Source organism: Phoenix dactylifera, chromosome 8 (assembly GCF_009389715.1).
Source record: "Phoenix dactylifera cultivar Barhee BC4 chromosome 8, palm_55x_up_171113_PBpolish2nd_filt_p, whole genome shotgun sequence".
NCBI classification, from domain to species: Eukaryota; Viridiplantae; Streptophyta; class Magnoliopsida; order Arecales; family Arecaceae; genus Phoenix; species Phoenix dactylifera.
Genome location: NC_052399.1, coordinates 3,677,533 through 3,749,621, shown reverse-complemented (window position 1 = coordinate 3,749,621; position 72,089 = coordinate 3,677,533). Strand labels below are relative to the sequence as shown.

The 72,089-nt window shown below is 37.2% G+C and overlaps 3 protein-coding genes across 19 annotated transcripts in view; all 3 read left to right on the top strand.

Annotated features, from left to right (window-relative positions):
- LOC103717443 (probable sodium/metabolite cotransporter BASS2, chloroplastic) overlaps positions 1-5,996 on the top strand; it is a 6,760-nt gene extending 764 nt beyond the window's left edge. Inside the window, exons 3-13 of the mRNA XM_008805825.4 lie at positions 227-350; positions 460-501; positions 643-756; positions 845-907; positions 1,713-1,840; positions 3,761-3,842; positions 3,998-4,049; positions 4,184-4,281; positions 4,608-4,769; positions 5,000-5,089; positions 5,489-5,996. Coding sequence (XP_008804047.3) covers positions 227-350; positions 460-501; positions 643-756; positions 845-907; positions 1,713-1,840; positions 3,761-3,842; positions 3,998-4,049; positions 4,184-4,281; positions 4,608-4,769; positions 5,000-5,089; positions 5,489-5,566 — 1,033 coding nt within the window. The 3' untranslated portion in view covers positions 5,567-5,996. The remainder of the gene's footprint in view (positions 1-226; positions 351-459; positions 502-642; positions 757-844; positions 908-1,712; positions 1,841-3,760; positions 3,843-3,997; positions 4,050-4,183; positions 4,282-4,607; positions 4,770-4,999; positions 5,090-5,488) is intronic.
- Positions 5,997-20,083: 14,087 nt separating this feature from the next.
- On the top strand, positions 20,084-36,988 carry LOC103717444 (transcriptional corepressor LEUNIG-like). 2 transcript variants are annotated; one of them, XM_039128694.1, is made up of 18 exons: positions 20,084-20,537; positions 21,374-21,471; positions 21,591-21,700; positions 22,361-22,783; positions 22,909-22,994; positions 23,881-23,968; positions 24,041-24,116; positions 24,533-24,582; positions 27,870-28,184; positions 29,120-29,311; positions 30,801-31,046; positions 31,139-31,256; positions 31,389-31,498; positions 31,631-31,780; positions 32,630-32,785; positions 32,971-33,087; positions 34,657-34,863; positions 36,583-36,988. In XM_039128694.1, exons 1-18 carry the CDS (start codon positions 20,506-20,508, stop codon positions 36,724-36,726), a joined length of 2,718 nt encoding a protein of 905 aa, XP_038984622.1. In that variant the 5' UTR covers positions 20,084-20,505; the 3' UTR covers positions 36,727-36,988. The 2 variants fall into 2 exon arrangements, with proteins under 2 accessions (XP_038984622.1, XP_038984621.1); XM_039128693.1 differs by having other exon boundaries at positions 23,881-24,116.
- Positions 36,989-41,365: 4,377 nt separating this feature from the next.
- Positions 41,366-70,360, top strand: LOC103717445 (coiled-coil domain-containing protein 93). Of its 16 annotated transcripts, none has more exons than XM_039128696.1 (15): positions 41,368-41,599; positions 43,748-43,903; positions 43,997-44,070; positions 44,186-44,271; positions 44,411-44,519; positions 44,637-44,735; positions 46,195-46,311; positions 46,452-46,565; positions 51,189-51,368; positions 51,492-51,571; positions 51,680-51,719; positions 51,819-51,926; positions 59,427-59,507; positions 61,716-61,838; positions 62,062-69,380. In XM_039128696.1, exons 4-15 carry the CDS (start codon positions 44,246-44,248, stop codon positions 62,080-62,082), a joined length of 1,098 nt encoding a protein of 365 aa, XP_038984624.1. In that variant the 5' UTR covers positions 41,368-41,599; positions 43,748-43,903; positions 43,997-44,070; positions 44,186-44,245; the 3' UTR covers positions 62,083-69,380. The 16 variants fall into 16 exon arrangements, 15 of the variants coding, with proteins under 15 accessions (XP_038984625.1, XP_038984624.1, XP_026664378.1 ...); XM_026808577.2 differs by lacking the exon at positions 62,062-69,380 and adding an exon at positions 70,023-70,360 and having other exon boundaries at positions 41,369-41,599; positions 43,997-44,092; XM_026808576.2 differs by lacking the exon at positions 62,062-69,380 and adding an exon at positions 70,023-70,360 and having other exon boundaries at positions 41,370-41,599.
- The last annotated feature ends 1,729 nt before the right edge of the window (positions 70,361-72,089 follow it).

Genomic DNA, 72,089 nt, shown 5'->3' with positions numbered 1-72,089 from the left:
TCTAAATAGTTGTTTGTTTGAAGGAATTCTCTTTAGAAAAGGTTTGTTTTTGTTAAGGATCTTCTTTTTTTTTCGTCTGTAATTTGATCCATCAGTGAATTCAACTTTTTGACCTCCTCATATTGAATCTTCATCCTGTTACTGTCAACAAACAAAATTGCTAGTTATATGACAGGAGTCTGAAGTTGCTGATTTTGTTCCTTTTTCTTGGCTATTAATTTATCAGGACTCGGCAAGTCTTGTGTAAAGCTGAAGCAAATATTTCTGGAGACGCCCCTAATAGTGCTTCTAGTGGAATGAGCCAATATGAGAGAATAGTTGAATTGCTCACTACTCTATTCCCTGTCTGGGTAAGCCACTCTAGATCATTCTCCTTTTCGCTTGCATAGTCCAGCGAATTTTTAAGATAAACGATAAAGTGCAGTGGGCTTATATTTATTAGCTTGTTTGTTATGGCAGGTCATTATAGGCACAATTGTTGGCATATACAAGCCAGCTGCGGTAATTGTTGTCTTTCTCTAATTTGATAAACTATTTTCTTTCACATTTTAAGTTGTGGAGTTTTGGATGGAAGAGGTTTGCTCCATTTTACATTAAAGACATACGATTTCTCACTACTCAACTACTTCGATCCACCTTTAGGTTACTTGGCTGGAGACTGATCTTTTCACAGTTGGCTTGGGCTTCCTCATGCTTTCAATGGGTCTGACTTTGACATTTGAGGATTTCAGGAGATGTATGCGTAACCCATGGACAGTAAGATTCGACTCCTGTTGGGATCTTGGATAGATTACTTTTTAATGCTTTTTTAGTGATTAACATGCTTTCTTTTTGGCTTCAACAGGTTGGCATAGGATTTATTGCACAGTATTTAATCAAACCCATGTTAGGGTTCTTTATTGCAATGGTATGCTATATTAGCTGAGTCAATCAGCCCCTTTTCGGTTGGTTATAGTCTTGCTAAATTTAGGAATTCAGTTGCTTAGTTTCAGAAATGTTATTGATCGAATTTGTATATTTCCTATCCAAATTTCATCCTTTTCTTTTGGTTTTTAAATATTCTCCTTTTGGTCTAGAGTGAATTCCTATGCTAAGCATCAACAATCTCGTCATTTTACGGCCAACAATCAGTGATGTTTGCTACCAAATGTTTTTGCTAAAGTGAGATTAGTGTTGTTCCTAAACTTACTTTTCATTCCCATGCTCCCTCCTACTCTTGTCAACCCATTTACCAAGCTGCAATAATCCAAGTTTCACAACTCTAATTAAATTGCAACAAAGTAGACTGTCATTTAAATCATTCAAAAGCTTTTTATCTTAATGATTGCTATGTAGCTTGAAAATCCTAGACCAGTCAAATAGTGGGTAGAGTTCAGTAGATGCTGCTCAGTTGACCAGTGCTGACATGAGTTTGCAGAACCCTCAAAAACATTGATCGGATGACCAATTGCCGGGAACCGCTCTCTGTATTGTATCATGAAAGGTTGCTTGAACACCGTCAATTGTAAAACTCCATGTTGTTCAATTGAGATATTTCAGTGATCTGGACTTTAGCAATATTACAAACATTAATGCTCAATGGAGACTTTCAACCTGTGTTACTCTGGTTTCCTGCTATCAAACCCTGATGAAAATGTCAGTCAACTCATTTTTTTTTAGATGTCTTTATTTCTCTTATCTTTCTTATAATGATTCTCATGTCTGATTTGCAGACCTTAAAATTGTCTGCTCCTCTGGCAACTGGGCTTATTTTGGTATCATGCTGCCCTGGAGGCCAGGCTTCTAACGTTGCAACTTACATATCCAAAGGAAATGTCGCACTTTCAGTTCTCATGACAACGTAAGCTTTGTTCTTTCATCCTCATATTCATAAATGATAGGTTACTGTATGTGTATGTTGATGTATATATCAAGATGCTAAATTTATTTAAAGCAAGGGATCCGTTATTTTTGTTCTTACAAATGTATCTTTAAGCAGTAACTTTATTCATGTAAATTGTGTGTTAAGATTTATTCTGTACCTTTTGCATATTATTTACATATATGACTTTGTCAAAGCTATCTGATCTGAAAAATAAGAAAATGAATGCGCAATTTTTATGATGTCTGATGTTTTGCCCTCTAATTGTTTGATTGCATTGGTAATGAAGTAACGAATTGGGGCTTTCCTTAATGGTCATATGCCTCAGTATAGCAATCAGATGTTCTAGATCCGATTCTTGGATGGTGCATTCCCAAAAGTTTGGACCTAGGCGATTATAGTGTGGTTAGTTTCCCCTCTACATCATAATATTTCTGATGATATATGAAACATATAGTGATGCTGCTCTTGTTTATTATTGGTGGAGGTAGAGAAAGGGAGGGCATGTAAATGTGTTCTAAATTGAAAGTCAGTAAGAGAAACCTCATTCTTGAGGATCTAGTTTGAATTGCCTCTTGTTAGAGTAAGTGGCTCATATTTGAGTGGTACACTGGTATTCTTATTTGAGTGGTACACTAGTATTCTAACGGAACGGAGCAAAGCAATGGCATCTGCTTATCTTTGGAGCGATTATCTAATGTTTTATTTTACCAGGGATGCTGATAGGGGTTGGGACTCCAGGGCTAGGGTTTAACTATAAATATTTTGTAACCCTTGTTATTTTGGTGATAGTGAAATTACAGCCGTTTCGCTCCCGTGGACGTAGGCACATTGCCGAACAACGTAAAATTCATGTGTTTGATTCCTCTTCCTCTCTCAATTCTTCGCATTGTTCTTCATCATTGGATCCTGCAATTTGTGCAACACCTCTTAATACCTTTGACATATAGAACTTCCTTTTTAACTCTTAGCATCGCATGGGTGCTAATGGAACTGTAGAAGGCCCAAGCCTCCTGCTAAATGATGCTTGGTGGCATGTCTTCATTCTTCTAGAATACTGTTTTGGCATCTTTACTTTACCAAATATCATTTGCTACCGCTGTTGCTGAAGTTTAAGAGGAAAAACTAAAGGAGATGGAGTGAGAGATTCTCTCAAGTAGAATTATTGGAGATTCTTGTTCTTGGCACTTGAAACTTGGATCTTTTAATAGTTTGACCTTGCAGGGGACTAGCGGAATCCACTATTGTGCTGGTTGATCCTCAGCATCATGCCAAGTACGTTTTCAGAAGTTCAGGTGCTCTGACACCTTCGTTGATACACGTAGTTAAGAAAGGAGGATAGTCCAACTGATATATCGATGATATGGTTGCAATGAACTGAAGACCTTCAGAAAAAACCACCTCATATGAGACAGCAGCTTTTGGCCTGGATATGTATGGTTAACAATCTATATAATCCATAAAATACTATGGTTGTGGTCTAAGTTGAATTCAGGCTTGAGCGTAGTCATTAAAGCATTAATCAGAGTGTTATTTGGAGGTTCATGCATGTAGTGCCTGGATACCTTTACATTGGGTTTGGCACGTATAGACCTGGATTGGGCCTGACTGGGTCCGTGGGCAGCCCTTTTAAACTATAAATGTAACCCTGGAAACTTTAGTAGAGCCATAGTTGTTGATTCATTTTTACCTTGTAAACTTGGACTTAAAGTTAGTGAATGTGTTGTTCCACAAACATGTCATTATTCTATCGGCATTATCCAACAAGGCATAGTAATGGTTTAAATATATTCATGCTAATTTTGTATTTTCTCTTTGTTTTCTTGATTTTATCTGAACAAGCATGTTTGTTTTGTTCAAATTCTAAGACACTTCACTACCATCTTGTGAAATATTTAGTTGTTCAACAATCGGTGCTATAGTCATGACGCCACTCCTTACAAAGCTCCTCGCCGGTCAGCTTGTTCCTGTTGATGCAGCAGTAAGAACTTGCTAATTTCTTGCTAAATGCATAAAAATAAATTCAATTCTATATTTATATAACGAAGATCCTTTGCCTGGAGAATGCTGCCAATTTGATTTTGAGCTAGTGCTTCCGCATGTTCTTAAGGCAAATTCATTTTTCCCTTTCTTCAGGGTTTAGCCGTCAGCACTTTTCAGGTAGTCTTGGTGCCAACTGTTGTTGGAGGTAAGTGGATTTTTTTTTTTTTTTTTTTGAATGCTGTGCTTAACATCCGCAGTAACTTTTCATTGAATGAGATAGCTCATCTTGAAGATTTATCAAGGCTTTTGTGTTTCACTTAAGTTGGTTGTTCTTGCCAGTTTTGTCACATGAGTATTTCCCAAAACTCACTGAGCGAATAATCACTGTTACGCCATTGATTGGAGTTATCCTTACCACGCTGCTTTGTGCAAGCCCTGTAAGTGTACAAAACTGTGCCGTAAGTTTGAAGTCCTTTGTTAGCTGAAGCAATGCTGAATAATTCATTAAACTTGATCTTCATATTATTAAGTGACCCTCTTAGTAAATGAAGATTTTGCTATTTCTATATATACAAAATGATAATGAAAAAGACTTGGATGGCGACATGGGTTTGCGAATTTTATTCTGGGCATTGGATAACTGAGTTTACTCAGGCACTCCAGCTAAATCTGGCAACTTTTTAATTTTTTAAAGCAACAACATCTCATACTGGTCTTGTTATAGAAAAGTAACTGATTTTTTTTTTCTTGACTGATTGGAAAGATTGGGCAAGTTTCTGAGGTCCTGAAGGCTCAAGGGGCACAACTTATAATTCCTGTAGCTGTTCTACATGCTGCTGCATTTGCTCTTGGTTATTGGTTTTCGAGATTATCATCATTTGGTGAATCCACTTCTCGTACCATCTCAATAGAATGTGGGATGCAGGTATACGTTTAAATTTTAATTTCAAGATAATGGATCTTATGAATTAGGCAGAAGGAAAAGGTCGACTATTGCCTTGAACCAATTCTAGATTTTTGTGGGAAAACTTAAATAATCATGTGAATTACTACAATTTGCTCATAAAGGCAAAATGGCCGTGAGCTTTCTTGATGCTTTTCTTGTGGTAAGATTTCTAAATCAGTACTTTCCGTATCTTCATCTGTTTTCTACAGAGTTCTGCACTTGGGTTTCTACTTGCCCAGAAGCATTTCACAAATCCACTTGTTGCTGTTCCTTCAGCTGTGAGCGTTGTGTGCATGGCGGTATGGCTTTCTACTTTGGAACTCATTGTCTCGTGGTTTCTTTTTCACGCTTCTAATCTTTTCTGTGAAGATTTTCACTAAAAAAATGTTGCTAATAATAACATTGAGTTTTACTCTCGTCATGCATTTTGGATTTGTCTTACCTGAAAAATAAAAGTAATGATAGAAGTTTCAAAACAGCCCATCTTATGGGTTCTTGTTCTGCATTTTGATAAAAATTTGTTTTAAATGGAAAATTCTTCTATGGAATTTTTTCTGTGATGAGTTGTTTAGAACGTTTGATAGAGCCAGATACTGAAGAGACTACACCAAATGCTTCCCTAAAATCTCAAAAGTCAGACTTACAATTTTATCAAAAAAATAAAAATCTGACTTACAACATCCTTTTCTTTTTGACAGCTCGGTGGGAGCGCTCTTGCCGTTTTTTGGAGGAACAAGTCCATTCCTCTCGATGACAAGGACGATTTCGAAGAGTGAAACCAAGGAATCTGACATTATTCTCTCATTCTTATTTGAAAGTTATCCATTCAGAGGTCTAGTTTGCTATTGTAGCATCGGAAAGTAGTGTTATTTAGTGCTGCACCACTTCGTGCCATGGGAAGTTTTTGCTGTTAGCCTGTGTAAAAGCCTGATCATTTGAACCCCTAGTTAGTGATCATGTACTTATTCTGGAAGTTATTCAAGGGAGTGGAAGTCAAAGTATAAGCTCCTCGATCGGTCCTAAGAGCACAAGAAACTTAAAAGGGCACTCTCTTCAATCTGTTTGTAGAATTGTAAGATAGTTGCATGGTAAATATCTTATATGTTGTGCAATTAGTTCAGAAACATCCAGCTGAAGTTTTAAGTTCCTCTTTTCGTTGACAACTAAAGTCAGTCGCTCCATTAAAGGTCATTCTCTTTGGTCTTATATATTATGATAACCCTTCTGTCCGGTGATTCTCAAGGGACCTAGTGAGTGAACTCAAAAAAGTCCCCATTTAAGTAACATTGCAATTTTTTGTTCATTTGCTTCATCCTGCAAGAGATGTCAGCACTAAATATATACTGATATATTGGAGTTGTTGAAAATATATGTGATGGTAAATGCTTAAAGAGAAGTATGTTGTCCTCGTGGAGTCATATTTGCGGATTTCGGCCCTGTTTGGGGGAGCTGTTGGCAGTAGAGCTGTTGGAAGTAGAGCTGTTGGAAGTAGAGCTGTCTGAAGTAGAGCTGTTACAAAAAAGCTGTTTGCTGTTTGGTAACTACATTCGTAAAGTGCTGTGGTACTTTGTTTTGTGTTTGGTAAACAAACTGAGAAAGTACTTTTATATGACAAAATTACCATAAAGGACATTGCATAGTATTATACAACAGAACATAATAAAACATAACACAAATTAATACATAAATATACTATATAGTATAATATTATTGTAATATAAAATAATATTATGTTAATATAGCATAATAGTAATATAATTATTAGAGTAAATTAATATTTGGTAATATAACATAATATTAAATTATTTAACATAACATATTAATGTATTATGATATAATGTAATATATATTATATTTATAGTATAATACAATAATAAAACTATAAAATATTATAATTATTAGTATAAATTAATTTCTCATAATATAACATAATATTAAATTATTTAAAAAAACATATTAATGTATTATAATGTAATGTAATATAATACAATATTTATAGTATAATACAATAATAAAGGTATAAAATATTATAATTATTATTATAAATTAATTTTTTATAATATAACATAATATTAAATTATTTAAAATAACATATTAATGTATTATAATGTAATGTAATATAATATAATATTTATAGTATAATACAATAATAAAGGTATAAAATATTATAATTATTAGTATAAATTAATTTTCCATAATATAACATAATATTAAATTATTTAACATAACATATTAATGTATTATGATATAATATAATATGATATTATATTTATAGTATAATACAAAAATAAAGGTATAAAATATTATAATTATTAGTATAAATTAATTTTTCATAATATAACATAATATTAAATTATTTAACATAACATATTAATGTATTATGATATAATATAATATGATATTATATTTATAGTATAATACAAAAATAAAGGTATAAAATATTATAATTATTAGTATAAAATAATTTTTCATAAAATAATTTTTCGCGGTCCACAGGCTCTTCTTCGTGGTCCACGCTCGAGGAGGACCTCAGCGTGGGCCGCGAGGTTGATGATAAAAAAAAAACAATAGATTGATTTTGGAAGGTATGGAAAAGGATTAAAATTTTTTTCTTCTAAAATATGGTTCAAAAGATGCATATAAAAATTGAAAAGAAAAATACCTTTTCTTACGGAAGGGAGTCTGACGGCTTGGGTTCTTGGCGCCAGCAGATTTTTAGGTTTATACAGGGATAAACTATGTAATTATGTTATTTTAATATGGGTATTTTTGTCAAAAATACAGCTTTCCAAAAAAGCTGAAACAACTTCCTTCCAAAAGCTCCAAATTGGAGCTTCCTCCCAAAAGCTGTTTTCAGCTTCCCGCAAAAGCTAAAACAGCTTTTTGAAAAATTTACCAAACACAGTTTTTCATCTAAAAGTACTTTTGGAGGGCCAGAAAGTGCTTTCTGGCCCTCCAAAAGCTCCCCCAAATTTACCAAACACAGTTTTTCTCTAGTCATACTTTGATGCAGATGGTTGAGTTTGAACTAGTCCCGGCACGCTGCATCGGAGAATTAGTTCAAAACTATGATGTGCATTCTTGCAGCAAACTCCCTGCGGTACTTATAATATAATATTGGCACTCTACGTCCAGTTACATGTTGAAGAGTCGATGTTAACTTTGTACTAGTCTCGGCCGGAAGTACGCGGGGACTAGTCCAAACTCCAAGAATATATAGCTCAAGTGTGAGCTTATACCACCTCCTTGGTTTTGGGCCAATATCAAAGACACTTCCTCGAGTTTGTTTTGAACGGGTTCCTCAAATTTGCGAGCTATTCTAAACCGGTCCTTCGACTCCTTGACCAATGGTCCGCCATTTCAATAGACGTGAATGCCCTCTTCCTTTTTTAGCCTATTACAGCTTTAAGATCTATATGGATGGATGAATAACCTAGACAAGATCACTTTGAGAACTGCACAGTAGAATAAATATTTGGAACATTTATGTGGTTGCTTTGAGATCTATGTAGGCGGATGAATATTTGGATTACTTTGAGATACGTGCATATGAATGAATAATCTAATCATCCATTGATCACTTTGAGATCGATGCAGGTAGACGAATATTTGGACCATTCATCGCACAGATATTAAAATGTTCCAAACTTCTTTATTCATCCATCTGCACTGATCTCAAAGCAACAAGTGCATCACCGAGATCATCCATCCATCTTCGTAGATCTCAAAGCAACTAATGAATGATCTAGATTATTAATCCACCTGCGCAAATCTCAAAGTAATTGTGTGGATGATCCAAATTATTCATCCTTATGCGCATATCTCAAAGCAATCAATAGATAATTGAGATTATTCATTCATCTGTATAGATCTTAAAGTAACCACAGATGATCCAGATGCTCATTCATCTGTAAAGATGTTAAAATAGCCATAGATGATCCAAATGTTCATCTATCTAAACAGATCTTAAAGTGATTAATGGATGATTAGGATTATTTACTAGACTGCACGGATTCAAAGCAACTACGGATGATCCAGATGTTCATCTGCCTACATAAATCCACTGATCACTTTGAGAGTCGTGCAGTCATATCAATATTTTGGATTATTCTTGGTTGTTTTGAGATTCATGTAGATGGGTAAATATCTGGATCATTTATGGTTATTTTGAGATATGTATAGGTGGATGAATAATCCTGATCATCCATTAATTATTTTGATATCTGTGTAGAAGGATGAATAATATGGATCATCCATTCGATTGCTTTAAAATCTGTGCAGATGAATGAATAATTTGGATTATCTACTAGTCACTTTGAGATCTAAGCAGGTGGATGGACGATCTTGGTCATGCACTAGTCGTTTTGAAATCTACGCAGATGGATAAATAAAGGGGTTCGGAGCACTTTAAGATTTGTGTGATGGATGATCGTCGCATGAAGGAAGGTGAGTCTTGACACTACTGTGTGATGAGATCCTTTTATAATAAAAAGGATAGTTTGGTTATAATACAATTTTATACCACCATATAATGCTCATGTGCCATTGCTTTATCAACAGAGATAAATGGTAAAACTAGTTTGGAATAGCGTGCAAACTTAAGGGCCCTATTTGAAATCTTTTAAAGCCAAGGAGGCGTCTTCGAGATTGGCCCAAAGTTGAGGGGGGAGCCATATAATTTTTTCTAGTAATTGCCTGCAAGCTTCTTATGCGGACAAAAGCTGCTCCCCTACAACCTCTGCATTAATAACACAAGAAAGGGAGTTATTTGAGTTCCAGATTGCCAACCTCTGCTTGCCTCAGACAATCAATCTGTTGCTGTTTTTTTTTAATTCTTCTCTTGATCGATTACATGAAATCCAACTCCCCCATCCAAACAATAAGATTTTGAAATTCGAATCCAAATTCGGTTGGTGACAGTGCAACCAGGACTCAATATGGTTTTAGAGACGCATGCTGCCATAAAATTCTTGGATTAGAGAAACATGAACCCATTAGATCTCTAGCGATCATTTACATATTTCGAGTTGAAATAGCTTCGCAGCACCTCTATATCCACTGCCTCCATTCCCTGTTTGGCATGGCATTGATGCAGCACCTAATGAACAACACAACCCTCTGTAAATTACACCAATCTCCATGGTGGAAAGAAAATAGGAATTTCTGTACCCTGGTTTTCCAAGAATCTGCTGTCTCCTCTCACCATGTTAATAAGAGGATGGAACGGTTAGCATGCGGTGCATAGCCATGATTTATTAAATCAAATGATCAATAAAATTTCCTTCCTTCGTTTGCAACCAACAGTTTGGTATACCTGCTTAAATTCAGACTCCTTTGCTCGCTACTTTAAAAGAAGTTTGGTATACCAGATAGATGGAAGTGGCTTATCAATTGGCAAATTACTTTTGTGCTGCTGGCTTTCAAAAATGTGAAATAATAGCGTAAAGCTGCTAGATTTATTCTTGCTATCAGACCCGAAACATGGCTAAGTTATCAGTCCAGCACTCTACCAGTCTTAGAAAACTATCCACTTATGAGTAATTTGTGAACTCACACCTCTGAAAGTGGTTGATGAAAGCATATAGTTTTCCTTGGAAAAGCATTAGAAAAAAAAAAAGAAGGAAAGGGCAGATACGTACATGGCAGGACGTTCATCATGCATGCCGCCGCCGTGGGGCATCGTGTTTTTATTCTTCCACGTACTCCCTTCGCATTTCTAGCTTACGAAGCTTATAAGCCTCGTCATTCGTCAACTTGGCATCGTAATGATCAATATTAGTGTTGCCGCCAATATCCAAGCTCGAGAGTTCGGATCTGCGGCATCTGCCCCAAGTTGAAGGGATCGAGTAAATGGTTACTGTTGGAGTAATCAATTCAAAAAACTCAAATAATTCATAAATAATTTAATTTTACTGAAACAACCGGTTCTGATGCGTACCTCTTTGATGTCATTTCCCTTTGATCCAAAAGAAAATAAATAATACCTATAGAACGGTCCGAGGCGTGTAGTCACTGTTTTTGAAAGAGATTTGCCTTCTTACATGCATCGGATTCTGGTGATCCTTCCCCAAGATACAACGGATCGTTGAATTTGTAGATGTACACAGTACTACAAAATCTCTTGAACTCGGCAGGCACTTTTCTGTATACTCATACACAATTGATTTAGAGCCAAAGGATGAAGAGAGATTGATGAAGAAGAGACCAATAGCAAGATAACCCCTCTTCTCTTCTCCCCTCACCGTTTGAAAGAAATCATAAAGAAAAGAAGAAACCCCAAGAAGGAAAAAGCACACAATGGATATGAAGAGGAGGAATTAAATGAGAGTGAGAGGACTCTCCTCTCTCTCCCTCCTGGAGTAACATTGGATCCCAACATCTCTATTGCATTTAGGATGGGTTTTAAATGAGTTTAAATGGGGAGGGACGGTTCTCAGCCGTTTCAAATTTCAAAACCTCTCACATTCCCTATCATTTTGAAATTTCAAAAAAAATATTGAGATAATGTTGAAAATGTCAAAAATTTTGAAAAATTTAAAGTACGAGCATTCAGTACACTTGGCTTTCGATGAAAGGTGTCTTCCGAACTTGAACCTTCATCTAGTTGGTATTTCGCCATCCACACCGGTCCGAAGTGAACAAAGTCTTGAACTTGGACTTTATGTATGGATTTTAAAAATACCGAACAACTAAGAGTTGACCCTGCATGTGAGTTCCATCGGGGTAGCGCATTACGGCCGTGCACAAGTATCTTGTTTTGTGAGTGTCTCTTAGAGAACAAGCCTTAATTCTCTATTTGATTGCGGCCTCACAGTTACACTCATATTGGTGATATCTCCAAGGGTATACTGCAACTCTATACCCTGCTATAATAGCCTTGATATCATTAAAGCATTACGCCATCCTCATGTCTAATGCAGACATGCAGTTGAGCACCTGCTCCATAGAGATAGGTAGTGAATTTAGTTCACTTTAAATTTGGTGCTCCTACCAGCTACTCAGTTAGCTTGTTTGTCCCATTGAACCTATGTCTTGGGATCTCCAGTCAGATAGGTTGGGTTGCCGCTGACGGCGACTCAAAAATAGGCTTTAAACCCATCCCCCTTGAAGCATATTGAACTTATCCTCTCGACAAGCCCTAGGTCAGATGATCTACCAAGTTCTCCACTGATTTAATATAACTTAAAGTTATAACTCCATTAGAGTTGAGCTTCCTTAAAATTTTATATCGAAGCTGAATGTGCCTAGACGATTTCAAGTTGTGATTTTTACTTTTCACTTTTGCTATAGTCGCCTGATTATCACAGTTAATTAAAATAGCAGGAATAGGCTTATCCATCATGGGAATATCTGATAACAGACCCCTAAGCCAATCTACTTCTCCACCAGCTAACTCTATCTCTAAGGCTACCATCTCAGTCTCTATAGTGGATCTAGTAATCAAGGTCTGCTTAGAAGATTTTCAAGCAACTGCACCACCACCTAGTATAAAAACAATCCACTAATGGCCTTTGTGTCTTCAGAATCAGAGATCCAGTTAGCATCACTCTATCCTTCTAGTATAGTAGAAAATTTAGAATAGTATATCCCGTAGTTAATAGTACCCTTCAAATATTTAAGAAGCCTTTTTATTGCATTCCAATGTGTTTTATCGGAATTACTGGTGTATCTACTCAGTCTTCCTACAGCATAGGAGATATCTGATCTTTTACAGTTAGATAAATACATAAGACTTTCAATTAATTGAGAATACTTTAATTGAGAAATATTGTCCCCACCATTTTTCTTTAATTTTATGCTAGGATCATATGGGGTGCTAACTGGCTTGCAATTTTCGTACCCAAATTTCTTTAACACCTTTTCAACATTGTGAGATTGACTTAGAATAATCTCATTTTGTGTCCTTATAATTATGATTCCTAAGATTACTTTAGCTAACTCTAGATCTTTCATCTCAAAATTATCACTTAAGTATTTTTTCACTTCTAAAATTGTGACATGTTCACTACCAAAAATTAAAATATCATCTACGTATAAACATAGGATAATAATAGACTTATCAAATATTTTCCACTATACACATTTATCGAAGTCACAAATGTTAAAGCCATATGATAAAATGACTTGGTCAAACTTTTCATGCCACTGTCAAGAAGCTTGTTTTAATCCACATAAGAATTTGACTAGCTTACACATTTTATTCTCTTGATCAGAAACTACAAAACCTTCTGGCTACTCCATATAAATTTTTTCGTCTAACACGCCATTAACAAAGGCGGTTTTCACATCCATCTGATGGATTTCAAGTTTATATAATAATGCTAATGCTATAAGTACTCGAATTGTAGTTATCCTAGTGACTGGAGAATAAGTGTCAAAATAATCCATTCCTTCCCTTTCACTAAAATCTTTAGTAACTAATCTAGCTTTGTATTTTTCAATGGATCCATCAGGATTTTGTTTCCTTTTAAAGACCAATTTGCGTCCTAGTAGTCTAGACCTCGGAGGTAAGTCGATTAACACTCATGTATTGTGTGAAAGGATTGATTCCATCTCACTTTTAATGGCTTCCTCTCATAGAGGTGCATCACTAGATTTCATCGCTTCAGCATATGTCAAAGGTTCATCTTCAACAAGAAATGTGTAAAAGTCATCTCCTAGGTTTTTCTCTATCCTAGGTCTCTTGCTCCGTCTAAGTTCGATTTGGGATTCTATTCTAGTGTTATCATTTTATGATTTAGAGGATTCTTCTATTTCTAACTTTTTCTTTTCTTTCATAGGAAATGCATTTTCAAAAAATACTGCATCATCCGATTCTTTAATAGTGTTTGGTGTAATGTCAAGTATATCTAATCGTACTACTAAGAATCGATATGCGTTACTATTTTTTGCGTACCCTACAAAAACTGCATCAAAAGTCTTAGGAGATAATTTAGTCATCTTGCTAGAGTTAATTTTAACTTTTGCAAGACAACCCCAAACTTTGAAATATTTTAGACTAGATTTTCTACCCCACCATAACTCATATGGTGTTTTCTGGTTATCTTTAAATGGTATGCGGTTAAGTCTTTTACATGCTGAAATTAGAGCTTCACCCCACATTTTGTTAGGAAGACCCTAACTAGTAAGCATTGAGTTAATCATGTCAATAAAAGTTCTATTTTTTTCTTTCAGCAACTCCATTTGAATGAAGAAATAAGGGGCAGTAGTCTCATGTATAATCCCATGTTCTTCACAAAATTTTCCAAACTCTGTTGAACTATATTCTCTCCTCTGTCTGACCTAAGTCTTTTTATTGTTTTCTGGATTTGATTTTCAACCTCTGATTTATAAATTTTAAATTTTTCTAAGGTTTCATCCTTAGTTTTTATTATGACATATCATTTATAAAGGTAATAAAGTATCTTTTTTCTTCTCTCATCAAAATACCGCTCATCTCGCAAATATCACTATGTATTAAATCAAGTAGGTTAGAACTTCTACTTATTGATTTAAATGGTTTTCTAGGTTGTTTAGCTTAAACACAAATTTTACATTTTTTGTTCTTCTCTAAATTATATTTAGGAATTAAATTTAAACTCATCATTCTTTTGAGGGTATTATTATTCACATGTTCAAGTCTACTATGCCATATCTCTAAAGAGTTGATATGCATAACAAGTGAAGAAAAGATATTTTTATTTATATTGTTGCATGGTAATACACTTAATTTAAATAACCCATCACCAACATAACCTCTACCTACAAATATCCTACCTTTGGTAATTACAACCTTGTTTGATTCAGACACTAATTTAAAGCCTAACTGACTTAAAAGAAAACCACTAACAAGATTCTTGCAAACATCTGGCACACGTTGCATGTTATGGAGGGTAAGAATTTTTTCATATATGAACTTCAATTTTACTTCTCTTTCTCCAATCACTTGTGTAACACTAGAGTTGCCTATGGTCACAGTTCTCCCTTTAACCTCCTAGTAGAAAGAAAAAGAGAAAATATCAGGATAAATATGGACAGTAACTCCTGTATCAATCCACCATTCAGTTGGATTGTAGGTCAGATTTAACTCAAATTTTGAGATTACTAACCTGTCCTTGGTTCCAGAAGAGCTAGAATTGGTTATCATGTTTGCCCAAGGACTCACTTTGTCACCTTGCCCCTTGACTTTATCCTTTCTATGTCTACATTGTTTGGCATAGTGTCCTAGTTTTTCACAAACATAACATGTTCTCTTACTCTGTTTCTTTTGAATCTTCTGTTTTGGCTTCTCAAAGTGTTTCTTGGGTTTATTTCTCGAGAAGTTAGTTTTTCATTTCCACTAAGTTTGCCTTTGTACTAACTTCTGAGTCATTATCCAAGTCCTGTTTATGGTTATTCCTATGTTTTTCTTCTATTTGAAGGGACACTAGTACTTGATCCAATGAGAGGGTGTGTCTCTTATGCTTCAAAGAGACCTTAAAATTCATCCAGGAAGATGGAAGCTTTTCTATGAGGGCTGCCACCTGAATTCTCTCATAAATAGAGATACCCATTGCTATAATCTTCGCCGCTATATTCTGAACTTCATGTGCTTGATCAATTATTGATTTGTGATCTACCATTTTGAAAGAAAAATATTCTCCTATGATGAACTTTTCTTCTGATTCGATTTCTTTACCATATTTTGACTCAAGTTTATCCCACAACATCTTAGCTATACTTTCAGCTCTGGAGTAGATATTGTATAAGTTATTATTTAGTGCACTAAGTATCAAACTTTTGCACAAACGATTATCTCTATCAAATTTGTATTTAGCAGCTAATCTGCCGGGTTCATGATCCATTGGGTGCTTAGTTGAAGGATTGTTTGAAACTACATAATATAGATCTAATGTGTCTAGCCAAGACTCCATCTTTATTTGCCATCTAACAAAATTCTTTCTGTCGAATGATTCAGATTTCAAGATATCATTTAATGAGTTTTTAAATTTGTCGATCTTTGTATTTCGGAAACGAATATCTCTTTCAAAAATTATTGGAGTACTCAAAGAACTCAAATAATCCACAAATAATTTAATTTTACTGTAACAATCGGTTTCGATGCATACCTCTTTGATGTCGTTTCCTTTCGATCCAAAATAAAATAAATAATACCTATAGATCGGTCCGAGGCATGTAGTCACTGTCATTGAAAGAGATTTGCCTTTTTACATACATCGGATTCTGGTGATCCCTCTCCAAAATACAACGAACCGTTGAATTTGTAGACATGCACAGTACTACAAAATCTCTTGAACTCAGCAGGAACTTTTCTGTATGCTCGTACATAATTGGTTCAGAGCCAAAGGACGAAGAAAGATTGATGAAAAGGAGACCAACAATAAGATAACCCCTCTTCTCTTCTCCCCTCACCGCTTGAAAGAAAATCAGAAAGGAAAGAAAAAAACCCCAAAAAGGAAAAAGCACACTAATGGATATGAAGAGGAAGAATTAAATGAGAGTGAGAGGACTCTCCTCTCTCTCCAACATTAGAGCCCAACGTCTCTATTACATTTAGGATGGGTTTTAAATGAGTTTAAATGGGGAGGGACGGTTCACAACCATTTCAAATTTCAAAACCTCTTACAATTATGGTGAGCTTGAATAAAGAGATTGATTTGAAGTTTGATGTGCGACTTGGAAATAAGGAAAAGACAACATTAAAATTCTCCAATATATAAGTTGGATAATAATTATAAAAATAATACAAATTTGAGAAAATAAGAATAGCAAAATGCAGAATGAACGCACTTGAGATCTCTAAGCGTGAATTTATATAGAATAAGGGACAACACCTGTTATTAAATAAGGCAGAAGTGCATCTTAACCACTTGATAAGGACCGTGCATCATACATATTATGGAACTTAATTACGTGGATCCCACAATAATTGCTCCACATATATGACAGGCTGTAACCATCCCGCAATATGCCCATAAGTACATAAGGTTCCTTTCAATAAGCTTTAACTGCCTTAAATATGTTTTAATCCGGAGACATGTAACTCGTTGTTGTTGATCGTTTGTGCATTTTAGTAGCTTGTTCGACTGCTCGGGTCAGCATGGTAGGTCGGTCGATGCCGAGATTGGCATAGTGGCACCTCGATCAACTGTCAAGATCAGTAACTCGGCGGTTTGTCGAAAGGTCAATAATTATCATAAGTTGGCGAATTTATGCCACATCAACGGGTACATAAGGCCATCATTATCTTTACTTCATAAATGCAAAAGAATTTCTCGTACATAAATATATATATATATATATATATTTTTTTTTTCTCTAGTTTAAAATCTAAATGGGACTCAAGGACACTCATTACTTGGTTACTTGATTGGTAGACCCGCGTCGAGGACTTCCGCACCATTTTAGAAGATTTGAGGAGGAGGATCAGCAAAAAGGGCATTGTAACTGTCTAAAGTTGTCGAGAGGTGAACAATGCAGTGGACCGGATGCCCTCTCACGTCACTAGATATATTCGGCTCAGATAGCATCTACATAGTTGCATGACTTGCTACTGGCATTATTCCAAGGCTGCATAACCATGCCACCTCACAAAAAAGAAATATCCATGAATATCATGTACATTTATCTTTTAGTTTAATTTATATTCTTTTACTGAATAGAATCTACGATGTAAGGTGTTTTTATACATGGAAGTGACCTGTAAGATATCTACTAGGAACAAATTTTAGATTTTTAATATTAACCCTCACCAACCAAGGCCACTTGAAACAAGTTCCAAAGATATATTCCATTTCAACTTTATACTTTGGAACAAACTGCAATTGAAAACTAGGCATCTATAAAGCACAAGAAGAAATTATTTTAATTGTGTAGATCTATGGCCATATTGTCACATGGCCAACCATTTTGTGATTGATGTTGTTTTTTGAGGTAAAAACGTAGCACCTACTCATGTTTGCTGTCAATCTCACTTTATTCTTGTTATTATGCACCTTACATGAGCAAATATGATGGTCTCAGAAGGACAAGCTTATAAATTCAGCATCTATAAAGAATTAAAATGGCCAATTGTAATGGCATTTGTCTATCACAAATGTTGAGTTGTCACATGCAAGAAAAATGTCCCATTGTCCTATCAGCATCAGTGATTTTCTTGCACTCCTTTTGGTCATTTACAATACTTGTTAGCTCTGATATATCTACTAGAAACAAAATGAAAGTTTGCTTGCACGAGTTTTGACTCAAAACAAATTCCAGAGTATGCATTTCCTTCAAATTTTAATCTCAAAACAAGTGGTGGCTCATGCCCAAGCATTTGCTTTGTATACAACTGATAGAAAAAACATAGAAAAACTTAGATTTTCTCATAATCTTGTTGACTAAATTTTGAAGGTTAAACACATCGCATCTTCTTATGCCTAGTGTCGGTAGCAAAGGGTTATTGAAAAACAGTATCCAACTTGACACTATCTAAAAAAAAAATCAATCAAAGATACAATTCGAAAAGGTCATGGAAAGCCCAATCTTTTGTGGGAGATTCAAGGCTTCCCTGCTGGTTACAATCGTATCCAAGTGTGCTTCTTTTAACCTCTCATCAAAAGTCGTAAGATGCTCACCCGCATCACATCCGTTGAGTCGTTAGATGCTCTGGATCCCAAATAAATGTTCCAATTTGGTCCGTGCAATAGGTGTGCCGCGCCCTTCAGATCGTCGTCCAATCAGTAGTCCTTCTATCATGTACCAGCTCCAACTAGGAATGTAGGAAACGCCGGGCGCTGGCCTCATCCCTCATGACGATATGACCAAGATACCCACCCTCTGATCTTGGGTCTTTTCCCTCGGACGAGGGTATTCAGGTCATTTCATCGGAGCCAGAGAACACGCGATACGTCGATTCTGGAACTGAACCAAGCTGATGTACGACGGAGACCGACCTCACGCACCCGTCGAACTTAAATGACCGAAATGCCCTCACTCTAGATTTCAGTTAACCCTAATTACTGGAGCAAAATTGTCATATCATCTCGGCACTCCCTCCTGAGAAATCGACGCCCTAAAGCTCAACCACTTCTCCCTTTTGCGCCCTGATTAGAATCAACGGTCCTGATGCATCTGCCAAAAATTTGCTGAAGAAAGGAACCGTTGCTCGTCCATCTTATCGTATCAGGCAACGATCTAACGGCAAAGACGCGTGTATAGAGATTGCTCCGTCTGATGAAATGTCTGCGGTCCGATTGTGATCGGACAGTGGAGAGGAAGCTGGCGCCAAGATGTTATCATTTGTCGTCACTAACTGGGGACAGAAAAGCTGTCCGGTCCGGTGTCAGACTAATTAAATGACCATAATATCCTCAGCACGCCGAAAGCGGAAGGCCTGACAAGCGCGGAAGGACTCAGAAGCTAGCCCGGATAGCGTTATTTTGATGAAATCCAGGGGTGATTTTGGCGAGAACACCCATGATGCAATTATGGCATCTGCCGCAGCCCAATCGAGGCCCATAGAAATTCTCAGTGCGTTACATCATCCTTTAATTTTGTCACAGTGCAGGCCATATCTTATGAGTCTCACATACAGACATCTCTTGTATAGACATCCCAGTCCAAATCACCGTATTTCACAACTATCCTGATCTAACGTCATCCGTCCGTCCATCCGTTGCATGTTCGGCAGAAAATCTTAATCAGTCGAATCCTATGGTCAAACCGATGGACCCCCGAGTCCGTGCACGCTATCTCAATCGTCGATTACGGCAGCAAGTCTAATACACCGTCTGTACCCGTACTTCTTTTTCTTCCCGTCTTTCGTGGACCGTCAGACCGCAAAACGGCGCTGATACAACTCATCAGAGGGTTCATACACCAATGAATCGCAAGCACGCGGCACACGCGCTTCGACTCCTTGGCCTTTCTAGTTATCGTGACCCAGCGGCAGACCATTGTAGGAGACCAGTAAGAAACGGGGTCCATCTGTCACTGGGCCCCGCTGCGAATCGAAAACACCGTGTGTACCCATACTTCTTTTCTTTCAGTCTTTCGTGGACCATCAGACCGCAAAACGGCGTTGATACGACTCATCAGATGGTTCATGCACCAATGGATCGCAAGCACACGGAATTTTGCTTTTCTAGTTATCATGACCCAGCGGCAGACCGTTGTAGGAGACCAGTGAGAAACGGGGTCCATCATCCACTGGGCCCCGCTGCATCGATGAGGTGGCACGCGGGGGCGGCGGATCTCGAGTCCCTTCCTTTATAGGTTTTCCAGGTTTTTTTTTAATAACCCTAACGCTTGTTCAATTAATTCTTGTATAATATTTGGTGTCTATATATAGAGGTTAGAGTTGTTATCGGCGGCACGGATCAGCTGTCCTTCTCCCAAATCGAATAGATTTCTTCTCCTGCCTTTCCCTTTCCGAGTCTTTCCTTCTCTTCTCTCTTCGCTTATTTTCCAACTCAAGACCGAGGGTTTGGATTGGATTTGAGGAGTCCTTCTTTGTTTGTGTCTTGCGCTAGATCTTGGGCGTATTAAAGGGGGAGGGCAGGTGATCGAGGTGCTGTGGGAACTTGGAAGGGTTTATTGTCTAAGGCGAAGGGAAGGGGGAGAGGGTGGCGCGGTTACGAGGGTCCGACTCGGCGAGGGAGTGGTGGGTTCCCTGACGTCTCTCGGCGGCGTCGTTTGGAGGTGGAGAAAGCGGCGCGCAAAGGAGTCTGGCTTCGCTGGTTTCGGTGGAATCATGTCGCAGAACAACTGGGAAGCTGATAAGATGTGAGCTTTCTGCCTCTTTTCCAAGTTTTTCTTGCCACTTTGTTTTTTACAGGTTTATGTAGAGCTGGAGCTCGCTCAGGATGTGTGCCTTTTCTAGTTCTTGGTGTTTCTTGGTAATTGTCCCCTGGGATTTGGTTCTTCTTTGTCTGGGCTGCCTTCCTTGTGGTGTTCTTGGCTAGGGTTTCGGAAAGGTGCAAGAGCTTTCTTCGTTAGGGTTTCCGCAGCTGATAACTAATGCATCATCGAATTCTGTGTCTTCTATTTTCACTTTTTCTGTCAAAAGCAAGCCTTTATTTCTTAACTTCGCTTGCCATTTTCCGTGGAAGGCTAGATTTTTCCCAGGTTTGCCGCTGTTTACTGTTTCGTTCTTTTTATGGTTTTTCTTGTTAGTGTTCTACCACTTGCAGTTTTATGGATGGACGATTTTTTTCTTTTCTGGTGCTCTGAGTTTTTCTTTTTTTTTTTTTTGCCTATGTTTTGTTTCCGGCTAGCTTCCTTATGCCCTCTTTTAAGCCTTGTGTCAGTGTTCTGGAAGATTAATCTGCTAGGCTCCTTGGTTATTTATTTTTAGGTGTTTTATGTTTGAGTCTCTTTTCTGGTTTCTTTATGTTGCTCCTTTTATTTATTTATTATTTGTCTGTTTGTTTGTTTGTTTTTGGCTTTGCTGCCTTATGTTCTTGAAGCTGTAGGCTTTGTTTTACCTCTTTTTTAGAAGATAATTCTGTGTACTTTATTTTCCTTCTCTGTTATTGAACTGCGATTAGGTAGTATTCTTAGTGGATTTGAACTTGAAAATTATTATATTATATTCTTTTTTCGCGTGATGCTGGGGACAGGCTGGATGTGTATATTTATGATTATTTCGTGAAGAGGAATTTGCATGCATCCGCAAAGGCATTTCAAGCGGAGGCGAAGGTATCTTCAGATCCTGTTGGTAAGTAGCAAGGGAATCTGAAGATGGGCAGCGATGTGTCTGATGCACATTGGGTTTTAGATTTTTGAGTTTTCCTGGTTTTAGTTTAGTTTTGATACTAAATTCCATTGGTTTTTCAGCAATTGATGCTCCGGGTGGATTTCTCTTTGAATGGTGGTCGGTGTTTTGGGATATCTTTATTGCAAGAACGAACGAAAAGCACTCCGATGTTGCTGCATCATACATCGAGGCAAGCAATTTTCTTTGCTTCATTTATTCTTAAGCTTCCGTCTACTCTTCATCCTTGACATGTTCGTGCGTTTTATTTGCATTTGAAATTATCTACTTTTGTTCTGGGATTCTATCCGGTCTTGAGAATTCGGATTTCTTGCTTTATCCCTTGAATTATCTTTGGCCGAAAGCCAAGCCTAATGAACTGCATTTTTGAGCTTCTTGGGAAATGTTAATGCTACTTTCGTGGAGTATGGTGGGTTTTATATTAGAGACTTTCTGATCTGATATACTGACTAACTGGTTCCTGTTTTTTCTTTTTGATGTTCTGCAATAGATTTGTTCAATGTTTATCAATTTTTGAGACTAATTTCTGTGACACATCCATCTGCCATTTATAGTTTTTTAACTGAGGGTGGGGGGGTGTCCACTATGGATGTGGTCTTTAAAGAAGAATTTGGAAGCATGAGATCATGAAATTGATCTCGACTTTGTATTGTGTCTGGAATGTTTTTGGGATTTTCATTTACTTGAAGGTTGCATTTATGTTTGGTAGGTTTCTTGCAATAGAATTTGGTGAAGATGGCTTTTTTTTGTCTTGTCTGTATAGAGACCCTTTTACCTGGAGAGTTTGTGGTTTATAAAGAGTCTCATTTTTATTTGGGGGGTTTTGTGGCAGACTCAACTAATTAAAGCTCGAGAACAGCAGCAGCAGCAGCAGCCACAGCAGCAGCAGCAGCAGCAGCAGCAGCAGCAGCATCAGCAGCAGCAGCAGCAACAGCATCAGATTCAAATGCAACAACTTCTGTTACAGAGGCAGCAGCAGCATCAGCCTCAGTTGCAGCAGCAGCAGCAGCATCAGTCTCAGGTGCAGCAGCAGCAGCAGCAGCAACAACAACAGCAACAGCATCAACAACAACAACATCAACAGCAGCGTAGAGATGGGACCCATCTTCTAAATGGGACGCCTAATGGTCTAGTTGCGAGTGATCCTTTAATGCGACAGAACCCTGCAACTGCAAATGCCTTAGCAACAAAGATGTATGAGGAGCGATTGAAGTTGCCCCCTCAAAGGGATTCTTTGGATGAGTCATCTATCAAGGTATTCTTCCAGAGTTAGCCCTGTTGCTTCTAAAAGTTTCTTATCCTTGAGATCTATCCCTGATTCATTGTTTTTAAGATGACATCATCGATCATTGATCATTTTGAAATATCTGGCTATACCAGAGATTTGGGGATAATGTTGGCCAGCTGTTGGATCCAAACCATGCTACAATGCTAAAGTCGGCTGCAAGTTCAGGCCAGCCATCAGGGTACCTATGGCTTAAGAACCTAGATGCATGTACTTGAGTTTCGGAAATTGTATGACAGCATGTGCTTGAGTAAACATAACTGAATTTATTGTTCTTGTAGATTGCAAGTTGTTGTTATGTTGCCTTTGTGTTATATGATAATCGTCTGGTAGTGTAATGTGCTTTTGTATTGTCAAACACATTGATGCTTGTGCATGCGCATCTACCCGCATTCCCAATTACGCCATTCTTAAACATCTTGAACCATTTGTCATTATGATGATATTGTGGATTTTGGTCGGGGCTGAAACTTCATGTGTATCTTTTTTATAAATCACTTTGGGACTGCTTGGCGCACATGGGCTAGATGTCGCACATGGGCTAGATGTCAGGAGCCCACCAAAGTACTGCCTCCCCTGCATAATTTTGTTGTGCACATATATAGCATTATATTACTAGTAGATATTGCATATGTGCTTAAATTTTAATTTGCCTTGAACTATCAAGTTTCTTAACATATCAAGTTAATATTTACTTAATAAATGGACTAGATATATATACTTATTATGTGAATTAAGTATAGAAATTGTGGATGTATATGCAATATAAGCAACCTGAAATGTATTACTCGTATATTTTCAGTGGATAATGGTCTTATAATTTGGCTGGTGTTCGTTCGCTGTTAAATTATGTTGTGTCATATGTGTTTGTGTCTTTGTATCCGTGCCAGCACGTTTGACCTGTTGAAAGTTTTCTGTGCGAATTTTTTGATACTGTTTATATGTGCACAAGTGAAAAATCGTTCATTTTTGCATAGGGCATGCTAAGAACTGCTTCAACTGATTGCATTGTATACTGTGTGATGGAGGGTTTTTCTTTTTCTTTCTTTTTTCTCTTCTTGTTTAAGGCAAGTTTTGCATGGTTCGGCTAGTGGTGTTGCGGGCCCTTTTCAACAAGTTCAGGGTAGGAACCCACAACTTCCTGGATCAACACAGGTGCATCTCTGTAAAAATAATGTTGGTGATTTCATTCTTCCTTTTTGTGGCGTGACTAAGACTATGCAACAGGACATCAAGACTGAAATGAATCAAGTGTTGACTCCCAGAGGTGCAGGTTCTGATGGATCATTAATTGGAGTGCCAGGTGGTAACCATGCACTTATTAGACTATTATGCCCCCCATCTGAATTGCTGTTATAACATCTTTAATAGACATTGGGCTGATTAATATTTGCATAACCCTTGTTTAATGGGATGCCAATTAACAGGAAGAGGTTCCAAGAATTTTCCATCCAACGATGAAAGATAATTTTGGTTATTGTACCATTCCTAGTTTGCTGTCATTTGCTGTGGAACTTGTCATATGACAGCTGTTATTGATTTTGCATACATGTGTGTGTGTGTGTATGTATGCATATTTGTGTGTATGTATGTATACATGTATGTATGTGTCAGTTCTTGGAATATAGGAAAAAAATTGAATTTTTGCTATTTTTGGTTCTTTGGCTAAATTTATTATTTGAAACTAGTTGAGGCTGACATATACTGCATCTATGGCAGGACCAAATCAGGGTGGGAGCAATTTGACTTTGAAAGGATGGCCTCTCACAGTAAGTTCTTTATTGATTGTCATGGGACTTGTAAGATCTTGCTTATCGGATGTCTTTTCTTTCAACCAAAGTCGTATATTTTCTCTATCTTTCCGTATCTCATACATTCCGTGCCCTCTCTTGGTAAGCTTTATCTTTTTTCTAAGGGCTCAACCTTCTGAATGATGAATGGCAATCTATCAAAATGTGAGAATTTCAATGAATAAAGATTTTTGTAGAATAGGAGCTTGTTGAATCAGTATGTATGAAACTTTTGCGTTTAGATGTTAGAAAATGCCAGGTCTTCTTTATTTCTATAGTTAATTGCTTTATGAAGTGGATTTGCATGTTAATCAGGTTTTTATATGATGTTTGTTCTCCAAGAGCAATTGTTTGTGGAGAATGATCTTTTGAAGTAGCATGTTGGTGCTTAAAAAAATCCTCGACTTATTCATTCAAGCATTCTGGTACTCGGTCAATCATCTTTGAAACATCTAACCGGATAACTTCACTCTTATTGTTTCAGTAAAATGTAGAAATAAACTTCAACAGAGAAGAACTTGTGCACTTGCTGTGAAAATTGGGAAATTTCTCTCTTAGATAAAGAATTGCTGTAAAATTGCAAATCACAATGTGACACTAATTATCTGTGGGAATAGTTCTTCTAATCAAAAACCCGATCTTGTAAATAATGAGAATAAAATTAAAAAATGATGTTGAAAAGATTATCTACAGTCATGATGGAGGAGTATAAAGGTTCCACTTAATCTTCAGTAAGGGTATGGAGATTGCCTGCTAGATGGTACATTTAAGTTACACTGTTATCACCACCAGAAGAGGGGTTCAACTGGAACACCAACCCTCTCATATTGTGGTGAACAACTACACTTTCCTAGGAGAATTTAATCTTCTTAAAGTTGCCGACCCTTTGTGGTGCAAAGCTTACATGATGAACAGAATTTCTACTGTGGTCTGCTTACCAGCTGACAGTCCATAAAAGAAGCGACAAATTCCATCAATGTTAGGATATGAAGTCTTTGCGATCAAGTTCTATCAATGGATGATACTAGCATGTTAAAACAGGCTCCCCTTTAATTTCAAAAGTCTAATTTCATGTGGTTGTGGCTGTAGATTACCTAGCAGTATCACTGACACATTGTCTTTGGGAGCACTTATGGAAAATCAGCCATAATTTCTTTGTTTTTATTTGTATTGAATGATTCTGAATGTAAATCTCTCCGGCCACCAATGGACCCAAGAACACAAAATTTTTCAGATTTTCTATTTAGGCCAATGGATCTGGAGCTTAGGTTCTCATTTCCCCCCTCCTAACTTCGGAAGAGGGATGCTGCCATCAAAGAAGAGGGTGCTGCAACCTAACACCCATTTTTCCTTTTCCAGCTATTGGATTAGTCCACTTCCTTTTTTTGTTGGCACAACTTCCACTTCATTTTGAAAACTACCGCAGAACTTAAGGATAACTAATTCTGTTTCAGATTTGCGTTATCTTGGAGAAGCTTGAGGAAGTGAGGGGCAATAGCTTCCCTGTTGTTGTCTTAATGAGGGAATGCACCATAAATCTTGAAAGGGGGAAGAAAAGACCTTCATTGTTCAGGAGAAAGGAGCTAGTAGTAGTTGGATATACTATTTGGAAGCCCGTCCTATATTGAGTCATAGGTAATTGAATATTAATTTTCAGGTAGTGTTCAGTGAGAATGAGAGCTGGGCATAGTGGAAATCTGATTTTCTATGGGCAATTTGTATTTCTTTTCATTCTCCTCTTGATCCTTGTATTAATTCTCATAGTGACATGGTTTTGCATGGAAATTATGGTAGTAATCTTTATATATTGATATTTTAATTGAAAAGGGATTAAAGCTTGTGGAGGAAAGATGATTTGTGTACTATCCTTCATTAGGGAATTTGTTATTAGGTCTTATGGCTAATTTGATCTTCTATTTGATTTATGCAATAGTCCTGTGGCTTTTATGCCCATCATTCTTTTTTTAGCATTTTTTGCCCATCATTCTTTTTTTAGCATTTTTTTGCTCATCATTCTTTTTTTAGCGTTTTTTAGGAGTAACTATGCTAACCACCAAATCATTTCATTGTGATAAAGAAATGGTAAATTGAATGCTTTTCTTTTTTTCAGCTCTTGAAATTTGAAACATTGTTGTCAATACTTTGCCCCCCTCAAGGGAAATCTTAGCTTTTCGCTTCTGAATCTCTTGTATCATGCTTTTGGTTGAGGATTTTTTCCAGTATTGCCGGTCACTGCATGATTGTTTTAGTTGAGGAATTTTCCCAGCATCTCTGGTCGATCCTGCATTTCAACCTTCTTGTTGCGCGCGCACACAAAACACACCCAAAAGAAAAAAAATCCTACTCTCCTTTTTCTCGTTTCTTTTATCCGTCCCGTTGCCTTGAATTTTCATGCACACAAAAAATTCTACGCCCCTTTGATTGTCCTTCCCCCCCTCATCCCAAGTTATCATTTCCGCCGTTTACTGATAACTTTTGCAATGTCAAGATATGAAAGGCCGATTCTGGAAGTTGTTCCATGCTTTTATCATTTGGCAGTCATATTTGCTGTGTAGATTTTGATGCTTGACAAATGCTGGTTGTTTGGGCTGTAGAAAATATGAAACAAGTTATGATGTAAAATTAGAATCGCTTCTGAAGAAAATTAATTTAGATCGGTGTTAAATTATTGTGGTTATAGCTTGTGGTGGAGAACTTCAGTTCATTTTATACTTTTCATTGTAAACTGAAGGCTACGGTATAGTCTCGAGCTCAATTAGATCTAACCAGTGTCGTGATATGCTATTTCATTCCTATTTAAACATTTGAACAGCAAGCAAATTTGTTTCAAGTTTGACACAAATCTAAACAACACTTCTAGGCTCGTGAAAAAGGAGGAAAAGAAAATGAAAAAAAATGAAAGCAGAGCAAGTTTTAATTCACTAATTACACATTTTTCTCCACAGTCATGGAGTAATATGGATTACATTATGACATCAGTATCATGCATGGTCCAGCACACATGTTCTCAAAAGTATACCCACCATCAATATCTTCCATGGTGCAGAACACACGATCTTAAAGGCTTCCCCTCCATCTTTCTTCCTAAATAAGCTTTTGATCTTTTTTTTTACAAGACTATGATTTTAACTGAGACTTTAGCTTTTATTAGGGTAATGGTTTCATCCAGATTATGTGGTAGTCGTGTAGGTCATGAAAGTGATTGCTGAGATCGTATTCTTTCAATATGTAGATCTGGTTACTTTCTTCTTCTGTAAACTACTCAGGGCTTTGATCAACTTCGCTCTGGAATTCTACAACAGAAGTCATTAATGCAGTCTCCGCAACCTTTACACCAACTTCAACTTCTGACTCCACAACAACAGGCACTATTGCTTCAGGCGCAGCAGAATTTAACGTCCCCATCTCCATCAGCTGGAGATATTGACAGCAGAAGGCTTAGAATGTTCCTGAACAACAGAAATTTAGTTCTTGGGAAGGATGGCCCGACAAACTCTGCTGGTGATGTCATTCCAAATATTGGATCTCCGATGCAAACTTGTCCGGGCTTGCCACGTGCTGATACAGATATGTTAATCAAGGTTAGTCTGCTCAAATTAGGAAATTCTAACTCTTTTGGAAATATTGAGACGTGGTTTCCTCTCTTCTATCGTGACCATTATTTTCTACTGACTCCTGTATGAAAAGGGATAAAGTATTGACTTTTTTTTTTTAACCATTCCCGATCTCAAAACATGATGACTTACAAGCATTTTTTTTTGTCATTATATCTTAGGATACATGAATACTGAAAATGTTATCTCATTATCTTAGGATATGGCTAAGTATTTTTTTTGAAATGAATTCTGGCATTTTAAATTTTACTATATGACAACATAAACTGCTGAATTGTGATATCCAGTTGTAGTTATGTCTTTTGCTGTAGCAAAAATAATTATATGGCAAAATTAAAATTTCATTTGTTGCCGTTACCCATCCATAATTGTCCTATTTTTTAATACTTGTTGAATTAATGTTTTCTATCCTATATGCTGTTTTCTTAGAAGCAGTGGTGTCCTAGTATTCTTTGCCCTTTTTTCTGCGGTGGTGGGATTGTAAAATAATAATAGTGTATTTGTAAAATATTGGTAATGGATGTGTTTGTTTTGCTAGAAACAAAATTGCAATTGCATGCAAACTGAATTTTGTAATATGTATATGTATACGACAAGTTCAAACTTATTACATCCCATATCCATCCAAACTATATATAAATGGTCAATGATAAAAACTTGGAAATTGACTTAATTATGGAACAAGATGAAGCAAATGGAAAGAGGGTTCAGCTATTGCTGATTCCAAAACAGGTAAATACTGAAATAGCACAAGAGTAACCATTGATATATTCTTTCGACACAATCAGTCCAGCACTAAAACAGATTGAAAATTTGGAATTTGTAATTTGAAAGAAGTTATCTTCAAATTACAGTCAACCTGTTACTTTCTACCTTCTTACTTTATTATCTTTGTGTAGTAGAAGATAGCTCAGTTGCAACAACAGCAGCAACAAAATAGCAGCCAGCAAACACAGCAGCAGCTTCCGCAGCTTGCCATATCTAGTCAACAATCGCAGAGTTCAACTCACCATCTTCACCAACAAGATAAAATGGGTGCTTCAAGTGGGACAATGGATGGAAATATGTCAAACTCCTTTCGAGGAGCTGATCAGGTTTTTATAATTGTCAGCTCAATTTTTTAATCTTGTAAATCGCATTTTTTAAACTTTAAGCAATTTGTCAAAAGCTGAATCCAAATAGTTTGACTGGCTGTTATGTTTCTGTTTATGAAAGCCATGGTTTCTAAGAGTGGCGGAACTCTTGCTTTCAGTATATTGGTTTTGATTTGTGATTTTGGACCACAAGGTTTTTGTAAGTGTTTATGCTCTCCATTTGTTATAACGGTTCTAAAATGGTTTCCAATTTGCCAGGATACGCATCCTAATCCTGTTCCTTGAAGAAATATTGATGGGGACATCGGAGCTGATTATCCGCCCGTCTAGTCCACCATCTTATTTGCATTTTTATTTCTGGGCTTGTTTGCATTTTATTAGTGTATGGCTTATTTGTGTTATTTTTGAGCTTATTTGGAGTTATTTCTGTGTAAGGGGTTTTATATTAATTGTGTTTATTTGGGCCCTATATATAGGGGACTATCTTCATGATTAGGGTTTTAAGGAAGTGATTAAAGTTTCTTCCCACGTCTCTTCCTCCCGTCTTTCCTCCTCCCTTCCCGTCTCTCTTCCTCCTCCCTTCTTCTCCCTCTTCTCCTCCTCTCCTCCTCTCTTCTTCTCCTCCTCTTCTTCCTCCCTCTTCCTCTGTCTCCTTGTTCTGCTGCAGCAGTAGCCTTCCCGAGATTGAATCGTCATCAACTAGGGCCTGTTCAGTCACTGCAGCAGCCTCTCCGTGTTCGGTGCAGCATCAACTATATTTTGATTGGCTTCCAAGGAAAATGCTGCATTGTAATCTGGCAACTTTCAGACCTTATGCTTCCATTGTCAGTAAATGATTGACTTTGCAATGCTTCAAAACTCAGTTTGCAGAGAAGGAAAGTCATGGTTTTAAATATTGACATAAGAGTCATTATCTTGAGAGAAAAAAACATCTAACTATTATAGGTTTATGATGCTATTTTGAATGTTCAGTCATATTATCATATACATGTGTTGCAATGTGATATGTTGCGAATGTGCAACGTGGTGGGCTACTGTGTCAAAGTGCTGGCTTAACCTTTTTGTTTCTTCTGTAGCTAAAATTTTTTTGATCACTGGTCTGTATGCTTTTGAATCCAAAATTTTTCTTTTTAAACAATCTGTTATGGGGGTGCTTGCTTGCTCGGATGGTATCACCTCTTGCCGCTTCGGCAAGGGGGTGGGAGATCGTTTCCAGTTGCATCGGCCCTTGAAGAGTAGGACGTGCATAGTGTAGAAGGTGGGAATTGGCCCTTCCCAATCTTCAAAAGAAAAGGTTTAGAAGAAATCTAATGATATCATTTAAACAACATCTGTTTTGCAAGCTATGGTTCACAGTTAAATGATAAATATTCTATTCTTTTTCAGGAATTGGGAGTTCCTTTCCCATATTTAATCTGCGATTTGATCGACAAAATTCTTCCCCTTTCATGTTAAGCTAATTTTAGCATTTTACCAATTGAATTTTCAGGTATCAAAAAATCAGAATGGACGCAAGCGAAAACAACCTGTATCATCCTCCGGTCCGGCCAACAGTTCAGGAACTGCAAACACCGCAGGCCCCTCTCCAAGCTCGGCACCCTCAACGCCGTCGACGCATACTCCAGGAGATGTGATTTCAATGCCATCGTTGCAACATAGTGCTGGCTCATCTAAACCTTTGATGGTGTTTGGTTCTGATGGCACTGGAACTTTAACATCACCATCAAACCAGCTGGTATATATGCAAATTAACTCCGATTTTGTCTGGTTCTTCCTGGAGTAGTTTTTGTAAATGTCGGTGGGGATAATAGAGTTATTGAATTGCAGGCTGATATAGACCGATTTGTTGAGGATGCTTCACTGGAAGACAATGTCGAGTCATTTTTGTCTCATGATGACCCGGATCCAAGAGATACAGTAGGTCATTGTATGGATGTTGGCGAAGGTGTGTTTGTATCATTCTGTATCAATGCCTGATAACATATATTTGTTGAAATAGGAATTTCAACTTTGTAAATTCAGCCTTTTATCATAAAAAATGATTCTGGTGTTAACCTTGTTTGCATTTTGTTGCTAGGTTTTACATTTACTGAGATTTTATCTACTCGGGCAAGTACAAGTAAGGTTGTTTGCTGCCACTTCTCATCTGATGGGAAGCTGCTTGCTAGTGGGGGCCATGATAAAAAGGTAAGGGCCATACTGAATATCTGTTCAAATTGTGTATTTCTTAGAAGTCTGAGTCTTGTTAATGCTAGTGGCGATCTTACTTGTCTGTAAGGGATGTTATGTGGATCTACTTTATATGATTTTGTGATGCAGGTAGTTTTGTGGCATGCTGAGAACTTAAAACCGAAATCTACATTGGAAGAACACTCCCTGCTCATTACTGATGTTAAATTTAGCCCAAGCATGCCTCGTCTGGCTACCTCTTCTTTTGACAAGACTGTGAGGGTATGGGATGCTGATAATGTGAGTAACAATTTCTCCTTTATGGCTTACGTAGAGATTTTTATTGGAGGAACCATTTAATATTGAATTTAGTCTATTTGAACCTTCACTGCTATGTGATGTCGATCATTTTAGCATTTTACCACTATGCCATGCTTAAGTCAACTTTCTCTTTTCACGTGTTATTTGAGCCATTTGATTTTTAGATGTATTGGTCCAATGGTAAGAGCCAAATGGTTGTCCTTGGATCTACCTGACTAAGCCACAGGATGTAACTAAGGAAGTAGGCAACAAATAGTCATAATGGCCATTGCTACGTACTGTGCATGCGCCCTTGTTTTTTATGGAACTAGTTTGTCTTTCATGTAGAGATTCAAACATGTAAGATATATACTGTATAATATTGTTGTTTTCGTGTTTCACATTTTGTTGCAGCTGTTTCTGGTCAATGTATGAACTTGTGTTGCTCTGTTTTATCACTATTTTATCTCTACTGTATTATGAAGCAAACTGCTGACCAGATGTCCCAATTGTTGACTTCCTTTTCATGTTTTTTTGGTAATGCCTACTTTGTGGGAGAAAAATGTAGTAATCAAAAGTTAGGGCATTTCATTTTTTCTATGCTCAAAAAGATCTTGAATCTCGGGATTGCATCCAGTATTTTTTTTCCTGATGTGCGTTGCATGTTCACCGCTCTATTTATAGGTTGTTGGTCTCTCGGGGTACAGTTTGAGCATGGAAGGCACAATCTTGTTTTCCTTAGGTCTTTATTTATAAAAAAAATATCGTACTTTTCTCTCCTGTTGCTTTTGTGCAATACATGGGTAGCCTTTTGAAATGATTTGCTTGACTGATGATTCCAATGTGCAGCCGGGCTATTCAATTCGTACTTTTACTGGTCATTCTGCATCTGTCATGTCTCTGGATTTCCACCCAAATAAAGATGATCTCATATGCTCTTGTGATGGGGACGGAGAGATACGCTACTGGAGCATCAATAATGGCAGCTGTGTAAGAGTTTTCAAGGTATTCATATTACGATTATCGATAAACTACTTCATTCACGACTTTTCAGCAATAGATGGTTATTCTCTCCATATTATCTTTATTTCAAGGTAGTATGTGTTTGATGAGCTATCATTACAAGATTTTTTTTTCCATTCAGAATTTTCTTTTCATGGTTTTTGTTAATTTCTTCTCTTGTATCACAGGGTGGCACAACTCAAATGAGATTTCAACCCCGTCTTGGCCGGTATCTTGCAGCAGCTGCTGAGAATGTTGTATCCATACTAGATGTTGAGACTCAGGCATGCCTTCATTCATTGGAGGTCAGGCTTTTGGTTGCTGCTCTCTTTAAACGTGCATCGTACAGGCAATGGAATCACTATATTCTATACAGAACAACACATAAAGCAATTTGGTTATCATTTATATTTAGGGTTTGTTTGGATGCTTGGATTAGTCCCAGGGTAAGTTCTAATTGATAGTTATTGCCATCTCGAAAAGGTGAGGGAAAAGATGAAAAAGGTGAGGAAAAAGAAGAATGGGACTGGTTGACTGGTGGGTTGTTTCCGATTACCCGCAGTCCCATTTTTTAGAATAATAAATTTGTCTCGGGAGGCAGCTTTCGATGTCCCTCATATATGGAGTTGGTAGAGTGGGATTTCCCCAAGCAGAAAAACTGAAGGGCTAAGTTCTCATCTCCCTTGTCCAGGAAAGCAAATTTCCAGGCGATAAACCAAGCAGGCCATCCCAACTGCCCGTTACTCTGTGTTGTTTGCACATTTTCATCACTCATATAAATTTGTGCATTTTTTACATTTTTGTTCAAATTTAATAGTATCTTTACTTTGTAAAATTGTGTTCTTTTGAAAACTTATGTTAGTGAGGTCATCATTTTTCATCTGGGAAGTTTGTTATCCCAAGATGCCTTGCTCTTGATGGTACACCTTGTTGGCTTTTTGCAAGTGGGGCACTATATGTTGTCTCCTAGACTTTCTAAATAGTTGTGTCCTTGTTTCACTAGCCGTTTTTTGGTGTAAATTGCTGCTGGTTGCCAATGATAACTAGTATCAGTTGGCTTCCTTATTTATGTCTGCAGTGTGTCCACCTGTTGAACATAATGACTTGCTGGACGCTAGTATTTTCATAATGTAGTAATTCAGTTGTCATTCTTTTATGACATGAAATACAAAGCTATGACACAATGGACCTCCAAGACTTGCTAGAAAAAATGCGGAATTTAAACTTGGGTTGAACAGGATCATCTGATTGTTTCCTTTATATATACACACTTTAACACATACTAAAAAAATATTTTTGTTTTTTAACTTATATTGGTGCAGGACCTGTACCTGCAGTCTTGTCTTATCTTCCCTACGCCATGGAGGAACTTAGCATTCAGCACTTTTGTGCTTGTTGATGCACTGCTTATCACATTCCAATTTACTTGCCACTCTTGTTAGTTGTATTATGTCTTAGTATTGTGTTTGGTGTACTAGATTAGCGACACATTCATATAAAATGACAGACTGGCTGCTTTTTGACATTTGGCTATTATGTTCATGTTGGCTTCGTGTTTCATGCAAATTTAAAAGACCAAGGTATGGATGCTCCATGCTTCCTTTGCTAGTCTGTTTAGATTCCAAGGGATTACGACCGTAACTGCTGGTAAATATTCTGATATCAGCTTGGTGAAAATTTGGGGAGAACTTTCCCTTTGTTGTTTCCTTCTTTATTTTTTTTAGTGAAATTTTGCAATAGTATTCTGTTCTTGCGATAATTCACCCATGTCTTGCAGGGAATTCTGTTTTCATGTTAGTCATGTCTTTGACCTGCATTGAATTTTTGATTTGCTGAACTGGTTTTCGCTCAACTGGGCTTCAATTTAATTACAGGGACACACCAAACATGTTGATTCTGTGTGCTGGGATCCTACTGGTGAGTTGGTGGTTTCTGTTAGTGAAGACTCGGTCAGGGTATGGTCTCTTGGTTCGGCAAATGAAGGTGAATGTGTGCATGAATTGAGCTGTAATGGGAACAAGTTCCATTCATGCGTTTTCCATCCCACGTATCCACCTCTGCTGGTCATTGGATGTTATCAGGCGAGTTGTCTTTTTATTATATCATTATATTTTTTAAAAAAATTACCGTGTTTCTGCTTGTTTGAATTAAATATTTTTCCAAAAAAAATTGGCTGTAGTGTATGGACTAACATATAGTTTTTTCTGTGCAATTTCGATGCTTTGTTGTCTGTGTTAAAGTATTCATACCGATGCTTGCTTGTTTATTACTTTCGGCACTGCTGGAAACATGAAATTCGTATTGGACTCGTCCATCTGGGTGCTTGGGTGAGTCAGCTTGGGTGTATAAGTCTTCTTATTGCAGCTATTTATAAAAGCTGGAACTGTCAATAAATAAGGTCTTTTAAAACACTTTGAATGTTGATTAACTTAAATATGTAAGCAAAATTATGTGCTGCCATTGTTGTTACAATTGCTGCCATGTGTTATAACTGGGATTTATTGCTTAGAGATTATATTGAAGGAAACATGGGACCGTCATTTATAGTAGAAAAATGTGACTACCTTCACTGAACCATATTGATTGTAGACTCCTATTACTGGGATTGTCAAATTTTAGTTAATATTTTTAATTTATCCCACTAATTATACAAATAAAAGTAAGGGAATTTAGAACAGATGAAAGGATCTCCATCTTTGATATGCAGAAGAAAACATTTTTGTTTAGATTTGTATGAAAGAACACTGGATCCTGCTAAATGATCTGTTTGCTCAATTTCTTGGTAACTTTGGTTAACTTAGCATAGGAATTTTGTAGTGGAGGATGGCCTCTCAATTCTGAAGTATTTCAGTTTTGTTATTTTTTAACAATCTTGAACAAACGGCCTATAATATGATTGGGATGGTTGTATTTGTAAAGACAAAGGAAGAGAAGTCATCTGAACTAATGCTGGGGCCTTTATTCATGCCGGTGTTGGATAAACCAAATTGTACCATTTGTTTTCGTAATTTTTTTTTCAGCTTAGAGAAAATATAGTTTGCAGTTCCCTTTGGTGCATATACTGGCAAATAATGTGATAGTTCTAAGGGGCATTTTACAAGTAGTGGTTTTGCCACACGATGTCATGCTTCTGATATAATATTTGCTAGCATTTGCGTTGGAATATTTTATTATTCCTTTGAACCTTAACTTTTCCTTTATCTAACATTGCTTTGGCCCAAAGTCTCGCTTGGCTGTTGGTGGTGCTCTCTCTCCGGGGTTCAATCTTCTGGCATCTAGTCTTAAAATTCTCCTGGTTTCAGGACAATCCTCTGATTTATGAAATGCTCCGATGCCTTGAAGTTGAAACCTGGTGTCTAGTTTGCTGAGTTCTTTGTCCTTCGTCTTGCTGTAATTTTCTTTTCACGCTGTTAAAAATCACTAATGAGGAGACATGGCCTTCATGGCCTATGCACAGAAGATGATTTCCTTCCTGCCTGCATTGTCTACATCTTCCATTGATCATAGTTCTCGTAAAGAATAAAGGGAAGTATCATTCTTGGCTAGTGTTTCTAAGGGTTGTTTTTGGTAAATATTTTGGGTGGAATCCCATCCATAAGAGTTTTCCATTACGGTGGTAGAGATTGTCATGACTTTGCATTGTGTTGTTTATTATTGTAATCACATAATCTAGGCAATGTAAAGGTCGAGAATTAATGAAATATCTTTCAAGTATTTTCCAACTGGTAAAAAGTTCAGCACGATTATGACAGATTCTTAACTTCTGGTTACTCATGCGAATCCATGGTCTTTGCTTGCAGTCTCTGGAACTGTGGGATATGCACGAGAACAAGACCATGACTCTTCCAGCTCATGAAGGTCTGATTGCGGCCTTAGCAGCGTCATATGAGAACGGATTGGTAGCTTCTGCAAGTCACGACAAGCTTGTTAAACTGTGGAAGTGAATTCTGCTTCCAAGCAACTTCGCATCTGCTGTTTGCCCGGGGAGGCTAGCTCTGATCTAGCTAGGGTAAAGTAGGGCTGCTACGCCTCTTTGTTTCTCCGCCAACGTCTGACGTCATAGGTACTCCTTTTGTTCTGGAATAGATACTAACCAAGTTTTTGTTGTTGCCATTGCCCGCCGTTGCTGCGGCTGTCATTTTAACTTTACCCAGTATACTCTCTTTTTGTTAACTGGTGGATGTGGTGTTGAATTATAGTTTTGTATATATATATATATATATATATATATATGCATGCTTGGGAAATCTATTGATTTAATTGCTTTCCCAAACTTCTTGCCGTGCTGCGGGATGAAATTCTTCTTATTTTTTGAATAATCGGGTCACGCGGAAAGCATGCCCTGCCCGCTGGACTCTCTGGGCGATCCGCCGTTCCTTACTGGAGCCTGCGGCCATGTTGCGACTCGTGTTTTGAGAATGTTCTAATTCTGCTGTTTGTTTCCTACGAATGCGGAAATGTATGCAGGCAGTTCTGCAAGTCCTCCAAGAGTCGTGAACGAGGTGGTAAAAAGGATGGCATCGGAACAGCTGTGCAGTCTTCGGCAAGTATTAGCACGGTGCTGCAAAAACGCTAGGCGGAAGTCCCTGTGGTGTGCTGCAAGGGGTGGACATGTCGAGCCTGTTGGCCAAGAAGTATAGCTCGGCTGTCGGAATTAGCCTTATGTTCCCGGTTGCCGTGTTCAGGATATGAGCCATCGTGCTTCTAGAGATGCTCTGTCCGCCATGTCTGCTGTGCCGACGTTGCATCCTTCGGAAATGAGTCTCGTACGATTTCTAGCTTCCAATTGATGATGGATTAATATCGGAGGCTTGCTCCTATCGGACCTCGTTCATTGCTGCTTATGCCTTCGGGCCGCTCCTGGCGCCTAAAATTTGTGCGCTGCTTTACGAACACCGCTTGTTACCCTACTCGCAAAACCTAGCCAAGTCGTTGGTCGCTTTGATTCACAGCGGTCAAACAGGGCAATGAGCGAGCATCGTGAATAATCATCCCTCCTACGGATGTTAATTGGTGGGATGGTTTTTGCGATGCTTTAAAAATTGTTTGGTTTTGATCTTGCTAAGTTTCTTGATCTGAAATTAAATCTGACATCGAATTCGAATTGTACATATCCGATAGTTAAAACCCTTAATACTCGTGTGATATCAAATTTTGAACTTCATGAGATGATCTGGACCATCTTCTATCCTATCTGATGACTTAATGTGGACCTTGTGTTTTCCCAATCTAGAACGAAGAGGGATAGTTTTTTCCCTCCCCTTTGGTTTTTCTTCTTTTTCGAGATTCATTTATATTGGAAAATTTATCATTATGTTTTCTTTGATGTAGTTGAACTTATTTATCGAAAAAGGGTTACCTTCCTTCTTCTCATAAGGCTCAAAGATGCAATTGAAGTTACCAGCAATCATGAATGAGATGCTCTACCAGATCAAGTTGGAGACCTCATTCTAAAGCTTGGGCCGTTGTTTATAATCAGCACTCGTAAACACCAAACAAAAGCCAAGGTTTTTCATTAGGTTTCGATAACACAATGACTATTTTCTGAGTGCACTTTTGGAAAACATCCACAATAGCAACTTCTACTCCCCATACAACCATAATATCCCTCGTAAGAATTCTGGACTCGATAGCATAGTGGCTCCAAAATGCCGGAAAACGACGCTAACATGGTGCAGACTTCTTCCCGCAAGCCACGTTTCAAGCATGAAATGGAAGTTCAAGTAATGCAATTGCACAAATCTTCTGAAGGAAGAAAGAAAGGAGGCTTCTCCCGCCCCTTTTTATTTCAAGGCATGATTTTCATCACAGAATAGAGGATGGTGGTTATGGCAATGCCTCGCCTCTCCCTGGGCCACTGACAAGGGCAATATATCAATCCGCCTCGCTCCTTGACCTAAAGATGTCTTATGCTAGGGCAAAAGATTCAACCTCATACAGCAGTTTGCCCATCTTCTTCAACTCACGAGCCACCCAGTCCGTCGGCGCATTGACCAAGGTTCCTACCTATTACCATCGTTGTCTCGCAGGTGCGCCTCAAAACTTCAATATTTTTTTCGGCAATTTCAACACCTTGATGAAGTAGCACGAGATTTTTTTCTTGAGTGTTGCTTTGTGACACCCCTTTGCCCCGCCCTTGGGAGACGCCCAACCCCCGCCATTGTAGGAGCCCTTCGCTGTCTCTCCACTCTAGTCTCCTATTCCACTTGAGCCCTAGATGTTCGATGGAAGGTTCACAAGATCGCACAAAACTCATAGCAATGCTCGCTAGACTGACAACAAACTATTTGGCAACAAATTTTTGGAAGATTCACTGCGAAGGGATAACCCAAGATTTTTTATTGCAAAAATCATCCGATTTTGGTTTCAAGGAGGAGTAGTGGATTTCGGGTCCGGTTTCAATTTTTTTATTAACCCCACCGAATCCACCCTGTTGACATCCTTACCGTCACCATGCGTTGGCATTGTGGGTGGGAAATAAGTAACGCAGTGAAGCATATCTTCCTAAAAGCTTTCATTTTCTCTCATTTGAGCTATTCTTGTGTTATTTCCTTGGGCCGGCTTAGTAAATATATCTTTTGTATCTTACACTACCCACAATCCAATAGGGGATGATCTTACATTTTGCCATAGAATAATAATTATATGATGTATGCCTCTTTGGAGACTATTGCTCTTTGGAGTCTACATCTATTATCAAATTCAATATTAGTTCCCGTTGTAGAAGGCTAGGGTGCAACATTTGGTATAATTTGTAGTTTGTGTATGCACCTTCATAATCACTTTGGTAATTTGTGCCGGTCGTATGTGCCTACGGAATCCAACGAGTGGGGCAAATATGAGCAACATTTGTAGTACAAAATCCTTCTCATTTCCTTTCTCTAGCATATATCTCTTGTTGATGACCATTAATCATTGAACGAGGATTTTACAGGCGCCACCATTATTTGAGCCGCCTGATTTGCTTATAACCTTCCTTTGTTACTAGAGCACTAACGAAATCTGAGTTAAAAATAGGAACTCCATTCACCATGAATATTAATAATGCAACATCTTAACAACATATTCATCCTTATAGAAGAGAGTACCGTAAGTCAATTTAGACCTTCCAAAGTATGCTTGGCTCTCACTCAACTCATTAGCTTGGGTGTCATTCCACATAAAAGACATAGCGGAATGAGTGTCTTTTTTCCGTAGTCTCTACCTCCAGAGTCCAGACTCGTTAAAGAACATTGCATGTTTGTAACTAAAATAACTAAGCAGTCGGAGCTTCTAAAAATCTTCTCGTGATAGGAAAAAGGGACGAAACGGAAACACGTGATTTGGCCAAGTTCAGTTCGACCGCTTTTTCTTTTGCGCTACCGAACCGGAGCCTAGGCTGTAACGTTGCACCACGATTTTGAATCAGAAGAGAGATTTCAAGAAATGGTAGATCTATTCACTTTATCACCGAGCCGGATCTGGTGTATCATAGGAGATTTGCCTTTTTATTGATTCCTACGAGTTGGATCAATTTTTTTTTAATGAGGTATTCAACTTCAGAGATAAATCGAAAAAGAAATTTTTATTGGTTCTACCTCCTTTTTTTTTTCGGAAGAGAATGAATCTTTTTATTGAAGAACCGAAAAAAAATACGTTGCGGTCTATAAGGGGCTTTTGGTATGGGATGATGGTCTCAGAATCAAGGGTGATGTGGGTGGAGGTGATAAGATCACCGTGTTTAGTTGTATCACGGTGTTCCTACGTGGCGGTGATCCTAAATCACCTCCGCTCCTCAAATCTTCACCCAACCCGATGATGGGATATCCATCCTTGAGGTTGGAAATTCAAGATCACCCCAAGGCAGTGATCTTGGGTTGAAAGTTAAAGACAAAAATACTCCTCAATTTAGAAAAAATTGATATATCAATATACCATCAATATATTATGTCAATGTTATATATATATATAATATTATGTTGATATTATATATTATATTAATGATATATATTATATTATAATATATTACTAATCATATTATTATTGAAGGATAATTTTAAATTATACTAGAAATATATTATTATATTTTATATTTATATAATAAAAATTTGATATATTACTCCTATTTACCTTATTTTTATAATCAAATAATTATTAGTATTAAAAAATATATTATAAGTATAAATAAAAATATTAATTCTATAATGAAAAATAACATATTTTTATAAGATTAATAATTTATAGGACTAATAAATATATTTTTATAGAATATATTAATAATTAATATATTGATAAATATATTTATATTTTATTATAATATATTTTATATGATTAATAAATATATGATATGGGCTACTAAAAGTAAAATATGTGACAAAATTATGGAGCTATTATAGGAATTAGCATATTGACTTATATTTTTGATTCATGAGAATTAAAAATATATAAAAAATTCATCTAAAATATATGAGGAGTATTTGTGGTATTATGTGGCCGGTGATTTTGGATCTTCGTATTATAGCAAACAAGTTATTTATGGATATTCAGAAATTTTTAATCACTCGGCCATGATTTACTAAATATATTGATCTTAGATCGGGATCATTGCAGCATTCGGATCATCGGGGATCCGGTTGGGGTTACCAAACGCCCCATACATCCATTTGAGGCATGGCACGTTTAGTTTATCTCTCCGAGTCATCTATCGCTCCCTCCCTGCCGCGTTCAAATCGGGTGCGATCGGTCGATTAGGATCGGCTGTAACTGGACTCCTCCGTCCGCCGGAGAGGAGGACATTCGCCATCATCGTACGGATGTGAAGCTCTTGTTTGGGTCCAGGTATCCTGGTGCTCGGCCTTCTTCACCAGTCGTTCTTGATGCTTGTTTGTTGATCTTGAAAAATTAGGGCTTTGATGCTCGGTATGTTGCGAAGTTTCTTGATCTTCTTATTCCTTCTTTTTTTTTTTTACCTATGATGATCGAACTCGTGAGTGGCTTGCAGTTACCGATCTGTTTTTCTTTCTCGATTTCTGAAATTTCGGATGAAAGAAATTTAATAGTGTATCAGGGGTAGTCTAGGGTTTGAATTATCTTGAAGTAGAACACAATCCTTAGAGACATGCTCAGTTCTGAGCCATCTTGTCACTAATCAGTCCTCAAGAATCTGTGGTATCAGAAGAACCTGATCGATTCCAAGATTCCACTAGCTAGAAATTGGGTTCTTGATAGGTTTGCTATCAGAAGAACCTGATCCATTCCAAGTTTCCAGTTTGCCCTTTTTTCTTGTTTAAATTTCTTGGGAAGAATGTAGCTAAAGCTCTGTCAAAGGTAAGAGCTTCAAAGGAAAAGATCTTCACTAATTCTAAAGCTCTGTCATCTCTAGTTGCTCAAAACTTGGCTGCGCTTGTGCTTTTGAAGTGGTAAAAGAATGTCTACTCTTTCGTTCTTTTTCTTTTTATGAAGACTGCTTTGCTTGTTTGAGTACTCATTGAATTCAACTCTTCTAGCCTGCTTGTTTCTTGTTAATCTCTACAAAAGACACAAGCCATAGAGGTTTGCAGCTGACTGTATGGTTATAATTGAACATATTTTATGCCTAAAGAATTTACACCTTTGCAAGGGATCCTGGTATGATATCTTCTGGAAGCTAGAAACTAGATTTCTTGATGGTCCCTCACCGAAAAGAACCTGATTCCATGATTCCAACTTATATGCAAGATATATGGTTTTTTTCAATGAACGAAGCTAATAATTAGTGTTGAAGTTAGGAATCGACATTCTTGACGTTTCTACGGTGAGATGAGCTTGGTTTCAAGAATCCGACTTATGGACAAGATTTTATATTTTTGCGGTTTTAACAAATGAAGCTAATAAATGAGGCAGAAGCCAAAGCACCAAAGGTGATCAAGAAAGCATCTCTGTAGTTACTAAAGTAATGCCTAGTCCTGCTTCTTTTATCTTTGCTGCATTTGTCCCTTCAAAGCAGCGACAAGTGCCAACTTTATAATATGCATGTGTATTCTTTTCTTTGTTTTTCTTTGTTGATCTATGAAGATAACTATGCACTGTTGTTGCTGGGTCTGATGCTTCTGTATAAGATTTTCTTATTAATCTATGAAGGCAACCTTAAAACTATGGAGAAGTTGTCCCTTAACGGCTGGAAGAATGCCTTCTTTTGAACTTTTTTTTCTTTCTTTCTGTTTTTTCCCCTTCATGAGGACTGCTTTGCATGTTTCTTGCTGGGTATGATTCTTTCTTTGCTATAACATTATACATGGGCGTGTCAATTTCCTCCTGCTAACATTGTTTTAATAAAGATCTTTCTTCTAAGATGATGTAGTACCTCCATTGGTAGAATGGTATTTTTATGTTGCTTGAATCTTGATCGGGAAACATCAAAGAGAAGCCTCTTTCTGGCCTAGATTATTATTTGGAACTTGTTGGTCATCTGCTGTGCCACTTTGATCTTATCAAATTATAATATTTATTAGAGTTGTCATCCAGGAATCCCAAAAGTATTCTTTTCTTTTGCAAGTTTTTCCATAGTGAAGTTGATCAAATTGAAATTCTTATAGCTGTAGCCGTTTCTTTATATGTTGCTTCTGACTTAATTGATGGTTCTATATGTAGTCTTACCTGCATTTGAACATATAAAACTGTCACCTGCACAAATTCTGTCCCTTTATCTGAAAAGCATGTTGCACTTCTTGTTTTCCGCCGTAACCCTCCACTCTGTAAAAGTACTAATCGAATATCAACTTAACATGTTCAGGTATCCATGTCATATGTATAATCTAAAATTGGTAACTGTAAAGTTAACTTTTGCTAGAGAACTGTTTGTTTTATGATACAATCATGTTTGACCCATGCTTGGTGTATGAGGATCCATAAGGCCATCTGCAAACAGCTGGCATAAGGCTGATGGTTGTGATTCTACAATACAATCATGTCTTGCTTGCTTACTTTATTCTTTTGTTGTGAGTTTAGATAAGTGGGGAAAGCCATTGAAGCTGCTTTAAAATCTATGGAACGTCCGTATCCCCTACAAGCTCACCAATTTCTTGGCATTGCCCATAGCACTCTATACCCTGTTGTGCAGTGGGTTGTTGATAGTGTCCTAGAATTATAGCCACAAAAATACATGTAAGGTACTTGCCTTGTTGCGGAAAGTGTTAGTCCAGCATTTTGACATTCAGTAAATCTGAGCAATTGGCTACTTTTTGCATGTATTTATAGCTTTTTCCAGAAAGCTGTTCAGGTCCTAAAGGAGCAGATACTAATCAGCATACATCTGAAATCGATTGGCAAAGGTGAATAATGACACATCATCAGGTTATATCATATGGTTCCTGGTTATAGCCAGCCTATTTTTTCCATGATTTATTTGATTTTAACTAGTAATTTAGTCATTTTACTTGTTAACAGTGGAAACTAAGAAGTCATCTGATACATCATCATCTATTTCACTAGACGTCTGACTCTTTAATGGAAGAGCACCTAAATGCGGACAAGTAAGCCCCTTTTTTTTATTTGGATTTTTAAGTCTTACAGCATTTGATGATCTGCAAGTTAAATGCGCTTCAATTATGTAAAATTTCTGCCATACTTCTTGTGTCCATGATAGTTAAAATCTGGTAACATTATCACTAGGCATTCTATCCAGCATCCTGTGGAAGCAGCGGTTGTTACAACCACGTCGGACTTGGCTTACAAACTGATCCCACTGTCTCTTGAACATCAAAGCGTATTGCAACAAAAGGTGCTCAATTTTTTATGCGTTGAAGATGCTTTTCTTGATTTGTTGTTGCATGTATTTATGACATTTTTGATATTAGCAGAATTGGAATTTTGTATCTTCTGTTCATGTTCATTATAGGGGCCATTGCTTGGCGCAATAGTAAAGGCTTGGGCTGACAAGTGTAATGGCAGGGGTGCAAGTTCTGGGGAAGCCACTTTGTGTAGAAAAATGACAAAGGTCTGTCCCCGATCCGCCCCTCCAATGACCTTGGATTGCCAGGAGCATAACTGGCTTAGGTGTTCATGTTCATTATAGTTAAGCATAGACAAATCTTGCTCGAAAGAAAGGCAAAGACAAATAAGTGCCTCTAATGTTTCTAATTATTCTTCTTCCCATAATCCAGTTCGTTGATAATCTCAGCTTGTGTATTTCACAGGCTTATAATGGCTCATTACACATGGTGATTCTTAGAAGTCATATACACTATACTCCCCTATGAGTGAAGTACTGCTGAAGCTCAAGGAGCTGCCGAGCAAAATTGAGTTTTGAGGCCTAATATACTTGGCAGCTTCTCATGATTGAAAATTTGGGGTGCCAGCGTAGAAGTTTGGCCTCAATAATTAAGCAACCTTCTAGTAAAACATAAATTGTCGAGGTTCACATGCACAACTTGGATCATTTGGAAAAGTTTGGTAATGTTAATATGCATCAAGGCCAAGAAGACTGTGTGGGTGAGGGGGATTTTGACTTAGCTTGCAGTCTGAACAGGAAGGGATCTATGATAAAGATTTAAATAGAAACCAAAACACTGCAATGAAGGAAAAAATGAAAATTGAGATCAAAACCAAAACGTTTTCAAGATAAAGGGAAAAATAGGACTAAAGGGCAAAATAGGACTTGTATTTTTGTAGAATCTAAAGGGCAAAATACGACATGTAGTGATGTAGACCCATTTTATATGCATGTACCAATTGATTGTTTTTCTATGTTTATCTTATGTAAAAAATGCACATACCATCTTGTAATCTACAGAGTCTTCTTTCTGCACTCTGGATTAGTGATGGGGCATTGATTTTAAAGTAAGATCAGTAGATTTTATCATTATTTTGCTCTTCTAGAAAAATGGGGACAACTTGGCTGCATGGCAATCCCTCATTTGGAGTCTTCTATTTTATCCTGCTGTGAGTAGAGTTGGAAATAGATTGTAAGATGTTTATATATATGCACAAAAATGCAAATGTGCATGAGAAATAACCTGTCGTATCTAGTTGATATGAATTACTATATTGACAGATTTTTATTTTCTTGAAATCGTCTGACTTCTTAGCTGGCTGCATGCGATAGTGGAGCTCTGTGATGTGCATTCTGTAGTTGGTTCTGTAATTCTGCTGCTTGGTTTGTGTTAGACAGATTTGCATAGAAGACTCTGATTTAGCTCTAGCAGTTGCTTGCACTTTCTCTTTATGCTCTTTACATGTTTTTTCTTATTCTCAGCCAAGCATCATAGAGTAAAAATCACTGGATGAAAGAAGACCTGCATAGGACTGCCTGTTAGGCAGAAATGCTCCATACTGTAGATCAAACAACTCCTAGCATCAGTTATATCGTGCTTCTTTTTCTGGCTACTGCAGTGCCTATTAAGACATTTGATGAGGATTTTCCCCCCTTTGTTTTTATATTGATTCTTGCTATACAGAAAACTCGTCTTCTGTACGAGATCTCAGCATGTGAGAACATTGTACAGCAGCTTGAAACAGAGCTGAACCAGAGAGAAAGTTCCATAAAATTGCTGCTTTTTCATATGCATGAACTGGTAAATAAAGAGTCTTAATTGTGATTGATTTTATAATAGAAAATTATTTTGTCATATATTGCCAAAACTAAAAAATCATCGTTCATCTTTGCTTCATCATAATACACCAAATTATCTTCGCATTCATATCATTGCTCCAGGATCAGAAAAGGACAAGTCTTCGTATTGAATTGCAACAGTTATATCATCAGATTGATGAGACAAATAGCAGCGATGCTGTTCGGGATTTGATACAATCATTGGAATCATTGAAGGTATATTAATGTCAAAAAATAAATTACTGCTGGTTATATTCCTTTGGATTATTTACTATTTTGTCTTTATTTCTTCTCTTTCCTCCGGTTGGAGGAGATACTTTTCTTGTCTCGTCGATGATTAACCCATCCTTTCCATAGATGCTAGCAACCATTATGTTTTGTCCAAAAATAATTAGTTATGTAAATTCTCTTGGTGAAGATGTGATAAAAGATTGTTGTGCCTTTGGAATTATTTAAATCTTTAATTCACAGAGCTTATAACTTGTTAACTTTGTGTAATATTTCAGATATGGAGATGACAGTGGTACCTTTTCAACAGCATGATGCTAAAATTGGCATTTTTTTGTACTATAATACAGTTTAAGAGCTGGGAAAAGGAATTTATATTTATATGGGGCTGGCACTGCTTGATCTAAGGTTAAGTAATTGTTTGTTCATGCTACAAGAGGGGAAAAAGAAACATCTGTATCAGCTGTAAATTCCAGATTAAAAACCAGATTTTCTGTATAATTCTGTAATATTTTTATATTATAATATTTTGACCTAAAAGACTCGGACTTGATCTTTAGGTTTCCCTTTTTTTCTATTTGCATCCTATGTGGTGATTTGGTTGCTCATAAGTTGTTGATGATGTGGGATATCAATTTAGTGATGGTAGGTTAGGTAATTACAGTTCAATTCTCAGATTTTTTTTTTTTTGGGGATGAAAGTAACTCAAGTGGGCTCATTTTTTCAGGGACCGGTAGACTTGGAATTTAGGGTGACCCATCCAGCCAATTTTGGGTGGGCTTGGGTGACGAGTTTGGCCCACCGGGTTGAGAGTTGGGACTAACTCATATTTGTAGGTTTGGTCAATTTTTGGCTGAGGTTTGGATTCATAAAGTTTATGTTGGTCCAGTTTGATCTGGTCCAAAATTTTTAAGTATAAAAAGATTGTGTAAAATATTTATGTTTTATAATCTAAATTATTTTACCCCTAAATTCCTAAAAAATTTACTTGGTCCGCTCTTCTTCCCTCAATCCCTTTCTACTCCTTCCTGTTTGCCCCTTCTTCTTTTTCATCTCTTTTTCTCTCTCTTCACCATGTAACGCAGCCACATGCCAGCCTACCACCACCACGCCCAAGTATGGCCTCTACTCTCTCTCTTTTTCCTTTCGTGCCCTAGTTTGATTGGGCTGGGCTGGCTATCCCAACTTTGGAGTTTAAACGCTGAATTGAGTTTGTACTAGAAAAATTAGGCGCAAGATCCAGCTGAGACAGTCCGAGGCCGGCAGTTTGACCATTCGCCCTCGAATTTGATCCAGTCTAGCTCAAAAGATGCTACAACTCTAGTGGCTGGTTGTTTTTTCCAACATAAGTTGCAACACCAGAGATATGCCAACTTAGGTTGAGTTGACTTTAGACGTGCCTCGTTTGGTGGTCTAAAATCTGATACAATTGGAATAGGTCAGATCAAGTTGGGTTTGCATGTGTAATTGGGCTTGGTTTGGCTAGCTTCTTTTGGTTAAAACCTGGTCAGGTTGGGTATGCTAGACCTAGTCAAGTTACATTTGGTTAGGTTTGGTTGTCTAGGTTGGATTAGGTTAAAGCCGGTTCGGACCGGTCCGGCCTGTAACCGGTACGCCGGAGTAGTGAAAACCGGTACGAGCCGGTTCTGTGCCGGAGATGAAGAAGACGAAGAGAATGAGAGAGAGCGCGGGGAGGAGAGGGAGGGAGGAGACCTGCGGCCGCCATCGGAGAGCCGTGGAGGGGCGGTGGAGCCCACGGGGGCGCGGCGGAGGCCGCAGCCGGATTTGCCGACTTCACTTAAAATTTTCTAATTAAAAAGCCGTGGCCTCCGCCGTGTCCCTGTGGGTTCCCCCACCCCCCTGCGAGCTTCACCGCCCCTTCGCGGCTCTCCGATAGTGGCCACAGATCTCCTCCCTCCCTCTCTTCCCCGCGCTCTCTCTCTCGTTCTGTTCTTCTCCGGCTTCGGCGGGGAAGAGCTGGCCAGTTCGTATCGGCCGATTTTGGTACGAACTGGGACCGTACCGATCCGGTAGGCGACTGGTACGCTACAACGAACCTTGGTTGAAGGTTTAGGTTGGGTTCAGGTCTTTTTAGGCATTTCTGTCAAGTTGAGGCAGGTTATATCTAGTTTGCCAACCTGAAAGTGGGTCGACTTGTGTGAACTAGAGTTTGTGTGGCTCTAGTTCATTGGGCTGGATCTGGTTAGGTTTCACCTTTTCTTTTGACCTCTATCACTTCTTAGAACTTTACTTGAGCCATAAAGTGACCAATTCAATGTGGCGAGCTGGAGGGATTTTCGGTATACAAATCACAGCTTCAGTGCCCAATTACAGTGAAACAAACACTTGGAGGTACCTACTTTTTGATGAAATGTTATTTTGATGTCCCACTTACTTACAAATAAATGGATTTTACTTAAAAAAGAAAAAGTTCCCGATCGAAAAGTAGAAAACTTTTATTTTTATTTACTTTTATTTTTCAGGGGATATTATCACTCTCTGGAAGGTGGATATGTGATCCATCTAATTCATTTTCTATCTTCTCTCTCATGTTGGGTATCTCAGCATATCTCTTGTTAAATCATAGAAGTTTCTGCTTGGAGACATGAATTTGTTGCTGTCCATATAGAATTGAGATAGAGTCTCGGAGGTCAAAGGTTTTACATTTCAAGAGCTCAAAGTTGATCCATGACTGAGGACAATCAGGTTTATGGAAGTCTAATATGATAATATATGCTATTGAAGCAAAGAATCTCCAAAGACTAGTCCAAGTTTATAGCAAGGTCCGAATAAATCATGAAGTTCCGGAATACTTTGGGCAGGCATCTCTTAACGACTAGCTAATGGCTATTGATTTTCTTCTGAATTGTTGGACAGTTTGTTTTTTCCTTCATTTTGTCTTCCAGTCGTGTAAAAGATTATAATTTGGTTCTGCACAATTGTGGATTATTTCTGAAGGTAGCCAAGGTTAATTTTACACCCAAAGACAAGGAAAAGCCTAGAGGAAGAAGAGTGGATCCTGATAAATCAATTCTTGATATTTGAAAAGAAAATACAAAGGTGTATTTAAGATGAATTTCACATATGCATGCTCAGAAGTTCTATATTCTACCAATCAGATAAAGGGAACGAAACTCTTTCAGTGGCATATGGGTTCTACTTTGCATGTGCTTCCTATTGAAAACCAAGCCTTTCGAAGCAGAGCATTTTCAGTCCGTCTACTTCTCCTTCCATTGTATCTGTTCCTGACTTTGCCCCTCTGAACACATTATCCTTAATTTCGTCGTTGGTATTACAATTGAATATGTGCCTTTGCCACTGCCTTACATATTGATAATGGGGGGAACATTCTTTTCATTGTCTCAAAAAATTTCCTTTAAAAGCCTTATTGCTCATTACATCTCCTTTCATCTTCCATAGGCTATCTGCTTTGCTATGATTAACATAAATAATGATCAATAAAGAAATATGCAAATATCTGAAATAATTCCTAAATGAAGTAAAATTTTCAGTCAACTTTCAAGAATATTTTTATCAAATACTTTGGCTTTAAAAAAAGGAATCAACTCAAGGTGTTGAATATAATTCACAAGTTATAAGAAAATCAAAGCAATTAAATTACCTTCAAAACTGCACCTATATTCATCTCTTAATATTTTTATACATACTGGTTATTGCAACTTAACCTTCTTGTATGAGAGGCTGAATCGTTTACTAAATACTTGACTTGATCATGTGATCTAGTTTTTCTCATCTTTAGTGATTGAACAAATGTTTTATCTTGGATGGGCTTTGTCATCCATCACATTCCCTGTCATGGTTATTGCTATATTTAGTTTCCAATTTGAAATAGAAGTATTTCCAAGCTTTAGGTTATGCAAAGTGTCTTTGAATTATAATTTTTTTCATGCAACATCTTATGAATTTTGAGTGCCTGTGCTTTTAATTTTGCTAAGAATCTTTTGATATGAGTATTAAAAACAATTCATTTATGTCTCTCAATTTTGTTGAACAATTTGAAGTTTTAAAATTGTTAGGCATATTATGCTAATTTGCTGTTGGCCAATTTGACTACTTGTTTAAAATGGAATATCAAACTTCTTGGGTACTGTAACTTTCTTCCCTAATTAACTTTTCTTTCTCAACCAGCATCTGTTATAACTAAACCTTTCGTATAACATGTCATGACCAGGACATGTGGGACTCCTGTGTCTCAGTTTCTTAGTCAGACATTTAGATTGAGTCAGACAAGATCCATTCGAAAGTGTGGTGAAAAGCTACTGAAATTTATCCTCATTAGTACCTTCAAAAATGTATTTGAAGGGCACTCGCTATTGCACTATTCATTTAATTTCAAAGAATTGATAGCATATGATTTACTGTCATTGTTTTCTCCCTCCCCCCTTTCTAACATATTTCTCTTTATCGGATGCAAAACGTATTATACTTTGATTTATTAGAACTTAGAAATTTTAGAGTTATCTCTGTTGAATTTAACATCATTATTTTTGTATTTTCTTACATGGAAATCAGGTTTTCAATTTAGTAGAGGATTAGTCATCTTTGTGTTTCCATTCATTGGCATGATCAATCTGAAAATAAACTTTGTAGGCTCTGGAAAGGAAAGAATCTGCTCTACAGCCTCATTGTGAACAAACACATTCTGATGCTCAATCAGAGATGCTGAATCTTGAGAAGGATATTTCAATTGTCAATGAAAGACAATGTGACCTGATGAATCTTGATCAATCTCTCATTAAATCATCAAACAAGTTGAGGCTGGCAAAGAGGGTAGGGTTTATTTCCTATTTCTATATTCTCTTGAAAAGTCAAACACAGATTTTTTCGGAGTTCTTCTATTGTGTGTATTCTTTCTAAATAAAAACATGGAATTATGTTTTCTGTGGTTGTCAGGAACTTGCTGCTAAGCTGAGGGCGATTTTGTTGTTAAAACGACAAATCGATGACGTGCCTGCTCAAACTGAACTGATTCAGTATGTGTCTTGTTTCTACGAACCTAAAATAATATTACCATTATAACCTTAAACAGTTTGTAGTTATAAAAAATGAGGTATTGATTTCTTATTTTGCATGCACTTCAGATATGAACGTCGGTTTTCAGAACTTTATGTCCAGATTCAGGCATGAGAATCCTGTGTATACTTGTTTATTAGCATCTCGGTCTTTCAAATGGATGCTGTATGGTGACGCATGCCTGCTCTGGTGCCTATTCATCTGCAGGAAAAGCATAGTCAAACTCGTAAACATTATGCTACCTATAACACACTGTTGGAGATAAAGGAACTAATGCTAAAGGAAACATCCCTGTTGAACTCAATAGATTTGCAGGTTTGTATGAAAGCTGGCTGCTGCTTCAACTCGTGTTTCGGAAGGTCCATATCTCAGTTAGTTATCTTTATGAACTGGAAACAGTTGAACTGAACTCTTGTGTAGGATCCTTGTTCAGCTTGCCTGCTACCTCATTAGATGAATTTGTTTCCTACTTCAGTTTTTTGCATTCACATGCTCCATGTTTTACCTAGAATACAATTATTATATGATTACTTTCTTGACAGAATCATGATGTTGAGTTCTTACAGTCAAAGAACAAGAAGTTCCATAACTTTTTTTTTCTTCCGAATATATAGAGATTTTTTTTTGTTCTTACTGGAAATGCAACGAGTTTTTTTCTTCTTTTGTAATAAAAAAAGCTTATGTTGGCATAGAACAATGTGTTTCTGAGAGAGTTGGCATAGGATTTTCTAATTGAAAGGAACAATTATCAAATGTAATCAATAACCATTACTTTAATTATCAAGCCTTGTTGCAATTACATGGGCCAGCTTTATGAATCTCATTCATCAAGCATTCCTAATTAGGGCTTTATTAATTGGATGCAAGTAACATGTCTTGTTTACAACTATTCTTGTTAAGGATTCAAATTGTCCGTATCCTTTATGTGCAAGATGAAATACTGACTTGCTTCTGTTTTGAAGTTAAATTTGGTTTGACCTGTTTGCTTGCTAGTAAGATTTTAGTGGGTGTTTGCTAAAATTAGCTAAGGATGTCATGTTTGTGAAATGGCTTAGGTGACCTTCTCGTCCTATTCCTATAGTGGTTGCCTAGGCTACCAACTTCATAAAGCCATCTTATCAATTTCTGATTCAATAATCTATATTTTTAGATCTTATACTATTTTTGGTAAACTAAAATTTTATAAGCCTCAGGTAATTCAAAGTGAATAAAACTTTTAAGTCTGTTTTGATTTGTAAAAAATCTAAACTCATAAATAAAATGTAATGGAAGTCATATTTGATTGTTGTGTCGGCTTGAATGGTATAGATTGTTGTGCTTTCCTGGTCTTCCATCTTGGGCTGAGCTTGGAGCTAGGAATTGGAATGGAAAAACCCTTTGATATCACTTGTTTCCAAAGTATCTTTCATTGATAACCCTAAACCCGAAAATCAAATCTTCAACGAGTTGGATGAACATGGAAACTCAGCAGTTTAAGATATCACACTTTACAATAACATCCGTGTGCCATTCATTAGAAGTTACCGCAAGTTAAATACATTCATGGTTTCAAAAATTACGAAAATAGGATGGTACGACTGGTACTGTACCATTCTGGCACGAAATTGGCACTAATATAGGTGCCAGGTTGCTGAAATAGCTATATCGGTACCTACTGGCTATGCTAGTGCTGTATGGTACCATACCTGAATATATGGGTTGGTACTCATGGTTTTTCCAATTTATTGCAAGCCATCAACTTCATTCCGATTGAAAAACAGTACAGGGTACATTAGTGGTATTTAAGATCTTGAATAAATATATATTAAATGGATGGACGGATGGCTCTTTTGTGTGTATATATGCAGATATGTATACATATGTGGAAGTGTGCTAATATAGACTCAGATGTTATTGGGTATTAATACATACATGCATATGCATCTAAATATGTTTATTATGCATGTATTGATGGTCTAGGGAGAAGTTAACTTGGCATCTTGGGACACGTCTATTGCCTGTAACAATAGTTGTTGATAGATACCCGTCATTTGAGTAGGTCATGCAGGCAGGTTGTGAGAATTAAGGAGTGACTGGTTAGGTGGTGTGCAACTGTGAAACCCTCCAAGGTCTAGGGTGACAAAGGTGGACAATGGTGATGTGCTAATTGGCAGGTGCTGAGTATGATAAGGAGCAAAGCATAGAAATTTTTTTTCAACGCAAATAACCCTTCGAACTCTATTTTTTGAATTCATTTGGATCTGTACTTTAATAAAACTAATCCCAGAGATTGAGTCTAATTCTGGAGTTATGACATGTAACAAATGATGATCTAGATGCATAAAATCAGTTATTACATTTTAATTGTGAATTGTTACTCACTTGGTCAGTGCCTCACTGGTGCTCATGTTTTGTGGTCCACTTTGCCTGCATAGACGTAGGGTGGGGTTAGGTCGAGTTAGGTTTGGGTTGGGTCTGCTCGGGTTCAGGTCAGAAAGTTGGCAACACATACCCAATCAATTTACTTTACATAAACCCATACCCATCCACTGACCTATTTTCATTCATCAATCATATATGAGAAAAAGATAAAAGAAAACATGGGATGCGAAGATCAACTAATTATTAAACTAGAAATTTAGGATATAGGATAGTGATAAACTAATTCAAGATAAAACTAACTATAATGTAACCACACATCCCAAAATCCTGTGACCGATCATGTCTATCAATCTCTACAACCCTATGTATGTGTCTATGTATACATAGTGAACCAAACCAAAAAAAAAAAAAAATAGAGAACTATCAATTATTTTGGTTATGGGAGCCGATTTGGTTCCCAACCAGGCTACTAGATCATCCTTGGTGACCCATCATGTCTGAGGCTAAACCTAAACCCACTCATTATTGGGCTGACCCAAAGCCGACCCAACTTAAGAAAACCCCACCCACACCCATTTATTGTAGATGGGTTCATGTGGGTTGGTGGATGCAGGTCAGATATTGCCCCCCCCCCCCCCCCCCCCCCCCCCCCCCCCCCCCGACCAGAAGGTTGTGTATGGTGTCAATATGTACTGGTTTTGAAGGGGACATTTGGCTTACCATGCTTTGAATTTGTTTCGCTCAAATCCACTATGAATATATAGCCTTGGCTCAAATCCACTATGCTTTGAATCCACTATGATATTGCCCCCCCCCGACCAGAAGGTTGTGTATGGTGTCAATATGTACTGGTTTTGAAGGGGACATTTGGCTTACCATGCTTTGAATTTGTTTCGCTCAAATCCACTATGAATATATAGCCTTGGCTTGAAATTTAAGAGGCCAGAAGGTATGATTTCACTGAAACTTAGAGATGATTTATTTTGATTCTAGAATCAGTTTATTAGGTTGACAAGTTGCATGGTCTTCAAAGTTCAGTAATTACCACAGCTGAAGTGACTCCCAAGAACCCTGAATGAAACTGTAGAAGCTCAAGAATCTGTTCGACTAATTCTTCGAAAGTGTAAAGGTTCAATGTTGTGTTTTGCTCTCGAATTTGCTCTTGAAAACATGCCACCCAGAAGCACAAAACACTAGGAGACACAATCTGGAAACCCCCACCATATATAACAAACTTCCAAGGTGCAAGCATGCTGACAACCTATGGCTCACCCTTGTGTGAATCAAAAAGGAAAAATTATTTATCAGCAAGGAAATGTTTAAAGAGAAGGACACCTTTAAACCCCACATCCCCCCCGCCCCCCCTCTTCTCGGTCTCATGAACTCTTACTAATCTATGACATGTACATTGCACAGGCCTATACCAGTTTATATGAGAGTACAAAGTTTACAAACCTTATTGTCTCCCATCTTAGTTCACCGACACAAGAAGATTATTGCATAGCATTCTACAATAGGTTAGTTCACCATCTTAGGTTCATGATCTGGTACATTGGATAGTTGAAGATGTGGCATTATTATGGGGATCCCATGTGATGATTTATTAATCATCTTTTAATCTTTCTTAATCACATCTCTTCCATCCCATCAAAATGAGTGGGGGGGGGATCTCTTTTCCTATTAATAGTTTTCAAAAGTATGCAGGATAGATTGATCTGATGATTAGCTTAGATGCACTGCTCATTTAATTTGGAGCATACTGGCATTTCCCTGCTTGTGTCCTCGAGTCCCTAAAGACGCAACATCTAGATGATTGGTATGATGCTATTAGAATTGGCAACATTAATAAGGCTGCGTTTGGTTGCTGCGAATAAAATGAAACTAGAATAGAATCCATCTCCCACTCCAAGAAATGAAACTAGAATAGAATCCATCTTCCACTCCATTTTCTCAAGCTCACTTTTCCTTCTTTTAGTTTTCTCAAGTAGTTAACATAGCATACATTTGGCAACCTATGGACAATATTATATCACTTAAAACTTGTCGGATTATTTGTCTTGCATTTAGATTTGTACTTTCACTTAGCAATCAATATTTTAACTGTCAATCTGATATATCTGTTTCTAAGCTTTACTGATTGTCAAATTCTTTTCACATTAACCGAAACATTTTTATAGATTTCCTCCTCCTAACATGCAAGAATGGCTATTTTCTTTATTCTCTGCAACTTAACTGTTGTCAGTTACTAGGCTGATATCCCTCTCCAAGCAACTATAGCTACAGCCATTAGGTTTATTTTTTTTTGACATGTGACACTGAGAATTCATCAAGTGCTTCAAAATAACTCTTTTGTGATTCTGAACTGAAAATGAAACTAAAAATGGTAATTGTTGTCAACAAGCTTTTTGTATCTAGGATATAAGGCAAAAATTGATAATGGATTACAACATTTAACTAGAGCTTCTGTTAAGTTGAGCTTGCTTCACTTCTCTTCATTCAACACCAAATCTAAGAAAAACAAAAGCTATTAGGTTAAGTGAACAAGTTTAGGTTTGCAGTTCTGCTAGAAAGGTGCCTGTACTGAATAATTGTTTTATTTTAAATCTCAAATTAATCGACTTGTTTATTGTATTTCTTTTTGTTAATAAATTGGGTGGTTCGACCTTCCTTCCAATTAAAAAAATAGAATTTTTTGCATACATACCCTCCTAAAATTGATATTTACATATATACCTTTATAAAATACTTATTTTGCGTGTATACCCTTTATTTTTCTTTTTTCTTGCATATGTGCCTACACCATCTAATGCCGTCAAAAAATTAGTAGTTTAAAATTAAAAATGGCTGAAATATCCTTAATGGGTAGGTATGCAGAAGAAAACATTTATAAGGGTATATACTTTGCGAGGGTATTTATGCAATTTCACATATTTAGGAGAGTTTACATGCAAAAAATTATAATTTCATTTTTTTTCTATTTCAGCTTGTTTTAACACTCGGATTTGTCAAGGGTGTGGCCTTTTACTACATGGCCGTGAAGGTTGTTAATAAGTCTGAAGGGTTCAAGGTCCTTTAATAATTTTGCTTGCGGATGATTGATGCTATTCTTCCACCCATGAGCATAGCAGTAGCAAGGAAGTTTGATTATTGCAATCTATCGTGTGCCTTTAAGAGATTCTAATACTTTTCTATATTCTAATGGATGCCCTAATATATGCATCTATAACAAGAAATATTATAAGCTATGTTTCGATGAAAATAAGATATAGAGGTTGTTATAAATGAAGAGAAATAAAGTAGAATAATCTCATAATTAGTGAAAGAACTTTCATAACTCTTTTTGTTATCTAATTGTCGAATTAATCTTTTTTTAAGCAATATTTTTATGGAAAACATTGAGGAGCAGGCACTAGACAAATTCGAGTGTTAAAACATGTTGAAATAGAAAAAATAAAATTAGAATTTTTTGCATGCAAACCCTCCTAAATTTGTGAAATTACATGAATACCCTTGCAAAGTATTATTTGCATATATACTCTTATAAATATTTTTTTTTTTGCATATCTACCTATTAAGGATATTTCAGTCATTTTTAATTTTAAACCGCTAATTTTTTGACAGCGTTAGATGGTGTGGGCACATATGCAAGAAAAAAGAAAAATAAAAGGTATACACGCAAAACAAGTATTTTATAAGGGTATACATACAAATATTAATTTTAGGAGGGTATTCATGCAAATTTCAATATTTTGGAGGATATGTACGCAAAAAATTCAAAAAAAAAAATATCGATGAGGTCTAACTAATGAAAAAGTTTGAAGAAAAACAATAAATCATGAATTTCAAGTGTGCATACAATTGATGTTGATGCTAAACAATTTAATGTTGCGATTGTCTTTTTTCGCCATTATTTGTATATGAAAATTACCTTTTTTTCTTTGCAATTAGAAGGTAAGGATGGAGATAGGAATTTTATGGAGGGAAAAAAGTCTCATGACATTATGACTTTTTTGCCAGTTTTAAATTAATAAGAATTATGAAACATTATAAAAAATAAATCCATCAAAAAACGAAAAAAAATGAGTGAAGAAACTCTTAGTTATCATGATAATTTGGTTCTTTAGTTTTGTATTGTCAAAAACCAAAATCTTATCATTATAGAATCCATAAAAAGGGTGGCCCAATGCATGAGATTCCCACCATTTCAGAGTATAGGGTGGGTTAGATGTACACAGCCTTACCTCGTGTGTAGAGAGGTTATTTCCATATTTCTAACCCATGATCTCCAATCTACAACGGAGCAACCATACCATTGCACCATGACTCACCCTCTCATTATAGGATCCATGCAATATTAGCTAAAAAAGTTTCTAGAAAAGTTGCCTATACGGTGTCAGGTCAAGGAAATTGCAAGTTGGAGAAGAGGTAGTTTCTTTCTACTTAGGAGGTGTAATATACCATTAATTCTTGTAGGGAAGGGGAATAAAAGAAGGCTTATGGGTCCTTAAAGATCTCCCAATCCGAACATATGGAGGGATCATTAAATTAACCTTGCGATATCTTCATATGGATCTTGACTCAATTCAGAGAGAGGAAGACATCGTGTCCCAACCCACATGCTGTCAAAGTTGGCATCTTAGACTTGAATTGATTTCTAACTTGAGACATGGAGGGTACAGAGTGTTTTCTTTTTGTTTTGTTTTTGGGGGAGAGGGGGGGGGGGGGGGGGTTCAACATTCCTCGTATCTTTATTACATTAAGGTGTTCACATAGAGCTAGCCCCCCTCACATTCATTTTGTGTTTTGCCTAGAGATGGAAATGGATTGGGTTGAGTCAAGTCAAATTTGGGTTGGGTCCAAAAAACTCTCAAATCCATACCCACCCTTTATAATCAGGCTGGGAACAATAAACTCATATACAACATATCTATTTTACATGAATCAGTACCGTATGTACCAACCCAATTAGCACTTTACTTGTCAATTATGTACCTTAGTAACAAAAAAAGGGCCAAAAATAAGTGATCTAGGGTTAGGCATCCAAATAGAGTGAGAAAGTGAGAAGAAATTAAAATAGAAAAGAAAACATGATAAATCCTAATAGTGCAATATGGTATGCATGCTGTGCCTGTCTTTGATTGGCATGTGTATGGTAGATAATACTCATTCTTGTTTTAAAAGCATAATTGTATAAGGAAAATAAATACCTTGGAAGCATAACTGAAGCCATCAAGTCTTGTCCCAACAATTTGGGGCAGCTTTGTAATTCCTCATTTGCCAAGCATTTCTTTGCATCTGTCTTTCTTTGAAGCATGCATTTTTCTTGTCATTTGTACCAAGATCTAATATAACTTATGATAAATGTTTGCACTTTATGTGCAACATATCTTCTTAAGTACTTTTGTATGATGACAATGCCCTTAGTCTTTATCTTCCCTTTCTCACTCTTTCTAGTTTCAAGATGCCATGACGAGCACCACCGGGCGTTCTAAACTTGTGAATTCAATGGATGCTATTGTGAAGGGAACTCAACAGGCAAGCATCATCTTTTTCATTTGTAAAATATATTATATCGATGCAGATAAATGCTGTTCTATCAGCAATTCCTTAGAAGTCCTTTATGGTTCATGAACAGCAAATATTAGCCACAGTATGTCCAATTAAAAGAGTACATTAGTATAATGCTTATTGTTGAGTTCTGTATTATAAAGTTGTGATTGCAGCTTCTTCATAGGGATATTGCTAAATGGAGCTTATTGATACCATCTTGCATTGAAAACTTTCCTCAGTCATAACAATGATTATGTATTATAATTCTCTCTTTTTCCTGCAAAGACATTTAGCTCTGTTTATTGAAAATGACAAGTGTGAGGTATTATGGGGAGAATGCTGAAGGTGTTTGAGTTTAAAGGTATACCTGAGAAGGGACTGCAAGAAAATTCATTCTGCCTACAAAAGAACCCAAATATAATTGCGGGGAGCAAAACTGATCAATCAGAACATACTATATCAATCTTTATTTGGTGCAGCAGAAGATGGAAGCTAAGCAAATGTCAAATATGAAATGTAACTCCATAGTGGCCAAAGGACAATTATGGAAGCATCTGAAGTTGTGCGAACACCCAGTTGAAGTTTAACTGCATTGGTGGAGGCTGTTGCTCATAATGGGACTTATAAATTATAATGCTTAGAAAATTCTAATAATTAATATTTGATAATAGAGAAATCTAAACATGTTTCTCTTTTGATCTATCTATAAGATCAAGGTTGGTTGCCACTAATTTCTTTTCCTGAATATAAGAAGGTTAGTTTTGTTATAAATATGAATCATGTTACCTTGTGGCATGAACACGATGCACTTGCTATATCCAATCCTTTTCACCCATGTTTGTATTAGTTTTCTTGTTCTTCATATGGTGGATTTTGAGTTGGTTATCGTAGAGTGCAGCTTGGTTCGGGATCAAGCTGAACTTGCTTGCCCAACCTGCCCATTAGGTATGGTTGGGTTGAGGTTTTATAAAACTACGTCGAGCTGGGGCTCAAAAATCTCAATCCAACCTCATGTAGGGTTGGGTTTCATATAGTCAATTCATATTTGTGTTTCATCTAAATTATTTATATGTTTATATAGTCATATCTTTGGTTTTGTCAAATTATGTATAAGTGCACCTTTGAAATTAATGAATGGTCAAGGCCTCAACCTGACAAAAATGTCCCCAACGTTTCCTTTATCATAGAATTCATGTTCAATTGGATCTAACCCAATTAACGTGGCATAACCAAGCCAATCTGATCAACCTGTCCCAACCCAAATTTAGCTTGAAATGGGGTTGGCTTGGAAGTTATAGAGATAGGGTTGGGTGAGGGTTTGCACTCAACCCGTCTAAGTTATGGCCCTAGTTATGTGCTATTTAGTCACATTTGTGACTGATCTGTACAACTATTTTGTTTATTAGCAATGAGAGTTATTTATATGTTTGAGTGATATTGATGCTGCATTCATCAATATAACTCGGTTTTTGTTATACTTCTGCTTCCATATATGTCATTGTTGTCTTTATTATTGTTTACATATAAGTAGTCGCACCTAAGATACCCCTACATATATAGTTTGTAATTAATTAGAATACTGCTAACTTGCATGAATTCCCCGCTTTTCATTGTTTAATCCAATCTTGTGCATGTTTGCCTATACATGGAGTGCATTTGATATCTGATCACTTAATCTCTGTCCTGAGTGTGTTATTTGTCAATGTCGATTACTTCTTTTGGTGCATAAGGTTTTGGGGTGTCCTATTAGGGGCAGTCCAATCACACACAGAGAGAGATAGATTCAGTATTGTATAGTATCCCTGTTCTCTAAGACTGTTCTTAGTATGGTTACTTAATGTTGCATAAGTGTTTTGGTCTATATGGTTTTGTGGTGCCCTTTCACGGATTTATGTGATCAATTACTTGGTCCATTCGCACAGACAGGGGAGGGGGAGTTGGGAGGGTTGGAGAGAGCCTTGTCAATTAGGTGTTCTTCAGCTTATATCCATTTAAATTTGTAGATTAACATGTTATAGTATAGTTACTTGATTCGTGTATGTGATGGATATATATTTTTCTTTATTTTCTTCGCAATCTTGTACAAATTTGTTTTTGGGAAACATAAATTCTATTCCTTTTTAATCAGAGCTTACCCTAGTGTTTCCAAAAAATATTTATTTCCTACTAAATACTGGGATTTTCATTTTACAGAAGCTAGAAAAGGTACAATCAAGTCTTCTTGTGGAACAAAAATACTCCGAGTCTCTCAAGGAGAAGTATATGACAGCAATAGCAGAGCAACGCCATTTCTCTTCTCTTCTAAAGTCTTTCCAGGTTAGTTCTTTATTCAATAAATAGCCAATGATTTTTCTTTTTAAGATAGAATTGCAAAAACAAAAACTCCATTTTAGCTGTTTAAGCTTAAAGCCTATCTTTAATCATGGTAAATTACAAATGAATTGGAAATTCATTTTCTAATGGCTTGTTCTAGCTCCACACTCAGCTGTGGCCTCATGAGTCCAAGCATGAAAACTAACCAGGCAGTGAGTGCTTGCAGGATTGGGGGATACCTTTTTAGTCGTTGTTTTGATGCCGTATAAGCCATCTGTGGGATATTAACCTATAGTACTAAAGCTCTGAGGTTCGGCGGGAATTTTCCACTTCCCCTCGCCCCCTCGAAATTCCTGGAATTCTCACCACTGGGCCCTCTATTTGCACGCCAACATGTGTGCTTGGGTGTCCTTTGAGGGAGAGTGGACATTGGGCGGAACTTTGCACTTTGCTTGTCGCATGCCCTTGGGTTTCATGTCAAGTCCTTGCTTGCTTGTGTCTTTTCCTTGCCGGTATGGAATTTGGTAGGGGCATTTTGGGGAGAGGGGTGTATTTTAGTGAGCCGATGTGGTGTGGCTTTTGATTAATTCCTAAATTTTTGGGAGGATAGGGTTTGGCATTCTTTGCTTTGGATTATTATGTGTCTTTGGCTGAGGCGGGGTGTCCCATTCGTGCATTGTTCCACTCATCAACTTCCTTGTGGTGAGTCGTTGGCAGGCTCATTTGAGTTCGTTGGGGTGTCGATGCATTGGTACAATTGATTTGCTGGCGATGTCTATATGGGGAGCGTCGAGGCTATGCTCGGTTATAGTTGAGGCTAGGTTGTTGCCATTTGCATTGTTATCGATTACTTTATGTTCACTGTTGTTTGGATTATTTTTGGCTATCACGTATTCAATGGTTGTGAGGTGGAAATTATGGATGTGGATTCTTGGTGAGCATTATATGTTCAATGAAATCTCTATTTGGCTTTTAGCCTTAATAGTTCTCTCTCTCTTGGGTATACCTTTGCTTTGAGATCAACTTGCTAAAATGGTCCTATGGTTTGAACCCTAGTCTGGTGTGGTTAGCCACGGCTAGCTGTGGTCAAGTCTGGGAAAAATTAATTAGTGGATTGATACGTTGGAATTATTGAGCTGGTTGCCCTTAAACCCTAAATGGTCAAGTTGGCTTTATTGTGATGTGGGGATAACCAAAAAGATGATCCTTTTATGACAGTTGTTGCCTTTTTTATATTTATTAATTTTTCTGTCCTTTATTGCCTCCTATTTCTGTTTGTGTTTGTTCATGTTCCCTTTAGTAGGGGGGTGGTGTTAGACTTTGTGGTATTTGTAAGGTTATGAATGAGTTGGATTTGGGTCATATCCATATTGTATTTGTATCCGAACTCAATAAGAAAACCAAGTTTGAATTCGAGTTTGGATCCATCAAAATGAGTAAGCTCCAAACTCACATCCAAAATTCAATTAAGCACGTGATTTTAGTGGGCCAACTAGTCAATGGTTTAAATACTTATTTATATTCAGCTTGATTGAAATATAACCAAAATCCAAGCGTTGGCTAGGATTTTGGAAATAACATGGTAGTGGGTGAAAGTTAGGAAGAGCCTGCATGAGAAAAAAGCATAAATCCAAACATAAAAAGGAATTAACACAAGTTATGTAGCCAATTCTCTTTATTTTCCTATATTTATATATACTACATATATAGTTTGTATATGTATTGGGTTCCTAGGTTTGAGGTTCTTTCACCACTACATCTGAGTTCGATCTGATAAGAAATTGGATCTTTTATATGGAATCTGACTTCGATTCAATGAGGTTATAAAAAACTTAATTTGGATCCATACCGCATCGGAATAGTTGAGAACAAAGTGGCGAACGGGTGCGTAACGCGTGGGAATCTGTTATCATAAAATAAGCGGGTTGGGTTATCAAGTGTTGATGTATCATTTACACCCTAACTCTTACCCCTGCTATTTCAATTCCAAAATCCCAGCCAACACTGGATTTTGAAAAGTGACTGGACTTTTTTTTCAAGGCCAATCATTCACTTCCTATATTTTGCCCCTCCCACAGGTTCAGGTTGTAAAGAATGATTCACCTTCTTTTGCAACGCCAACCGTTGGATTGTGCAATAGCTGCTTCGAGATCTAATAGGTGGATGAAAGAAAGAGTTCGGAATGCTTTGAGATCTATGCCAAGTGCAATCTAACAGTTGACGTCGCGAAAGAAGATCAGTCATTCTTTTGCTCGAAAGATACAAGTCGAATCCTCTTCCCACCACCCTCTGCCCTATATAAAAGTTCTTTCATTTCTGGAAATTGTTAACCCTAGTTGGCTTGTTAAACTGCAAAAAAAAAAAAAAAAAAAAAAAAACTCGAAACCAATTATTAATCAGGTTTGGATGCAAGTTTGGAGCTTACTCATTTTGACGGATCTGAACCTGAATCGAACTTACTCATTTTGTGGATACAACATGGATCCAAGCAGAGTTCGACCCATTTACAACCCTAAGTCAAACCCTGGGATTGGCCAAAGTGTATGTTGTCGATCGAATCTTCTAAATCCTAGCAAGAGGTGGTAAAGCTATGCATGCCTTAAGTCCACTTGCTGAAATTGAGGTTGTCCAGGTGCGATAACAAAGACAATGATAAATTGTCTTGTTGGTACGACCTAAAACTAAATCTTAGCTATTAATGAAAGAAATTTATAATCAATAGGTGGAGCTATAACATGTGAAAAAATAGTATGATGAAGTTAAATAAAAGGAAAGTAATTGGACCTAAACATCATATTTTAAGGATGATAAACATTAATAATACAAGTTTATGTGAAGTGGAATTTCCCACTATGCCATCATTATGCATTACCATAACTTGGTGATTTTAAATGTAATCACAAACATATTGAAAGCTGATCGATGCATAAATAAAGGAATGCTAAGAAAGCGCTTGCTCACAATGCAACTATAACTTAGCATAAGCATTGGTAGAATGCAGCTAGGTGATGTAGATATTTAATATATTACATAAAAATAGACATAAAGGAGAAGAGCATTAGATAACTGTGACATTCAGGGACATCAGGTGCAATGCATTATGTAACCTTGATTGTCAAATTTGTATGATGCTATAGACAGGAAAAAGGGAAATACATGGGTTATATATACATAAAACCTAAGAGAGTAACCAGGAACACCATAGTCGCTAGGTCACATAAATAGTTATGCAACCTTTATTCAAGAAACAATGTAATTGTTACTTAAGGAGTTATTTAGCAAAGCCAATCATGGCAAGAAGATACATGAAAGAAATGTTAATCATGGAAGGAGATAAGAAACCATGACAAAGAATAGATGGAGGAAAATTTAGGGAAGTAGCCAAGGGAAAAGTAAATATTGCATGATAGAGTGGCTATGCAGCATTCGATGGAGAGAGAGAGAAAATCTTTGCTAAACATAGTACAAAGTAAAGTATTACGCACTGGAATTTAATTGCAGCCAACATCAATCATAGATGAAAAATATACCATTAAAAAGGAACCAACAGTTGGACTATTCACCTTCATATGTTACGTGCAAGAAGCTGTATTAGCAAAGAATATGACATGCTGCAAAATGCAGGATTAACTAAACAGATCACAGGAAGGAAAGATATAATAAACTAAATATCAACTAAATAGATTAAGAAGTATAGCAAGGAAAAAAAACTGGGATATGTGAAGCTTTAAGGAACTTACTGGAAGCAGATTGCTGTCGCAGAAATCCAATACTATAGAGAAAGCAAAGAGAACATAGATGATTATATATATAGGAAACTCTAACGATTAAAGAAGTTACTAGGGATAGCTTAGTCACTGCATCATAGAAACAATGATGCAGGCTTCAAGTTTTAACAAATGACATTGCTGCTTAAAGGAACAATGTAGCAATCCGCATGATGTGAAAAGTTAGCCGGAGAAGCCAAGCATTAGAAAAGAAATGCAACAGTCTGTGAAGATATACCATGGAGAACCTGTTGGAAATCGTGTGTAGCTGCACTAGTAAATGCAGTATAAACAGGAGTGGAAGTGTTGGATACATGCATACGTACATACATCCGTGGATGCATGCATACATACATCCGTACGTACATGCATGCATTCATGCATGGAGGTTATCTACATATACATACATGTATGCATGCATGCATACATACGTACGTACGTATGTACATACATGCATGCATGCATACATCTATGTATATGTAGAGATATATGTAGACACCCAATTGTGTAACAAAATTAGTAAGAGGAGCTCATCTATAAACTACTAGAAACTAACCGAACATATTTTGATTAGAAATGGAGAAATTCTAAGCTGAAGAAATCATGAACAAAGGAAGATGGGCAAACAAATTAAAGAGCTATTGCAAGGAATGTTAGCAATGAAAAAAGGGGAAAAATGAATATCACTTGAGCAAGCAATCCATAGTTTGCGTAAATGTATCAGACAAATTATCTCCTGCCTTTACAGAGCCATGGAAATAGAATGTTTGAATGCACAAAGGAAGAATGGAGGAGATATTCTTTAAGACACTATCAGACTTTAGTTTAGTAGATCAGGGTGATAAAGGGAAAGCAAAGTCCAACTGTCAACTTGCTAGAAGAATCATATACACATAGGTTGGAAGATGTTACCCGGAAGAACTTATCTGTTGTGTCAGGAAGATAGTTATGTGACTTTCAGAATGAGAAGCAATGGATTTGTTACACGAAAGGGAAAACACAATATTTCTTTAGAAGGAATGTAAATGTTGTATAAATTTCTCTTCAATACTAAACGTATAAAAAAGGCCATGTAAGGAATAATTTAGGAGAATGTAATAAAAAAACATGACAGGTAACCATTGTTTTTCCGAATCAAGATGCAAATGAAGTGTTACACAAATAGAAGAATAAATGAAACGAACATATGTGGAAATGGATTAGACAATCTAAATTAACAATGAAGCTGGTGTATATGCAAAGTAACAATTGACGAAAAATTATTTAATGCATAGGAATTGTATAAGATAGCAGAAGGTATTCTAGAATGTGTCAAGGTAATGTAATTGTTAAATATATTACATTCCATTAGACATAATAAAGTAGGGGGAAAAACCTTGTCCAAGTACACAACAGGTAATCTGGTATTTTGAGGTGCACACGACAGAGAAGTTATATAAAGAAAGAACTTAGTCCAGGAGGGAGGGTTTTGAGACTGAGTTTGGACAGTTGCAATGATCTTAGGTTGTGCTGCAGGTGGTGATGGAAATGGATAGTAAATAAATACAAAATAGAAATTTAGGACAAAGGTTTGGTATTTTGGTTATGGAAGGACAATTTTGAGACGGAACTAATTAAGGTTGGACTAAAATCTCAGAATCAAATAGTTGCAGGTATATCCTACAAGGTTCCCCTTACAATATTTGTCAACCTTATCTTTATCATACGAAAATCTTATCACATAGTCTGCGTTGTTATTGCAAGGGGAAACTATATGAAAACTATAGGAAGTATCGAAGCAAGACTATAACTTAATTACATTGGCTGTCACATTCATGTAATACTATACATAAGGGAAAGATGGAAGAATGTTTATATGTACTAAAACTTAAGTGTGTTATATTGAAATATAGGATATTATGTTGTAATAAGATTAACCAAATGAATTTCATAGAACAATGTAGCAAAGATTTTATAGCATCATTATACAAAGAAATAATGTGGTGAACCACAATATTGAAGCAAATGAACACTACAATTAAATCTGCAAAAAGATGCCATTCCAGGAATGGAAAATTAACTAACTTATCTCAGAAGACTATAATGTAATATTATAACTACATCATGGATAACACTTGTGTAGTATGTAAGCACATGTAGGCAATTTTAAGTATACATTGTAGATACATCAATGATACAAGGCTCATCAAAAAGGCTCAACCACCGCATCACATACGCATGCCAATGTTTGCCTAGAAAACACTAAGCCCATACATTGGATATATGCATGCAGCAACCTGAGTTGTGGAAGGGATGATACGCAGAAAAAAAGAAGTATGAAAATCATCACCAGTTCCACCCTTTGAAGAAGTTGCATGAAGAAACATATGGAACAACCATTAAGTATAACTAAAAAGGCATCGGGCACGAAAATCACTACAAAGTAATGCCGAGGGAGGAAAACCAAATAAAACTCAATGGTTGCCTAGGCAATGCCGGAGGCCATCCAAGCTCCAATCAAATGCTAGTACACATTTTTTTCCCCTTATGCATAGCTAGCCTCGATCATATATTGGCAAGGAAAAAATCAAAGGAAAATAGATTTAAAAAATCATGCTAAAATCAAATAACACGGTTGTTGAACAAGAAAACCAAACACGTATTAGAATAGCAAAGCTAACATCAGAAATCCGTGTATGCGAAAGAAAGAAGATAGGAATACCTATTAATGACCATCCAAGAGAGCAGAAAACACAACATAAAAGAAAAGAAAAACAGAGCAGAGCCAGATGCATACCAGAAACCCTTTCCTTCTCATGCCAACATATACATACATACATGTATATATTTTCCTCTTAGAACAAATCATGATGTTGTGTTCATGTTCCGGCATATGAGGGGGCATCAGTTCATAGATATCTATGCTTTCAGCTCTGGTGGCTGTATGGCTTACTGGCTTCAGCTTTATTTAGTTCCCTTTTTTCTTTTTATTTCAGTCCTAGCATCGCCAACCAATTGACGCTGCCTCTTTCATGCACTAATATTTAGTTATCTATGTAATTTTTGCTTATTTACAAATGTTTAATAGTTGTTACTTCTGCTATTTTGTAATATAGCACTAAGTCCCTCTAATACTGTTATAGCTCTTTTATCCGTGAAGTTATTTTGTGGCAGTCATAGTTACTTTATCTGAAGCAGAAAATGGAGGTAAACAATGGAAGTTTACTTAACTGTGCTAGCAGATTTGTTGTGTGTACTCTGGTAAATGGTGGTTGCCCCCTGTGTGCTGTTCCAAAAAAATGTTCTAAACATCTATTCTATTTGTTCTGTGTACTTGGTTTTAGGAATCACTTGATATAGATTCACAATACTATTACTTCTATTAGTCAACCTAGCAGCTTTTGTTATTTGACACACAGGTTTCTTCTGTCAAAGCTTTGAGTGGACAATTACTGATCTCTAAGATGCCTTTTGTGAGTTGGTAGGTTGTCATTCAAGCCTTTCTTTCACACTCTGAAAACTATGTCCTGCACATCATGTGGGAAAAAAGCTTTGTTTGGTGCTGGGAATTGCCTAAGCCATGGGAAGGAAGAATCCTTCCAAAAAAGAAAACCAAAGATCACAATCTCCAGAAAAGTTAAAAAAAGGGCGGCTTAGCGCATGAGGCTTCTGCTATGCGGAGTCTAAGGAGGGTCAGATGTATGCAGCCTCATCCTCACGTGCGGATAGGTTATTTCTGTATTTCACTTATGACACCCAGATCGAAATAGAAGAATCTTACCATTGCACCAAGGCTTAACCTCACAGTCTCCAAAAAAGTAGGATACTGGAAATCACCTTTTCAATGGAATGGTGCATTCCAATTTTTCTGGATTCGGGACTCTGTGGATGCCCCAACGAATCTCTTTCTTCCTTAGAATTCATCTTCATGGTTGGTAGCTTTCCTCTCAACCTCAGTTCAAAGATCTAGCTATTCAAGAATAAACTATGCTTCCCTTCAAACAGGCCATTAATGTAGATTCACTCGGATTGGAATCTTGATATCTTTAACCATATGTAGTCATAGGCCAGTGCTATTTTCTTTTTCTTTTTCTTTATAACCTTGATGACTGTATAGGGTAGACATATATTTCTCTATAATCAGTTCTTTTAAGATGTATGGGGCCTTCTGTTTCCTTTGATACTATTAAGGACATCACTTCATTGATTGAAACATCAGTGCCAGCATGATTGCAACTTGTCTAAATAGTGAAAAATGCATTTCGCTTAAAACCACTCTAAAAAATGTGTGCAGATTGTCTTCATTTTTTACTTGGGATGTTACCAGGAGTGAATACTCTAGCACAAGTTCTTTTGTTTGCTGGTTGCTTCCCTGTCAGCATTCCATGTCCCTGCTGGCAGATGGTTCACATCTTAAGTTTTTTATTCTAATAAATTGCAGGAGGAGTGCGCAAAAAACCAGAAACTCCGAAGCTTGACCTGTATATAGTTCTCGCAGATTCATCTCCTTGGGTAATCGAAATATGTTTTGTTTTTTTTTTTCACCCCATTCGCTGATAAGTTTTGCAGTTTCTGGATTGATAATACGAATCAAGTGTATTTAGATTTTGGAATGAAGGGGACACCTTTGTTGTATTGTATATTTCAAATTTACAGAACTGTATCATGAGTACCAAGATTCTGTAGGTGGCATCATCCCTGTGCTCTGATGCTTCAAATTCATGTGCGAAGTGAGATTATACATAGCTGTTAAGCACAAGATGCAATTACTTTTAGCCACCTAGTGTGTCAGGTTTCCGAATTTATTGCAGGTTGGTGGACAAGAATTTAAGACACAGCAACTGGCAATAGGTCCATTCAATTTGTTGGGGTTTGGTAAAGAGCCTTATCTTCTAGGTTGATAGTCTCATGCGTTGTTTGAGGTCCTGGCTTCCCTATGTTACTCAATTGGGCATTAGCAGCAGCAGGAGGCGGCGGCAAAATATAAGCCCCCAGATTAGGTATTGGAAGCATGCTCCACTGAATGAACTGTTCCTGCTAAGAATGTATATCGTCATCTGTCTGGAGAATCTTGTATCTGTACCAGCCTTGATGCATTATAACTGTGCACTTATGGTGCACTTTACATATACAGGAGCGATCTGGCAATAATGTGGTCAAAGACAGTACATCAGATCAAATGACTGGGGCAAGATGTTTGCACTTTATCCTCCTGTCTCAGGAGAAAATTTTGTGACGGTGTTCTTCGTTGCTAAGCGGTAGATGTGAAAGATGGAGTAAAATTTTCACTGGCATTTAAGCATATTTGATTGAGGAGTACCGAGCATCTAACCTGTTATTTCCCTTACCTACTGAACAATTTCTGGCCAAAAATAGTATCAGTAGTAAAGTTAATCCAGCAAATGAGAATCCAATGATGGGGAAGGGTGGCCATCTAAGGATAAGGAAGAATCTACATTTAAACGAAAGCTCTGGCGAAGATGAAAGTAAATGAGAGAAATGAATGAGATGACTTCATCCCCCCATCCATCAAAAGCATGGATAGTTTGGCCATCAATTGACCTCGATCTTTAGGCAAGATCCGGATGAAAAGTTAGTCGTCCAGGCCAGGATAAAGTGCATGTACTTTTTGCATTGTGAGGGGGTTTTTGCCATGGTTTACTTTCAGATGAAGACAGATCTAGCGCTGCTCATTATTGACCATGCTCTCTCTCTCTCTCTCTTTTTCTTTTTTTATTTTTTTGACCGTAGTGCCAACTATGTGCAACCCAGGAAGTAGCGCGAACTCCATACTCCAACCAAATGGCGAAGGCTACCTAACTACAACAGCAAGCCTACCTGCCCTGCCGGAGATATTTCGTTATTACTTTGTCCTCTGCGTGGTCAGACCGTTGCCGGCTGCGATGATATTTCGCTACCGCCAACAAGTTGTTCTTTTATCGAGGCCGGCCAAAGACGACACACGTCAAGGCCTCAAAAGAGAAGATGAGAGAGGGGACGTAAAACAGCAAGCAGCCTGGTGGTGGCATCTGGCGTGCGGTGTGTCCACATGTCACCCACCTGGACTCGAATGATGGGCCACATGTATTTGGTTTCGATACGAACGGAGCCGGCATGCCACACCCTTAAAGACAGGCACGTGACAAAAGGGATCCGCGGCCCCACGTCCTGCTAAGCCCGTCTCATCCCCTCCTCATGGATTTGCTCTTGATCCCAACGTGTTGTTTCCGCATTGGTCTGCATTTCAAAAAGTTCTGGGGACCAAGATGGAGAACGAATTTAGCAGGCTGCCACTGTGAAACCCAACACGAGTCCATAGTCCTAATTGGTTTGGACCATGGACTAGACCCGGGTTTACGTACGTAATTGGAAAAGGGCCATCTTCGTTTATAAAATGTGCCTCCTCTATCGCTCCGGCTTTCGAAAGATTCTATCCAAAGTTGGTGTTGTTGGGATCCGACCCATAAGGGCATGCATCTCTTCTAGCCTTCTAGGTATAGGTTGGTTT

Excerpts from the sequence above, each read along its gene's own strand:
- LOC103717444 (XM_039128693.1), top strand. The coding sequence starts at position 20,506 with ATGTCGCAGAACAACTGGGAAGCTGATAAGAT. Across the intron at positions 21,472-21,590 it reads GGTATCTTCAGATCCTGTTG|CAATTGATGCTCCGGGTGGA; the intron begins GTAAGTAGCAAG and ends TTGGTTTTTCAG. Across the intron at positions 32,786-32,970 it reads GCTGTGTAAGAGTTTTCAAG|GGTGGCACAACTCAAATGAG; the intron begins GTATTCATATTA and ends CTTGTATCACAG.
- LOC103717445 (XM_026808585.2), top strand. The coding sequence starts at position 44,246 with ATGGAAGAGCACCTAAATGCGGACAA. Across the intron at positions 44,272-44,410 it reads GAGCACCTAAATGCGGACAA|GCATTCTATCCAGCATCCTG; the intron begins GTAAGCCCCTTT and ends CATTATCACTAG. Across the intron at positions 46,566-51,188 it reads AATCATTGGAATCATTGAAG|GCTCTGGAAAGGAAAGAATC; the intron begins GTATATTAATGT and ends TAAACTTTGTAG.